The 68,453-nt window shown below is 59.0% G+C and overlaps 1 protein-coding gene across 7 annotated transcripts; it reads left to right on the forward strand.

Moving 5' to 3' along the window:
• Window positions 1-5,887: 5,887 nt before the first annotated feature.
• On the forward strand, window positions 5,888-59,840 carry PMEPA1 (prostate transmembrane protein, androgen induced 1). 7 transcript variants are annotated; one of them, XM_042980084.1, is made up of 5 exons: window positions 23,843-24,762; window positions 25,340-25,412; window positions 51,623-51,777; window positions 57,142-57,195; window positions 57,649-59,840. In XM_042980084.1, the coding sequence occupies exons 3-5, from the start codon at window positions 51,667-51,669 to the stop codon at window positions 58,195-58,197; spliced, it is 714 nt and encodes a 237-aa protein (XP_042836018.1). In that variant the 5' UTR covers window positions 23,843-24,762; window positions 25,340-25,412; window positions 51,623-51,666; the 3' UTR covers window positions 58,198-59,840. The 7 variants fall into 7 exon arrangements, with proteins under 7 accessions (XP_042836013.1, XP_042836016.1, XP_042836018.1 ...); XM_042980079.1 differs by lacking the exons at window positions 23,843-24,762; window positions 25,340-25,412 and adding an exon at window positions 5,888-5,996; XM_042980082.1 differs by lacking the exons at window positions 23,843-24,762; window positions 25,340-25,412 and adding an exon at window positions 5,947-5,996 and having other exon boundaries at window positions 51,626-51,777.
• Window positions 59,841-68,453: the final 8,613 nt, after the last annotated feature.

Below are 68,453 nucleotides of genomic sequence, written 5' to 3' on the forward strand. Positions count from 1 at the left end.
CCTCACTGAGGGGTGGGGGGGGCAGGCTCAGCGAGGGGAGGCCGCCTGCCAAGGCCACCCATGCCGGGTTCCAGCAGCAGGTGTCCCTCTGAGTTCGGTCTTCCCCTCCCCCCACCTCCGCTAATTCCTGCCCCCTGCTCCCCACAAAAGTCAGCTGCTCCTCGGCTTCCGAGGGCAGGAGGAGCCCAGGGGAGCCTCCAGGAAGCCCAGGGAAGAGCCCAAAGCCCATTGGCGAAGGCCGCGTGGCAGGGAAGAGCCCAGGCAGAGGTGGGAAGGGGGCTCAGGCTGGAGGAGAGGAGCGGAAAGCCTCTTCTGCTGAGGCTTAGACTTGGGCTTCAGGCCCCAAGGAGCTGTATCCACACCCTGCCCCGCCTCACCTGCGGGTCCCCACGCCTCCGTGCCCCCATCTGTCAAATGGAAATAATAATATTAGCTCGGACCTCCTGGGGCTGTTGTAGGGACCCAGTGAACTCACTGTGGATCCCCACGCGTATCTGTGGCATGGCGACGAAGTGTCTAGGGCAGGGCCCAGTTCCCAGGCTGTGTCCAAAAAACATGAGCCCTGATTAGTGTTTGGAAACAAAACAAGACCCCCCGAGGCGGGAAAACACGAGGTCCAAAGACACTAAACTGGGAATATTGGAAGGCTGATTACTCCACACACAGGATTTGGGGGAGAAGTGGCTCCAGCTGGAAGGAGTTTCCCAAGGCGGTTAGTCAAGAGGTGGGGTTGGTTGTTCAATCACTCGGGGGCTGCACTGAGCTGCTTCTGAGGAGGTGAGGGGCAGGGCTGGACCCGAGGAGCCTGGGATCTGCCTTGTCCCCACTGCCCACAGCCAGAGCAGGCCCCGCGCCGACTCAGCAGGGGACTTTGCACAATGCCCAGGGGACACAGGACACGGCCAGCCACCCTCGGCCCCACCAAAACCCACGCAGGCTTCTCCCGGGCTTCCCGACTGGCTGCCAGGGCAGGCCTGGCCCCCAAGCGGCAGGGCCCCCTGGTTCCAAAATTATTCATTATTAAGAACTTCAAGACGGTGACAGGAGAGCATTAACCTAAGCTTGGGGCCCTTCTGTGAGAGGACCCCCCCCGCCCCGCCACCGGTACCTACACGGGTCACACTTGTGAAGCTGGCCACAGGCCCAAGCCCAGCCAGCAGGGATGTGCCTCTAGCAGGAAGGCCTCCTTGCTGGCGTGGACAGGACCTTTTCTCTCTAAAGAGCCCCTCTGGTGGTTCCAAAGCCACACTCAGGACAGACCGCAGCACTGTCCTGTCTGGAGGCCCTGAAAGGCCCGTCCTGCCGGTCACCCGAGGACATACACCCATTTCACAATCCTACGCCCCATAACCGGGCTGGGCACTGGCTGCTCCTGGCCTGGGACTCCCGTCTCGCTGTCCCACCTGCCCAGAGAGGCCACTTCTTGGGCTCCAGCTGCATCCAGACCAAGGCCCTTTGTGTTCCTTTTTTTTTTTTTTTTTTTTTAACATTTATTCATTTTTGAAAGACAGAGAGAGACAGAGCGCAAACGGGGGAAGGCTAGAGAGAGGGAGACACAAAATCCGAAGCAGGCTCCAGGCTCCGAGCTGTCAGCACAGAGCCTGATGCGGGGCTCGAAGCCACGGACCACGAGATGGTGACCTGAGCCGAAGTCTGCCGACTGAGCCCCCCAGGCGCCCCAAGGCCCTTTGTATTCTTTCCAGCTTTGCAGTCAGTGCCTCTCTGAAACCAACACCCGGACTTCTGTGTTTCTCCATTTGTCGTCTGTTTCCCCTGCAAGAAAAGGAGCCCCAGGAGGGAAAGGGTTTGTTTGTACCTGGCTCTAGGAAGATTCCCAGTAACTGTGAATTGAATGAAATGCCACCTCCTCAGGGTGGGCTTCCCTGACCACCAACCTGGCCTCTAACTCATCATCACCGTATCTGAAGGGACCTAGTTTAACTATGAATGTCTGTGAGTCTGTAGCCTCTCCAGTCCTATCCCATGTGACCCCCCATGTCGCATGAGGGTGGAGACTTTTTTTTTGAAGTTTATTTATTTTGAGAGGCAGGGGTAGGGGGATGGGGGGTGTGTGGAGAGACAGGCGGAGAGGGAGAGAGAGAGAGAATCCCAAGCGGGCTCTGCCCTGTCAGCACAGAGCCTGATGCAGGGCCCAATGTCACAAACCCAGAGATCACGATCTGAGAGGAAAACCAAGAATCAGACGCTTAACTACTGAGCCACACAAGTGCCCCGAGGGTGGGGATTTTGTTTTGTTTCTTGCCCTGTGCCTGGTACCCAACAAAGAGCCTGGCACTGAATTGGAACGCAATATTTGCTGAATGAATGAATGAAATTTTTCCCCCTGATTTATGGCTTCCCTCCCACAGACTCTTGTCCAGCAGATTTGGTCCACCCTCCAGTACCCACACTCCCCGTAGGGTGAGTGCTCCCACGCTGCACCATTCACACCTTGGCCCTGCAGCGTGACCCTGGACAGAATCAGTGAGCTTTGAATTCTTCTTCCTGTGCCTGGTCTGGCAGTGGGCACTGTCCTCCTCCTCACCGAATTCCCAGGGCCACAGTGCCGGGCACGCACAGGGCAACCAGATTTAGCAAATAAAAACACAGGACGTCCAGTCAAATTTGAATTTCAGATAAGCAACACACGAATTTTTAGTATAAGTATATCCCAAATATTGAACAGGATATACTTATACTAAACGTTATTTGTGGTTTATCCGAAATTCACATTTATCTGGCAGCCCCAGGCACACACAAAGCTTCCCATGCGTGTGGCTTCTCAAGTTTATGCTTCTTCCAAAGGAATTCTGTCCTTTCCTAATACCCACCTTAGCCGAGGACCCCGTCATGGGGTGAAGCCTTCCCAATTGACAATCCTCTCCTCTGTAAACAGGAAGACCCTAACCCTAACCCTGACCCTGACCCTGACCCTGGACCTTAACCCTAACCCTATCATCCCGGACAACGACATCATTCACGATGCCATTTTGCAGAGGAGGAAACTGAGGCAGTAGTGGTGAAGGTACTTGCCAAGGTCACGTGTCCCACTCATCTTTGGAGATGGCGGTTGTGACCACCATGCCTGACGCCCCACTTTTGGAACCAGGGCACAGACCACTAAACAGTCCCTCCCAGGTGCCACCATTAGAACAGCCATGTCACACTGTAGGCGCTCAATAAATGTGGCCACGGCCGTTGTCCCAGGAAGATCAACCAGAGGTCAACCTTGTGGGTAAGTTGTTGCCTTTGTTTTTAATTAATTGAATTCACTGGTTATTTTTTGCCTGCTGGTGGTTCAGCCTCAATTGTGTAAATACTGCTTCATTTCCAAGACAATCAGAGCGCCCTGATTTCTCACTGCCAGACAGCCCAGAGCCTCTGCAAGAGACTTAGAGGACAGGGTGGTTCCTGGTGTCCTGAATCCCCAGCACCTGGGGCTGGAGCTCCTGAGAGTTTGTGGATAGAGTGAAACAAGGAATAGCTGAAAGGGGAGGCTATGACAGTGGTCTTTTTTGGCCCAGGAGATGAGTGGGACCCATGGTTATCCCCAAGCCCAGCCTCCATTTTTAGGGTCCCCCAAGCAATGATCAGGACCCTCCAGCTTTTCCTCCAAGCTGCAGAAGCCAAATTATAACAATGGGGCACCTGGGTGCCTCAGTTGGTTGAGCACCCGACTTCGGCTCAGGTCATGATCTCACGGTTCGTGGGTTCAAGCCCCACGTCAGGCTCTGTGCTAATGGTTAAAAAAAAAAAAAGTCCAATGAAAACAAAGAAGATGAATTGGAGGAAGATGTCCCCCGACCCCAGATCTGCTGGCGAAGTCCATCCTGCCTCAAGGTCGGGGCTGAGACTGTCCAGCCCATTGCCGGGGCGCCCGCCATACAGGCCCTGAGCACTGCCCACCTCCCTGTCCCCAGGGTTGGGCACAGCTCCGAGAGTCAGCTTCTCTTCCCAAATGATGGTCAGTGCCTTTGAAACTCCTTCTGTGCTGGACACCCTTGGACTCCTCCATAAACCCCGAAACCCCCAATCACCCCTGAGCTGGGGTCTTCCACAAAGTTTTCTGCCTGCCCTCTTAAGAGAACAAGAGACATCACTGTGACCAGCTGCCCGGAGAGATGTCACCCACTCCCCGGGCTGGCTTTCTCAAAGTTCTGCAAGTCTCTGGGCGGGTTACCATCTATTAAAAGGAAATAATAATTTTTAAACACCTCTCCTACCCTCGCCCAATACAAAAGGAGCCTCTGCTCATGCCTAAACTCCAGCAATTGAAGGGATATGTAGAAATGTAAAGAAGGAGAAAAATATGGGGGGGGGGGGGCGGGGGTGCAGCTACCCCAGGGACCTGGCTTGTGTAAGAGACTTGTGTCCTCCTTCGTATAGCCCTAAGCAACCAACTCCCCAGGCCAGGCCAGTTCCCACGTCTGGAAAATGGGGATAAACATTTCTGCCCGGGGGAATAGGTATCAGGTTGAGTTAATATTTGGTAAGTTTCTGGCACAAGGTAGGCGCTCCATAAGCGCACGTAAACCAGAGACTTAGGCAGCGGTCTAGGAGAGGGCACACCAAATTGTGGAGAGTTTGGAGACGTGCCAGGGAGAGGGCCTCTGACGTAATATTTTAATATCTTTTTAACCAGGAGAATGTGTTCTTGCAGCCCTCGTGTAATTAAAACTTAATGAAATAAAAGTACACCCCCGCACTTCCTCGCCCACCTTTGAACTCCGGAGGCGCCCCCCCCCCCCCCCCCCCCCGCAGCCAGCGGCCCCTCGGGCAGCAGACAATGGGAGTGGATTCGCCCCGGGCCCTGCGGGCTGGGACATTACACAAGTCCCCGACACGTATTTACATGACAAGGGCTCCCGGGCGTTTCTCCGGGCTGTCCGGGGCGTGTCTAAGCGAATTCCAGTCTTACCCAGTCGACCTCCTTGGGGTCGGGTTAAAGTGCGCAGGGGGCGCAGGGGGCTAGAGGCCCCGTGAGGCCGCAGACCTGGAGGCGGGGAGTTTCCTGCGAATCAGGTAGGGAGCCATCGGGAGGACTCCCCCCATCTTCTCCAGTTCTCCTACCCGGAGTCTCAGGGACCTCTCTGTGGCGGCGGGGGGTGGGGGGCAGGCTTCCCCCAAACCCGGGTCAAGAACCCCGGGGGCCCAGAACGCAGCCGCAACCGGCGGGGCCGGGGGGGGGGGTTGGGGTGAGCCCGGGACGGAGTGTGTGCCGCGCGGGTGTTCCAAACTGACCCCGGTAGGGGCGGGGACGCTACGCCCCTCCTCCGCCCCGCCGGTCCCGGGTCTACGCGGGCCGCCTGGCTCTGGCCCTTTAAGAGCCCGCCCCCTTCCCTGTCACCCCGCCCCGCGGCCCGGGGAGGGGGGTGCGGGGGAACCTCGGCGGGGATTGGCGCAGCGCGCGCCCCCTCCCCGGCCCCCGCGCGGTGGGAACCGGCAGCCCCGTCTAGCGCTGACGTCAGACCGTCTGCCTGCCTCCGACCGCGGTCTCGGAGCGAAACCCGATCTCCTTGGACTTGAATGAGGAGGAGGCGGCGGCGGCGGCGGAGGCGCTCGGCTGCGGGAAGCCAGCAGCAGAGGCTCAGCCCAGGCGGCAGCGCGCGCCCCGGCTGCCGGCCCATTTCCCGGACGCCACCCGCGGGCACTGCCGACGCCCCCGGGGCTGCCGAGGGGCGGCCGGGGGGCCCAGAGGAGCGCGGCCCCGCGCACTGAGTCCCGCGGCGCCCCGGGAACTTGGCGGCGCCCCGAGCCCGGCGAGCCGGGGTGCGCCTTCCCCGCCGCGCGCCTCCTGCATGCGGGGCCCGAGCGCCGGGCGCCGGCCGGAACCCCCCCCGGCCGCCCCCGTGCCCCCTGCGCCCCGCGCCGCGCCGCCGCGCCGTCCATGCACCGCTTGATGGGGGTCAACAGCACCGCCGCCCTCGCCGCCGGGCAGCCCAATGTCTCCTGCACGTGCAACTGCAAACGCTCTTTGTTCCAGAGCATGGAGATCAGTGAGTGACCCCGCGCCCCCCTCCCTTGGGGCCCCGTCGGGCTCGGACCCCGAGTCCCCGCGCAGCTGCGGGCGGGGGCCCGGGCCGTGCGCGCCCCCTCGGGCCGTGCGCCCTGCGCCCCGGGCGCGCCCTCCTGGCTCGCGGCAGCTGGCGGCCGGCCCGGCTTTGTCCCGCGGCGCGGCGAGCCTGGCACGGCCCCCGCTGCCCGCGCCCCGCCCGCTGGGACTCGGACCCGGGGTCGAGCGGCGCGGAGGGCGGCGGGGCGCCCGGCGCGGGAGGGCTGGGGCGGTCGGATCCGCGAAGTTTCCATTTTATTTCCCTCAGGGGCCGTCTCGATGGAGCAATGAGGCCGGCTCTTGATCAACTTTGGCCGGGGGAAGGGGGGGTGGCGGGCGTGTGAGACACTGTCTGGCCTGCGGGGTGTCTGGGGCCCCGGGTGTGTGTCTGGAGTGTGCGCGGCGCTCACGTCTCGGTCTGTGTGAGTGGGTCTCCTTGCGTCTGTGTGCGTGTCTGTGTGTCTGTGTCTGGCGCGTCTCCGTGTCTGTGTGTCTGCGTTGCAGTCTGTCCCGGGAATATGAAGTCTTCCTGTGTCTCTGCCTGCGTCCGGCTCTGGGTGCGTCTTTTGCGTGCGTGCATCTGTCCGGGGGCTCGGGGGACCGTTTGTGTCCAGGTGTCTGAATCCAGGGCTCGGCGCTGGTGGGTCTGGCCGAAGGTGGATCTGGAGTGTGTGTCTCATTGTGTGAGTGTCTGTGTCCCCGACGCACCTATAAATAGCCTCTGTCTGGACAGCTTGGCTCAGCCTGGCTGGGACCGTGGTTACAAATGAGTCAAAGTTTGGGGCTGTCTGTGTTTGGGACTGCCTTGCCCTGAAAGGAGGACGGAGACGAGGGTGGGGAGGGGGTGTTCGAAGATTGGTACCAGCTCGCCCCACACGTCCAGAAGTTCAGACAAATAAGCCTCAGATTGCCCGTGCGTAGCCCACTCAGGTGGGGGTCGGGTTGGGTGGGGAATGGACTGCCGCTCCCTGGGGTCTGCCTTCTAACCGGTGCCCCGTCCCCCAGCCCATCCTCTGGGGGGGACCTCTTGCCCCTCCGGGCTTCCCGTGTCTCCGCCCTCGCCTCTCAGCACCCCAGGCGAAGGGAGCACACTGCGCTTCTCAGCAAGGGCCAGCCTCCTTCCAGCTGGGACCTGGAGAGGCAGACACCACAGAGCAGGGCAGTCACCGGGTGACTCATAAGCCAGTTTCCGCAGGCGGCTGCCACAGTTGTGGCCCCTGAGCCTGTACAGTGAGGCACAAGAGGTAAAAATAGCCCGTGACCGGCCCTGCTGGGGCAAGCTGGCCAGTTGTGGTGGTGGGTCCTTCCACCCATGACTCCCCCACCCTCCCTCCAGTCCAGGAATTGAAAGCCTTGTCCCCCCCCCCCCCGCAAGGTGCCCCAACCCCCCCCCCCCAGGTGCCCCAACGCGCCAGGCCAGCGAGGTGCCTGGAGAACCTGCCAGAGCCAGCGTTTGCGGAACTGAGTTGCATTAAACCAGATTGTTTCCCAAAGGCCCTTTGTGAACTCAGGAGGCTAATGAAATGCACGGGGATATTATTAAAATATGTTCGCACATGTTTGGAGAGAGCCTCGCCAGTGCTGAATGGATTGCTGCTTAAGTACCCTCAGTGCCTCATTTCTCCCTCTCTTCTGGAGAGCCGCCTTACTGGACTCCCCACGGAGGGGTCCGCGCTGTTGTGTCTAACTTATCATTATATGAGGCCTGGGCACAGGCGTTTCGCTCTTGTCCTTTGTGTGGAGGACTTTTGAAAACATCCATTCTTACTCCTGCCCCTTCTTGGGCTGTTTAGCCCTGATGATATTCTGGCTGACACCGAGGTGTTGTTCAATCCCATCGCCTTCGACCTGTGCGCTTCCCACGGTGGGGCTTCTGAACGGGACCCTCGAGGGGAGCCCCTGGAACCCTGGCCTGCTCCAGCTGGCCCCAGGATGGGACATGAGTCACCGTGTTCTCCACACGGCCCCCTACTTACTGGAAGAAAGCCCAGGGCAGGAAAGGAAGTGATCTTTAAAATGCACGTATAGTATAACAGTTTGTTGGAAGTGCTAATCAGATCTCCCCCCCCCCCCCCACCCACCCACCCAAAGGGTCTCGGGAGGAAGCTCTCAAGGCCTGGAGGTTCTTCATACAAGAAGATGGGGAGGAAAAATTCAAAGGTGGAAGGAAGGCCACATTTCACAGGACAGGAGTTCAAGATGGTTTGCAAGTAGGACGTTAAAGATGCATTTGGAGCTGGGCTGCACAGGGGCGTCCGGTGACTTCTTTGTAGAGGAGAGGAAATTGTTCTTGGTAGCTTCCTCAAGCCACTCGAGTTTCCTCATCTGAAGAATGAGATCCTGATGGTTGAAATTTGGAATTCCACCATGTTTTAAGGTGGGGCCTCTGCCTTCCAAAGCCTGGCTGGAGGCTTCAGGGTCAGCACTGGCTCCCCTCCCCTCTGATAGTGCTGGGTCGCTGCTGTGGGGGTCTGTTGCCCTAGATTTCAGAGCTGGGTGGAGCGTTGGCCAGCTCGGGCTTTATAGATGAGGGAAGGTGGCAGTGAAAAAGCTTTGCCCCGGGTCCCCAAGCCACGCCAGACCCAGACCCCGGAAGCACACACACACCGTCTTTGGAACTTGGAACTTGGGCCCCACGGTGGGTCTACCTTGAACTTGGGGGCTGGAAGAAATCAGCAGCATCCCCGTTGCACCTGGGAGGGTGGGAACCGGGCTGTGTCTGGGGAAGCCAGGTCTCTGGGATGGTCTCGACTTTCATAAGATACTGCCACCATACTCTGGGGTCCCCCATCCACCCTGAGAATCAGGAGGTGAGGGATGCTTTCTGATGGGAATGCACTCTTCCCAAGACACCCCACAGAAGAATACGCTATTCTTTAAAAAAAAAAAAAAAAAGCCAGGGGTCTTGGGGTTAAAAACAGCCAGCTCAGGTGACAGCCCCCAGAGCCGACAGTAGGGAGTTGGCTGGGCGACTTTTCAGGAAAGGATTCCTCGCTGCACGCGTGTTTCTTGACATTCTTGTTGGCCTCTTTACAGGTCTGTGTCTCGTAGAAATTAGCCCCTGCCTTTCTCTTCCAGCTTCTGCTGCGGCTTTTGGGGGGCAGACGGATGCCTGCACAGACTGACTTGTGCCATGCAGCTGTTGGTGCCAGGACAGCGTGTCTGGAGGGCCCTGCCCCGGACCCACCCTGGACCCCTGCCAGTCACTATGGTGGCAGCTTTGTTCCCTAACACCACCAACGTCACTGAGCCTCTGGTTCCTCTTCTCCAGCCAGTTCCCAACAGATATCCCTCAGACTGGAGACTTGGAGAAAGAAGTCGCCGGCCACCTGGTGTAGTGATGTCTCAGATCCAGGGTATCTCACTCTGGGCACTAGGACTGCCTTGGTGTGGCGGAGGGGGAGGGTGCGTTGTGTGCTGGGTATTGAGCAGCACCCTTGGCCTCTGCCCACTAGATGCCCATTGGAGTAGGATTCTGTCCCCCCCCCCCCGTCAAGTTGTAACACCCCAACAAGTCTCCAGGCTTCACCAGATGTCCCCTGGGGCGGTGGGGCAGGGGGGCACATTGCCCTAGCTGAGCACCTGCCATTTTAATCAATTATTAGTTTCTCCGAGGGGCTTGGGGGTGGGGGGCGGGAGGGTAGACGTGAGTTGCCAGAAACGGAACCTCGGTCTCGTTCGGCGAGCGGCCCCTGGGGAGGCCGATGGTCTTGCTCGGAGTTGGCGCCCGCCAGTCATTCCCTTGGCCTTTACTGAGCGCCTGTTGTGTGCCTCGCACTTGGGATGGGGGCTCTGCTGGAGTTCCCGGTTTTCGTCTCGGATTTGCGTTCTTTAGGAGGAGAGACTCTGGCATCGTGCGAGCTTGGGTTTCCGGACTCGGTTCCGCCTGTGGCCGACTTCGTGCCAGCTACCCCGCGGGCCGCCTCAGCAGGGACTTTTACCCCACGTGTTTTCTGACTGTCCCGGGTTTAGGCTGAGGTGCACAGGGGTTGAGTTGAGACTGGATGTCAGGGCAGACGGTTGGCCGCGGCTCCCTGGAGCTCTGGGGCAAGCCAGCCGTGCCGGCCAGTGTGACCCCAGGTCAGGGCTGGGCTTCGTGTCCGTGAAGGCACAGAGTACGTCATTGGTCCGGGATGCATGCACGCAGACCCGCACGCACGTGTCCGTGCATATCCGGTGCACCCACAGCCTTGTGCGTGCACACACGCGCGCACACACGCGCGCACACACAGGCCCAGCCGCGGCCTCTCTCCGGATTGGGAATGGTTTCCTCTTCTGGGCACGTAAGGAAAACGAGGGCAGGTGTGCTCGCCTGCGTAGCGTGCCCTCTGAGTTGTGCAAATTTATGCTCTCTGCCTTGGAGAGAGAAGGGGAGTGGATGGGTGTGTGCAGCTGCCCAGGAGAGGAGGCTGTTGGGGAGGATGGGGCGGCGGCAGCTTTTTTAGGACCTCAGGGGGTGCTCAGCCCGGACACCTGCTGTCTCCGTGTCCCGGCCCAGGGCCAGGCCGCGTCTGGTTCCGGTTTGGTGAGTTGTTCAAGTGGAAGAAAGTCTCCTAGAGGAGGTGCCTCGCGGTGGGGTCCGCAGCAGAGGGTGCGCGAGGCCTTGCTCCTCATCGGACTTTGTCATCCGGAGACTGAGCTCGCAGGCAACTCGGGGTCTGGGATCCTGCGCAGAGACAAGGAAGTCTTTCACGGGGATCTCGGGAGGCTCTCCTCCTGCCGGCCGTGGACGCGCCGAGGAGGCCGTCAAAGCCGAGGGCCCGTTTTGTGCCTTCTGAAAGGTGTCGTGTGCACACGTGCATGCACGTGTGTGTGCGTGCGCGTGCCGGGGCACGCTTAGGGGCACGTGTGGGGGCCCCGTGGGCCGGCATGCCCGCTCCTCTCGGTGCCTGGCAGCAGTGAGCATGGCTTCCCGAGGCTGGTGACGCGCCTGGCGGGCTGGGAAACCCAGGTTTGTCCGGCGGGGAGGGGGCTGCAGAGCCCTGGGGGTGTGAGTCCCGCCCAGGGGGCAGCCCCGCCTTTCCGTTTCGGGGAAACAGACGCTGGAATTTGATGTAAAACGCCTGGCGGTTCTTTTTTTCGCCCCACCGAACCTGCTCACAGGCCCGCTCTCCCCGCGGGGTGCAGTGGGGCTGAGGGTGCGACGGGGGCCAGAGGGACGGGCCTCACTCAGCGCTGCTCCAGAACCGACTGGCCGTCCTTTGGCCCGTCTGGAACGCGGGAAGAACAACGGGTCCTGCGTGCTGGGGCGTTGTGACGCCTGCGAGGTTACCGTCGGGGAGTGGGGTCCGGTGCCTGCACGGCTCGCTGTTCATGCGGGTTGGCGGTAGCTGAGGGGGGAGTCAGTCTTCAGCTACCCGCTCTGCCCTGTCCCCTGGCGGTCACTGCCTGATGAGGAGGCCTTTTCCCTCCTGGGGGCTGGGGTGCTGGCACTCGCTGGGATGTTGGAGTCAACGGGCGCAGGGCGGGGGTGGGCCGTGACCCTGAAGGTGGAGGTGCTTGAATGTTTCACTTTGCTTGTCCCTGCCAGGCCCCACTGCAGAGCTGGCTGGGAAACCCCCAGCAGACCTGCGCCCCCAGAAGGAAGCCCCCCACCGTCTCCTAGGGACCCCCGTGGGTTCCTGAGATCTGCTGGCAGCTTCGGAAGGGGGAGGGGCTGCGTGGGGCCGTGAGGTCAACAACACCGTGACATCCAGATGCCCCACCAGGTCCAGTGCAGAAGACGACCCCGGGAACTAGGGATGGCTTGGGGCTTCTCTTTCTTTTTGAAAATTAACTGCAGTTTTTAACAAGTGAGGGTAGACAGGCCGTGAGCCATCAAGATAGGAGCCTGATCTTTTCCCGCCCCCCTCCCCGCACGGCAGGTGGGGTGGGGTGGGGTGGGGACACGTCTTCTGCTTGACTTCTCCCAGCAAGTACACGTGACCTGTGCCTGCCCCCTCCCAGGTGAGCGGCGCCCCTCCGTGAAGTCGTGACAGTCAGTCTCCCTTTCCCTTCGGGTGACACGGCAGACGTCTCTGGGTCTCGTCAGGGCCTTGTCAGGTGCTGGTGGAAACGTCTGTCACCAAGCGGAGAAGAGTCCCAGAAGGACTTGCTATCGAGAGCGGGGCCTTCAGTGGCCCCCGGACGGGCCCGGGAAGGGTTGGGGCGTCCCCAGGCTTTGCGAGAGAGCCGCGGAACGGCCGTGCCTTCTGTTTCCAGGGTGACTATTGGCCTTTTGCTCGCACTCCGTCTCCTAGTTGCATGTGGGGCACTTCTCATGTGCCGGGCGCTAGTGACGCGTGTTTCCCCGTCTTAGAAGCCGCTCCATGACAGAGCCATTGCTGTCCCCACTTTCGCAGCTTCGAAAATGGGTTCAGAGAGGGTAAGGCACTTGCCACAGGTCCCAGAGCCAGGAACTGATGCTCTGGTGATTCAGACCTGAGCGCCTTGATCCTGATTTCACCCCCCCACCCCCCTCGACACCACGCCGACTCCCTGAGCCCCAGCGTCGTCTTTGCAAGGGTCGACACGGCAGCGGTGGCTTAGATGTTTTCGCAGGACCGCAAGCCCACGTGGGACCGTTCACGAGGCAGGAACGCTAACCAATCTCGGGTGCCCCGTCGGGTCTGTTCTCCCACTCTGGCGGCACATGGGCTGTCGTCCGTCGGCCAGGTGTCCACCATCCAGGTGTGTCCCTTATCAGGCTGCCCGAGGGGCTGGCGTCTCTGCGTCCCCAGTACAGCCCGTCCGATGTTGGGGCAGGAGACAGGAGATCGCTGAGGAGCCCAGGCCTGTTCCTGGAGGGACCCTCTCTGTTAACCCTCCCCTGAATTCCAGCCTGCTGGGTAGGTTATGAGAATGCAGGCCTGACGGGGGCAGGTGGGGCACACGCAGCCCCCTTTGGGGGCCTCGGTCACACCGTGCCGTCCCAGGCGCTGCAGATGTCAGGACAGCACAGACAAAACCCTGCCCTCCAGGAGCTGCCAGTCTAGGGAGCAGACAGAAAGGGAGTTTATTTCCAGAAACGAAAACGGGGGGCGGGGGGGGCACTCTCGAAGCCCCTCTCAGGAAGCCTCCCCCAGGATCCCAGACGCCCTGTGTGGGCTCCGAGCACCCTGGGGGGCCTCCCCTGTCACACCCGTCGTGTTGGGTTGGGTGGTGTGTAATCGGTTGTCCCCTGCGTTGTTTCTGGTCGCCACTGAAGGGTTGGGGACCCTGCCCGTTTTGCCCAGTGTATCTCCCGAGCCTGTAGAAACCCCGTATGTGTATGAGGGAGGGGAGTGAGCGTGGGAAGGGCGGGTGGGCGGACTGGAAGCTGAGTCCCAACTGGACAGGACGCAGTCAAGATAAAGATTCTGAAAACCATCGGGGCGAGCGCACAGTCGGTCCTGAGCCTCGACGGGCATCTTCGCAAGATGCAGGGAAGAGTAGCACCTACTTCGTAGGTTGGTAAGACGGTTGCTGAGTATGAAAGGCGCCGGCTCGGTATTATTTGGAATGCGGCAAGGAGGTTTCCGCTGTTTGGGGCAGGGACTGTGCCTTGGCCTCCTGGCTCCCGTCGCTCTGTCAAGGTCAAAGTCGCACCGAGGGGCGGGTGCAGCGATCCATTGCACACCTGCTTCCCCTGCTTCTGCCCCAGTTGTCCCGGGAGGTCGCCCCCGGGCTTAGAGTATCAGAAAGACAAAAATCCCTGGGGATTTGTAAAATGGGGCGGGGGACCCCCTGCCCCAGGAGAAGTCCCCTGCTTCAGGCCTGGAGCGTTTGGGGGCCGCTCTCCCACCTGTCGTCACCCCCCAGTGTGGCTTGCGTTCGCTCTGGTTCCAGGTGAGGTGACAGCTCGACGAAAAGAGTTGGGTGCTTCCTGTGCCACCTGTGGAGGTATCGGGGGTGGGGGGATCTTCCTGGTGTTCCAGCAAATTCTAACACGTGTTTGTTCTCCGGTGGGTCACTTGGCTGAGAGTCGGTGCCTGCAGCAGTATCTTGGGAGAAGCCTCGGGAAACCTCGAGTCTGAGTTTCTTTCTTCGCCTTCCGGTGGATTGTAACTAACGTCAGCGAGCGTTGTGTCAGGGGGTTTGGGAAATAGCTCTACTTGCAGAAAAGAGCTTTAATTATGGGATCTGGATGCCGGATAACGTTTGCTTCTGGCCTCTAGGAGCCGGCTCTCAAAGTTCCCCTGCCCACCAGCCACACCCGCCAGAGCTCCGTGGCACACGGCGTCGGGCTCCCCCAGGCTGGACGGACGCGGCAGTAACCTCGAACGGTCGGTCGTGCGGGTTCACCACCTTGCCTTGTACGTTGGGAGAAGGTGTCCCAAGTCTTCTGTCCCTCGTGTGCACTTCGGTGGTGCTGGGGGCGGGGCAGCCTTGCCGACCCCTTTGAGGACCGATACAGCTTTTGCAGGCTCTTGGCCCGGAGTAGATGCTCGATACGCAGTGAAACAGATGGCGAATGAACGGATCTGTGGGTTCCTCACGTGCCCCTGTGACTGCTGGACGCGTGCGGTGATGTCTTCTGAACTGCTGACGTATGATGGGGTCTGTCTGGAGCAGCTCCCAGCCTTTACTGTCACCAGTGGGGAGTCATCGATTCCTGGCATGCAGGTCACATCCGCATGTGGGAGAGTCTCTGTTGGTCCTGAGGTCTCCAGGAGATGATGTTTCCATCCCTGGGCTTGGGGGAGGCGGTAAAAGTGACCTATCCAGCCGTGGATTTGTTTGAGTGCCTGTGGTTAAGAACACAGAAGTGTGGGGGCGCCTGGGGGGCTCAGTCGGTGGCGCGTCCGACTTCGGCTCAGGTCACGATCTCGCGGTTCGTGAGTTCGAGCCCCGCGTCGGGCGCTGTGCCGACAGCTCGGAGCCTGGAGCCTGCTTCGGATTCCGTGTCCCCCTCTCTCTCTGCCCCTGCCCCGCTCACACTCTGTCTTTCTCTGCCTCTCAAAAGTAAAGAAATGTAATATAGAAAAAAAGAATACAGAAATGTGTGCTTTACTACATAAAAACACGTATTTTTACGTATAAAAAAGAGACCTATTTTATGATATGAAATACGCAGAATGTTTTCTGGCTGGGAGACTTTTTTGAGGTCCCTTGACTGGATGCCACAGTGGTGGCCCTGCCTCCCACGGGTCTGCTGAGGACTGAGCCCGAGCCTTCCCCTGGCTTTGCCCCAGGCTCCACCAGGCAGGTGAAGTCAGGGTTCCCCGGCTCCGTCTTCAGAAGCAAGAGAAGTAGGGAGCTGAGAGAAGTGTTCCGGTGCATTTGGGGGAAAGCAAACTGCCCTTGCCCCCGGGTCGTTTTGCCCACAAGGGTCTGACAGCCCTGATGGGGGATGCTTGAGTACTTTCCAGAAGCTGTCCGGGAAGCCTGGCCAACAAGGTTGAACCTGAGCCCTGTGTGTGTGGGTGTGGGTGTCGGGGCGGGGGGGGGGGTGATCCGTCCTTTTTCAGGGAGGCCCAGGACTTGCACGGGACCCCCGCGCACGCTATCCCTTCATTACACCCTCCATTTGATAGTAGGTAAAATAGCTTCGCGCTGAACTGTCTGCGGTTGACGTCGGTGTAGAAATCGTGTGAGCGTTTGGTTCCTGTCGACGCCGTGTTGCAGGATCCTGGCCGCAGAAGAGAGAATCTCTGTTACGCGTGCAGAACAAAAAATAAAAGTTAAAACCAAGATCTTGACCGAGACCGTGGCTGTACGTGCTTACTTCCTGTGCCTCGCTTACGCGGCTGCGCGTGTTAAGGATTTCGTTAAGGTCTTAAATAACCCGCCAGAAGCAAGTGGAAAGTGAGGTCCCTGGGAGCCCCCCGCCCCGTTTTACAAATTCCCGGGTCGATAGGCTGCCGTACGGGACCCGGTCACGGCCCTCGTTGCCTTCCTAAAAACAATTTAGTCGGTAATAATTCTGTAAACCTATGGATCAACTTTGCGCAAACACCCTGAGTAATTTCTTTGTTCTCTTCTTTCTACTTTCTAATTGGTGTCTGTAAAAGCCAAAGGTTTGGTCTTGCGGAAGGCATGATTCATTTATTGGTGTCTGTGCCGCCCCGTTATCATTCAGTCATTTCAGAATGCCGTCGCGGGGAGCCTGGAGTGATTCATACCAGGCTGAGCCTGGCAGCCGTCGGGGTCACGGCCATCGCAGGAAACGATTTTTCCTAATCTATTTATGGGAGGGGAGAAAGAGGTGGGTGTATTGAGATGATGGAGAGAGGGTGTCGATTACATCGGCGAACGGAACCGATTAAGTAACACCAACAGGCCCTTTGCTGCTGGTGATCGTTAACGCCGGAGCACAGCTAAGTGTGTTTGTATCTCAGGTGTATCTCGCCCGTGTTTACGGAGCCCTGTTCCCCAGCGGGCCGACACGCGGGGACTCCCCCATCGGTGTCCTGGAGCAGAGCGTCCTTTTAAAGGCACCAATACAGAGAATGTTGCCATTAAAAAAAAAAAAAAAACATCCATCGACCGGGTCCACCCATGGAACAGTTTATACAGGTCTAGGCTTAAGGGTCAGAGGCCAGTCCCCACCCTCCCGTCTTTTCTCGAACAATGGCAGTTGTTAGATGTTTGCAGTTGTGAAGTCTTTCGTGACTCTGCAAAGTTTGGGGACTCGTGCGTAAAGCTGCTGTTTTGCCTAATTTTATTACTTAACTTTTGGCCCTAAATAAAATTGTCACTACCCTCCCATCTAGAGGCTAATTAGAGTTGCTTGCTGCGTGGCCCAGAGGTGTAATTACGAGCCCAGCTTCCAGTTGTCCATGTAAATCCAGGCCCTGCCTGCAGGGTCATCATCGTGTAGTTGAGGAATATTCCTCCCCGCTTCTCTGGCGACTCTCCGTCTGCGTAACTCGCTCTGCTGGATCCTGCCCTCTGCATCACCGAATGAAGAGGGCCTGTCTTTCCAGTTTGGGAATCCCCAGCTCCTGTGACCCTTGAGCTGTGGGAGAACCCAGCCCATGTTCACTGAGCGGCTTTGTGACTTCAGGGTGTGGACAGGGACGAGTGCATGGTGGCCGGTCCCGCACTGCCGGTCCTGCCTGTGACGTTGCTAACCCACAGCAGCCTCTGCTCCTGCTGGGTTCAGACTTTCCCCAGGGTGGTCCCCTGTCCACTCCAGTCGGGGCTCAGAGAGAGCTCGACCATGACGTAGATGATTCTGTGGAAGGAAGCTGGGAGTTGTCCGTGCAGAGAGGTGCGGCGGGGGAAGGGACAAGGGCTACAGGGCTCCCTCCGAAGTGCAAGACAAGTCCCGGGCAGCCCCTGCTGTGAGCTCTAGGAATGTGCACCCCCCACCCCCACCCCCGCTGCCACTGCCCTTGGGTTGCTGCAGCCCCTGCCTTCTGTTCTCAGGCTTGGGTCCGTCTCCAGGCTCGTGCTTGGCGAGACCCCATCCCTGTTACTCCTTAGCTCTCCGACAGCACTCCATTTGTCCCTCTTTAAAATCAGGGTCACGAGCCCGCATGTCACAGAAGCACCTCCACTTTGCCTCGACAGCCTCTCTCCCCTTGGACATCATAGCATTCCTTTACACTGTAGCGAGAATGAGCTCTGGACCCTTTCCCCAGAATAGACTCAGGCGAGGAGGGCTGGGGCTTGGGAAGAAGAACCAGAAAGAGGAGAGGCTGGGAGGCAGGGCAGTGCTTAGGGAGTGGGCACCTGGTGCCAGCAACTGTGTCCATCTGATCGTTTTCTGAGAGTCTGCCCGCAGTGACGTTGTGGCTGCTCCTCGTGCCCTGCCTTACTGTCCTTGTGTCAGCCCTGGTTTGCCCCTGAGGAGGCGGAGCTAGGTTGTGTGCTACAGGTGGGAGATGGCTAGGAGCGGAACAGGATTTGAACTTGGGCAGCGGGGCTCCGATCATCATCCCCTTTGCCCACCATCCCCTAAATGTCAGAACCACCTGTCACCCACCCCAAGGGTGTGTCCTCTCTGTCTTTGCCCTCAGGATTCTCTCACCACCTTGTTCAGGCCTCTCCTCCACGTCGCTTCCTGGGGGGGTCACCTGGCCGCCGTCCCTGGGACTCAGGCCCAAGAGAGCAGGAATTTGTTCAGCGCTGAGCCGCAGCTGAAAGGAGAGAGGGTCACCGTGACCTGTGGGTGCTGGGCAGGGCCGGGGGCTCCTGAGACGGCGTGGAGTGAGCCTAGAGAACATCACGTTTGGAACGCCCCTCCTGCGGCCACCTGGGGGCTCGCGAACCTGACCCTCAGGTGCACCCCAGGCCGGGCAGCCGGGATGCAGAACCCTCTGGCTGGTTCCAGGGTGTGGCCGCAGGGAAGCTGAGGCCCAGCCAGGAGGAGGAGGAAACCAGGGCCGGTTTTCAGCCCAAAGCCCTTCTGCTAATTGGAGGCGTGCTTCTGTTACTGTTGTCCTCGCAAGGATGCCCCCCACCGACGGGAACTCCGTGCACCAGGACGGTGCTGCCTCTCGCGTGGGTCCCGCCTGGGGTCAGCAGCAGGATGCAGGGTGTTCTTGATGCCTGACACAGAGCAGACCCAGTGGTTGTGTTCTGGACCAGGCGCTTGGACCAGCTGAGGGACCCCTGAGGCCTCCACTCAGCCTCGGGGGCAGGGGCGTCGCCTGGGGTTGGGTGGGCATTTGGCGTCCTGGCCTCTTGTTCTGCTCCCCGTGGCTGGCCCCATGCGGCCCTGAACCTGGGCTCGGAGGGACCCGCCCGCAACCTTCGCCTTCTGGGCTCTCAGGGACCCGTGGGAGGCCTTCTCCTCCACCAGAGGTGGCACTCGCCTTTTTGAAAAGGTTTCTGGGGGGCGCCTGGGGGTCTCGGTCAGTTGAGTGTCCGACCTCGGCTCGGGTCATGATCTCGCGGTTCAGGAGTTCGAGCCCCGCCCTCCCCGTCGGGCTCTGTGCTGACAGCTCGGAGCCTGGAGCCTGCTTCGGATTCTGTGTCTCCCTCTCTCTCTCTGCCCCTCCCCCCTCCTCTCTCAAAAATAAATAAACATTAAAAAATTTAAAAAAAAAAGAAAAGGTTTCTTGGTACAAGGGCTAGCGGTGGAGAAGACAGGCAGAGACAGGGCACTGGCGGGCCCCCGGTTTTGAAGGCAGAATGTTCTTTCTGGACAGGTTTCTTGTCCCTGACCTGCCTGATGAGCCCGTGCTCGGCTCTCTCCCCTACAGTCTCCTCGTCCGTGTTCTTCTCTGTAAAATGGGCGTGATCAAACCTACGCAAGAAAGAAGACCCCATCAGACCTCGTGCGCTCCTTGTCCCTTCTCTTCCCTTAAGTTGCTCAACTTCCTCTGGAACCTGTTTTCCCCGCTGTGACATGTTTATTGAGGCATAATTTACAGACACAAAGTGCACAGCCACGGCATACACTGTGATGAGTTGTGGCAAATGTGTGCATGGGACGCCTGTCCGGATTGAGACGCGGCTCCTTCCGTCTCTGGACAAGTGCCCCTTGCCCCTTTCCGGCCTGTGCCCCACCCCCTCCCCCAGGCAGTCGCTGTGGGTCAGTCTTTCCTCGTGGAGAGTTTTGCATAAACGAAGTCCCCCCGTGTACATGTGTTCACTGTCTTTGCTCCGCTTTGCTCACTCCGTCTCCCGACTTTGGGGTCCGTTGCGTAGCATGGGTCGGTAGTGATGTCTTTTTATTTGCAAGTAGTGTTCCCTGTGTGGAGGAATCTCAGAGTTGCGGTGTGGACTGGGGCAAGGGGACTGGAAATGGGCCAAGCCGGACCCAGAGGAATCCTTGTTCACTGGTGGAGTGCCAGCCGCCTCCAGGGGGAAAAGGTTTTGTAACCTGAATCTGGGCCCCATAAATGAGTCCATGAGACCCGGACGTCCGTCCAGCCCCAGCCGGGGTGGGGTGGGGGCACTCGGGGTCGCAGCCGAGTCCTTGGAGACTCTGCAGGCCACACCTCTGCCCCAGCCTGGCACGGTCCCGCCAGCCACCGATGCCAGCCCGCCTGCCCGCCTCACCTGGCCTGCATTCCTCTGCGGGGAGTGAGGATGTGGGTGACCCCAGACAGGTATGAATCATGTCTGGGGGAGGCGGTTACTCAGGCCGGAGCACCGAGGCCGCGTTCCTGCCGGCTGACAGATGGCTTGGGCCTCGGAATGCTGCTGTGGGTCCCCGGGCAGAGCATGCCTCCCTGGGGAGTGTGGGGCTGGCACGCTGGGGTCCCCCCGGCCAGCCTTCTCTGCAGAGGGGACAGAACCCGCAGAGTGGCCTCAGATTCAGGGGCCGGTTCAGAACAGGGGTTGCATCGCGGTCGTGGGTCCCCACTTGGTCTGTAAAATGAGGGTGTTCGTGTTCTCGCTTCCTTGGGCTGTGAGCGGCAGTGGGGTTCGCTGCTGGCCGTTGCTGAAAGCCTGCCGTGTGCCAGGTGCCGGGCCACGGAGAGCCCCAGGGGAGCCCCAGAGGCAGCCGTTGTTACTAGACCTGTTTTTCAGACGGGAAGGGCTGACTGAGGTGTAGAGGAGAAGTCACTTGCCCCAGGGCACGCTCGTCCAGGGTTAATTGGCCGAGCTGCCCCTGGATCCCTCTGAAGCCACCTGTGTCGCAACTGTCCTGCCTCGTGAGTTTGGAGAACTCGACAGGCCCACGGCAAACCGGTAGCCTGTGCGAAAATTTCCGAAGGCAAGGGGATGGGCATTTCAGATTTCGTAGTTAAGTACTTGGGCTAATGCATGTTAAATGTGTTAGGAAAAATGGAACAAGCACATCGCTGATTTCATGAGTGTTGTTGAGGACCAGGCTAGGTAGTGAGTTGAATATTTAAGAACTTGAATTTTATTTTATTTTTTTAGAAAGTTTATTTTATGGGGCGCCTGGGTGGCGCAGTCGGTTAAGCGTCCGACTTCAGCCAGGTCACGATCTCGCGGTCTGTGAGTTCGAGCCCCGCGTCAGGCTCTGGGCTGATGGCTCGGAGCCTGGAGCCTGTTTCCGATTCTGTGTCTCCCTCTCTCTCTGCCCCTCCCCCGTTCATGCTCTGTCTCTCTCTGTCCCAAAAATAAATAAAAAACGTTGGAAAAAAAAAAAAAAAAAACTTTAAAAAAAAAAAAAAAAAAAAAAGAAAGTTTATTTTATTTTGAGAGGGAGAGAGAGAGGAGGAGGGGCAGAGAGAGAGGGAGAGAACCCCAAGCAGGCCCTGCACTGTCAGCACAGAGCCCGCTTCGAACCCTTTGTCCTCCTCTCTCTGCCCCTCCCCCACTGCGTTTCTCCCTCTCTCTCTCTATTTCTTAACATTAAGTAAACTTAAAAAAAAAGAATTTAAATTTTAAAATTAAAATATTTAGGAATTTTACTTCCTTGAACTGGTATCTGGAAATGGCAGAAATCTGGAAGCCTGGTTGAGAGTCCTGTTCTAAGAGGTTCCTGCCAAGGACTCCTCGGGGGGGGGGGGGGGTGGTCCTGAATAGCTGACTCCCGGGGTCTCCTGCAGAATGGAAGCACCTTGCTCTTTGGTCTTCTGAGGTCACCCAGCTGTTCGAAGGTCAGGGTTAACTCAATTCTAATGAGATCAAGGTCACGGGGTTACGCCCCCCCCAACCCCGAACAGAGGGGGCCCAAAGGGCAAGTTCACAGGCAGAGAGTTAGGGGTGGAGGGGGTGGGGTCAGACACGGAGCAGCGTCAGGCAGGTGATGGGACTCCTGCCTTGTTCTCGGGATGGTGCTCGTGCCGGGGAAGCCAACCCGGTGCCCGTTTGGACTCTCGGGGCGCCCCACAAAGTGTGCGGGGGGGGGGGCTGCCTGTCATCGGATCCGTGTGTGTGTTTTAACCAAGATCTCTTAAGTTCTTTTTTTGTAATGGAAAAAACCCCTCCCTAACCGAATCACCCTCCGGTGCCTGAAACGGTTCCATGCTTTGCCGGGTAGATCTGTGATTTATCACCTAGCCCTCCTAACACATGTTTTTGGCTCTGGGGAGCGGGAGACGCGTTGGGAGACCAGCGAAGCAAGGGGCCCAGGTGTGTCCAGCTGGGGGGCCCCGCAGGGGTGCGTGGGCTCCTGCCAGCACCTCTGCTGACGCTGTCCACACCGCGTCACCCCTCCATCACCTGGTCACTGCTGGGAAAGCCCCCGTGACGGAGGCCTTGGGGGACGTTCTCTGGCTTGGGGTCTGGCAGAGTTTGTGCTTATGTCTACCGTTTTCAAAACCGTTTGCATGTGAGCAGTGGGTGGAGGGAGCTCCTCGAAGACCCCCCCCCCCCCCCCCCCGGCCCCAGTGAACCAGACTTGAGCCTCCTCAGAGGCCTGAGTCCCTCGAGGGACCCACCGCCGGTGGCTGCCGCAGAGACCTTTGCAAGGAAGGAAGAGGCCAGATGGCTACTCCCTCGGCCCACTGGCCTGACTGGTAGGGCCGAGAAGGGCACGTGGGTGCTCGCCTCCTTGCCCTCTCCCTGCTCATCCCGGGCCCGGCCTCCTACCTGACTACCTGTCTAGGAATTTTTATGGGCAACCCACAGAGGCATTGCAGCTCGGCTGGAATGTGTAAGGTCCTGGCCGCACCGGTGGGAATGCAGGGGCGGGGGCCTGCCTGGGCTTTGTGCTGTCTCTTTGTGCCCTGATTTTTGCCTGGTTAGTTCTGGCCAGATTTGGGGTTGACCGCTTTCCCGGAGACCTTGACCCACAGCAGGGACTGAATCAGCCGGGAAAATGGTCCTGACAGCTCCTGGGCACCCCCACTGTGTCCCTGGGAACATTGCCCAGCACTCTTCTGGTGGTTTGGAACCCTACCGGCCCCCAGAGATTTCCTGTCGATAGACCCATTGCAGGGATGTGCACACTGAGGTTTAGAGGGCGCCGGCCTTAGGTCGTACGGCTGGTGGGTAGCAAAGCCAGGACTCTAGCCCTAGCGGTCTGGCTCTCATGCCCACGAATATAGCCGAGTGTGGGCGGTGGGGTCCACCAAAGGAGAAGAATCATGGCCCCTCAGGGATCTGACCTTGCCCGTCAGCTTTCGGTCACCGGGAAGGATGGTAACTCAGGGCTCCTAGAGCTCTGCCTTTCGTCTCCGCCCTGAAGAGTGTCCAGGCGAGGCCGGGAGCCCCGGGTGGACTCCGACTTCCATGGGCCACCTTGCCCGTGGGGGCCGGGCCAGCAGCCCCAGCCGGCACGGGAGAGGCCTTTCTGCCTCTTCTGCATCTGGCAACCTCCGCCCCCAGGGAGTTCGCCCTGGAGCGAGAGTGGCCATTGGTGTGCCCATCCCCCACTGGCTGCCAGGCGATACAGGTTCCTCGGAAGGAATGAGGGTCTGAGCAGAGGAGGGGTCTTCCGGAGGAGGACCAGGTCCAGAGACACCTGGCCCCGGGGATGGCGAGGTTGGGGCCTCTGCCCTTCTCTCCTGGCCATCCGTGGTTTCCTGCTTCTGGCCCTGATGGCCCCATTACCTACCCCTGCACCCCCATGAGTTCCCGGGTACATCCTGATGCCTGCAGCCTGTCGACGTCCTTGAGAAGGCCAGACCCCGTGTGTCTGGAGTGAGCGGACACGGAGGACCCAGCCCCAAGAAGGGGGAGGCAGTGGGGCGCCCGCTGTGGAGCCAGACAGCCCCCATCACTAAGGGAGCGTGCCTGGGGTTGCTTCCCGACTCTGAGCCTCTGTTTCTTCATCTGTAAAATGGGCATCCTAAGAGTCACTTCATAGGATCACAGTGGGGATCAAATGAGACAATATGTGCTTAGCTCAGTGCTCAGTGCCTTGTAAATGCTCCAGAAATGGCAGCGTGTTCTGTCATTAAGTCCTGGCAACTCCTTCACCCTTGCCACGACCTGCCTGGAGAGAGACCCTTTGTGACTCAGCCACGAGTCACAGCCCCTCCCCCTTCAGAGCCTGCTTTGGGGACCCCAGCCCAGCCCCTCTTGTGGGTGTGCTGATGAGGCAGAAGAGCCGGGAAAGGAGGGTCCCCTTGCCCCACACCAGAGGCTGGGGCGGGGTGCATCACCCGTGATTTCGTGTTCATTTAGCAACCTTTCGGATGGGTCACTTCCCTCAACATTTTACTCCTTCATCCATGAACTCATTCAACACATTTGTTGAGTACCTACCGTGGGTTGGGCTGAACGTCCTAGAAGTATACAGCCATGAAAAAGACAAACTCAAGTATGGCCGACGGAAACTAAACCAAGAAAACCACTGAATGTATGGCACGGCTTGTGGGAAGTCCTACAGGACGCGACTCGACAGGGGCACAGGCGGGCTGGGTACGACGGGACCGTCTTTCTCTCTTGGTCCTGCTTTTCCATCAACCTTGTAAGTTGAGGGGAACCCGGATCCCGTGGTGTGGACGCATCCTAATTTATCAGGTGCCACGGTTCGCTTAGATATGGAACTTTCTGAAGAGGAGAGGCTTCCCAGCTTTCCTGCCGGGGTGCTGATCGAGAAACTTGGGGAGTGAGCCGGGGACCTGCATTTCCGCAGTTTTCTAGGAGGAGATGCAGATTCAGGAGCCCGGGCCCTGGATCCTAATCAGCCTTGGGCAGCAGGGACGGAGGCGGGCACTTTGGTTCCCTGAGTGCTTCCTAGGACAGATTCCTGGCCGGGGATCCCGGGGCTCACCTGTGGGCCTGCTTTTCTGGCTTCTGCTGTTTCCAAGGAGGATCCCCGAGGACGCCCAGGGCAGCGCGCAGCACCCGTGCAGGGGAGAATGTGCAAATGGCTCGGTGCTTCTGAAGGTAAAAGGCGGCTTGTGCTCCTTATTTAACAAAATTTCAAAGGACTTGGTAAATGACGAAGACACAAGTCCAAATGGCTGTCATCCCATCACGTGAAGGTGGGTTTAACTTGCGGAAAGTACCCTGCCGGCCGAGCTCCAGGCCTTTGCAAGGAAGGCTGATCAGAGAGCTGGTGGCAAAGGCTGGGGGAGATGCGCCCGCGTCCCCCGCCCCCAGCAGTTTTGGGAAGGGGAAGCACACGTCCCCTTCAGGCTGTCTGCTCTGTCACAGCTGCCCGGCATCTATTCCTTGGGACGGGGAGGCCCCGTGGGGACCTCCTGCCCATCCTCTGGCACGGCTCTCTGCCCCTCAGAGTCTCGAGCTCCTTGTCTGTCAAATGGGCTGATGCCAACCGTTTCTGTCTGAGAACCAAGGTGAGAAGGACACAAGTGTTGGGCGAGGCTCTGCCAGTGCCCGGCACATAGTAAGTGACCCATCAACCTCAGCCGCTGTGGATGCACTGCCTCACTCCCCCGGGCCGCGTGTCACTGCTCTGTAGTGCTGTTTGTGTCTGTGTAATACCTCGAGCTCCCAAGCCAGACTTTCGTTCACAACAAAGGCTCCTGCTGGTAAGATAAGTCTGCAAAACCACAGATGGGATTCAAGCCTTTTTTTTTCTTTTTTTTTTTTTTACAGACAAGGGTCCCTGAGTGAGACCCAGAGAGGGTGCATAGGGGCCTGGGGCCACACAGCCAGCAGCCATGGCCAGGTATCCAGGAGCGTGTCCCCTCCCCCGGGCTTGGAGCAAGGCCTTCCAGACTCAGGAAGACCCTCGAGTCCCCGCGGGGGGTCTCTCTGTCCTTGTCACGTCCGCCCAGGCTACACGTGGGAGTTTTCTAAACTGGGCATCCTGATAAATGGCTTCTGTGTATGCTTGCTGCCTGGATCCAGGGCCTCCCGTGGATTTGTTCCTTTAGTGATGGGCCGAGGGATTCCCCACTTTTCGTTTGGAGACAGCGCGTCCAGCCTTGGCAGTGACCCAGCCCGGATTCCCGGCGCGGAGCCCTGGCCACATCTGTTTTCCAGGAGGGACAGGCAGTGCGTGGGACCGGAGAGGCAGGCCCGGCCAGAGCCACCCTCGCTTCGCCCCCGCGCCCCGACCTTTCCGCCTGGGAGGCCAGGCCTCCGTCCCGGTCGTACAATGCCCCCTTCTCACGTTCAGACTGGAGGTCTAGACGCTCATGCTCGCTTTTGTTCTGCGGGGGTCGGGGGTTGGGGAGGGGCCTCAGAGAGTGGGATTCGGGCCCAGGCAGGAAGAAACCTTCCCCGAATGAGGAAGGGGGGTGGGAGTGGGCGCAGGGACAACAGTTTCAAAGGAGGCAGCCCGTTGTCCCCGCCTGCCCGTTGAGTGAGCAGTCCTACCAGCAAAGCATGCCCCGATTTGTAATGATGGAGGCAGCTCCTGACAAATGCACTGTGAAACCCAGTCAAGCTGACGCCCCCTCAGGCCTGCTTAGCTGACATCGTCTAAATAAAACCCCACAGCCTGTGCCAGTAGGTCTGGGCCGGGCTGCCAGCGGGAACCCCGGGGCCAGAGGCAGCGCTCAGCCAGGCCCGAGCCCAGGAAACTGTGCGAAGAGTTGTAGCCAGGCCACGTCTCCCGGCCTCCGCCCACTTAGGGGCCGTCTGGGTGCTTCGTAAAGGGCAGGCAGACAGAAACTTCGCTGTGATGTGAACCTCCAAGCCATCCTGCCTGTGGCCACTGGTGGCAGAAAGCTCGGGGCCACGCTGGGAGCTGGCGCTGGCCCAGGAGGGACACACAGTCTCTGGCTCGATACTCTGCTTCCGGACCCAGTCTTGACTGGCAAGGCCTGTCACCTCTGAGAGCCTCATCTGTAAAATGGGCTTATGAGGGGGCACAGTAATTGCCCACAGGGCGAACCGGGGTGGGGATTTCGTGAGCGGATCTGCGTTCCCTGCGCCGTGCAGAGTGGGTGCCTTCGCCCCTGATGCCGACTGTGACGTTGATCGCTCTTGGGGTGGGGAGGGAACACGCAGGTGCCCCTTCCGGATCCGGAGCAGGTGGGGAGCGCGGCAGAGGCCCCGGAGGGCGGGCTGATGGCGGGGGCAGCCGCAGACGGGGCTTGTCTTGCCCAGCACTTGCTGCTGTGTGAGGTGGCCCATCGCTTGCCTCTTCGAATGGCTTGTTCCTCTCCCAGCTCTGCGCTGCTGGGGACAAGCCCCCAGAATTGGGGTGGCCCGTGGCACCGATCGCCCACGCAAGCCACCGCACCTGTTGGCCCAGCCTCGGGGAAGGGAGAGGAAGGAGAGCTGTTTCCAGTCTCTCGGGAGCCGTTTGTAAGCTCTTGTGGGGTTGAGAGGAGGCTGGGGAAAGCAGAACGGGGTTGGGAAGGGTGGGCAGGGAGGGGGCCCCGGTGGGAGAGAAGGTGCCCAGAGGGGCGGGACGCTTTTGTGTGGATTTGCCCCGATCCTGCCCTGTAGGCCTTTTCTCATTCCCTTTCAGGCCTAGGACTCTCCACGGCTGTGTCTGGGGACGAGTTGGCAAAAACATTCCCTGTGCCGGCTTGGCCGACTTGCGGGGTGGCTGGGGAGAGGGAGCCCCGGGCGAGTGGGGTTGCTGATTCCGTCCGCCCTGGTTACCAGGTGAGAGTGACAGCAGGTGTGTGTTGGGGGCAGGGACTCACACGTGCAGGGAGGAACTGGGATCTTTCTAGTGCTGACTGGGTCACCTCGTCCCTGGCTGGGGGTCCCGCTGGTAAATGGCATGCAGCTCGGCTGGCCTCTGAAGGTCCAGCTCGGGGACCGTGAGGACCTCCGTTTCCCACCGCTTCGTCCGAACCCCCTTGACCAGCGAGGACGCTGTTCTGACTCCCGGGGTCCTGTCCCCCCACAGCGGAGACGTCTTCCCGAACCTCCACCCCGTGTGTCCGGGTGACCCCAGAGGTTCCGTCCACAGACAGCCGTGCCCCGCAGACCGGAGTGGAGATGAGCAGCCTTTTAAGAGCAGTTATTAAAATGAGCGTGTGGAGACCAAAAACCAAAAAGGGGGGACATGTAGCCTGTAATCCCCCCCCCTTTATTTGAGTAGTTTTCAGTCACTATAACCCCCTGGGGAGGCATCAGGATTTATGTGCACCTGCACAGTGAATCCTGGTGGACTGGTGTAGACGGCTTTTCTCTGGTGTAGACGGCTTTTCTCGGTAGGGATCCTCATCCTGTAGGGTTTTGTTTGCACCGTTTGCCGTGTGTCCAGGCCTGGGCTCAGCTTGGAGCATGTGAGCGAGGTGGCCCCCACATCGCGGCCCCCCCCTGGGGGCAGAGGCCAGCAGGGCCTGCCCTGGTGCTGGGTTGAGGGAGGGCAGGCGAGTCTCGGAAGTAGAGGCTGCCTCTGGCAGGGACAGGCACGTGGAGGAAGTGACCGCTTGGCCAGCACCCCAGCAGAGAAGGCAGCGAAGGCTGGTGGAGAGAATCACCACATTGGGCTCCTGGTGGCCCCCGGGCCTCGCTCCAGAAGCTGGCGGTCCTGAGCGGAAGGGACCAGAGACCCGCATCTAGGGGACCCAGCCCTCTCGGGGCGCCCCAGGTGGTAGCACCGGGCCCACCGGCCCTTGGGGACAGCTTCTGCTCCCTTTGCCCGGCCCTGCCCTGGCTGCGTGGAGGCCCAGCCCCTGGTTTAGGCTATGTCTGGGTCACGGGGTGTGTCCCAGAGATGCACCCTGAGGCCAGCCGGCCGGGTCCTGTCCTCCTTTCCCGGGGAGGGGCGATGGCCGGTGTTGCGGCAGCCCTTTTGTAAAAGCTGGGGCAAGAACGTCCCACAAAACACCAAGTGGGAGGTGACGCCGACTTCCTGCCCTCCCATTTGTTCTCCGGGTCCCCAGAGGCAGGGGGCACAAGTTCCTGCCTCCCCGCCACAATGCGTTTTATTTTAACCCCATTGCCACCCTGTTTTTAAGTGCGCAAGAGACTGCCCACACTAGGCGCCGGGAGCGTGTTGGCGCTCGGCTTCTGAGAACAAGAGTGAGAATTATTCGCCGGCCAGCCGCGGACGGGCCTGGAGCGACCTGGAACGTAGCCCAATCAGAGATGATACGTTTTCGAATTCTCCAGAGCCGCCAGTCCCCCTGCCGTCCCCCCCCCCCCCGCCCCCAGCCCCGGCCACTGGCAGACCCCAAATCAGACCGATAACTTAGCGTTTTCATTTAAGCCCATCTGACAAATCGTTTCAGACGGAGAAAGCAATATTGCGTCTTTAAATGGCTACTTTGTCAGCGCGTCTCTGGGCGCTGTAAAAAGTCCTTTGTTATCTGTCTAGACAGCACACCAGCGGGGTATTTGGTCTGCGCGAGGGAGAGAGATCTGACAAGGTTGAATTCATTTACCGGCTTATTTAAAGCAGGATTTCAAAACACTTGCTCATAAACTGTTTTCGGCCCCAGACTGCCCCGGCCTCCCCCTTGAGCCCACACTGGCTTTTCTTGTTTTATGTAATTTTTTCGCCTGTTCGGGCAGCTCTCGAGGGTTGCAGCCGCCACCCTTTCCGACCATTTTGACCACCCGCCCGCCCCCTTCCCCAAACTGTTCTCTGGCGACTCTTCCGATTCTTCCCCCCCTAAAATTAAGGCGCTTCGCCTCCCGGCAGTGTGTTTGTGTTTATAACACATTTACTTGACTGTGCTAATTTTATACCATCACCAAAAAGAGAGAGAGAGAGAGAGAAAAGTGACATTCCTGGCTTTCTCCCCCCCCCCCCCCCGTGCGGGTGGGCAGAAACCCCCTCCCATCCAGCCCCTTCCCAAAACTTTCCCCACTTCTTATCACTTTTGCCTTTTCTTTTTTTTCGTGGCACACATAGACACATCAAACATCAGAGGTTGGCTTTTTTAAGGATGACAATATCAGGGCACCTTGAATGGGTCCGAGGTTTTACTTCTATGAAATAGATGCATTAATTAACCTCGTTGCCATGGCGACTAGGTGATTGTTGCAGGGGTGGAAAGGGGGCGGGCAGTGGGAGCGGAGGGCCCGCTGGTGGGGGGGGGGGCAGCCACCATTGCTGTCCCTGCAGGAACTGAACCTGCAAATGGCATTGTCCTGCCATCCACCAGGAAAGTGGGCCACTTTGGGCTTTCTCCCGACTGCTGTGGGGGGTGGGGGGGCTTCTCAACTCCGTCCCCTGTAGGCGGCCACAGAGCCAGTGCATTTAGGAAATGGAGTTGAGTTACCGTCCGGGTGTATGTTAGGGACACTAGAAGGGGGCGCTGCAGGATGGAGAGGCAGAGACACCACGTGCCTTGCTCCCCCCCGCCCCCACTGACCCCCTGAAAACTATTGTCCTGGCTGCAAAGCCATAAATTTCCACCCTCCAGCCAGCAGGCATCAATCTGCCTCGGGGGTTTTACATGTAGGGGGCACAAAAGGTGGGGAGACGGTTGGGGGTGGGGGGGAGGGGGGGCCCGACCGGATGTCTCCTGGGATCCCTAAACTGCATTTCATTTCTGCCAGGCCAAGCAAATCCAGCCTATTGGTCTGCTTCCTTGGGGGGGCAGCGGGGGGGCACTGGGGGGCTGGGGATTGGGCATTTCATCTGTAGGAGATAGGACACAGAGAAAATAACGTCCCAAAGCACTGGGCTTCTTGGCCCGATTCTTTCATTTCTCCTCCCAAAACAGAAACCACAGGCAGGAGCGAACCCTGCTACTCCCATTGTGCCCGTGTGGCTCTCTTGACTATTCCCGGCTTCGTGCGGGCGGCGAAACGATGAGCTGCCGGGATAACTCGGACCTCTTCATGGTTTTTAGCCCGAAAACCTGTAATTCCCTTCTCCCTGGAAGACAGAGGTCGGGTGGCCGAATTTGCTCTGTTTTGAGTTAATGCAGTCACTGAGGTGTCTTTCCACTCCCCCAGGACCACAGTGTCCATCTTTAAGGAGGAAAGTCCAAAATGAAGAAAAAGGGGCCTTTCTTTAAGAGAGAGACCAAAACAGGGGCGCCTGGGTGGCTCAGTCGGTTAAGCGTCTGACTTCAGCTCAGGTCACGATCTTGCGGTGCGTGAGTTCGAGCCCCGCGTCGGGCTCTGGGCTGATGGCTCAGAGCCTGGAGCCCGCTTCGGATTCTGTGTCTCCCTCTCTCCCTCCTGCTCATGCTCTGTCTCAAAAATAAATAAACGTTAAAAAAAAAAATTTTTTAAAAGAGAGAGACCAAAACAGCATGACCAGGTTCATGATGCCTGCTGCTGGCCCCACTCCCTCCCCGAGGTGCTGGGGCGAGAACAGGGCAGAAGAAGGATGGGCTTTTCAGGATCACATCCACGGGCTGGCAGACGTGTCTGCACTGGGATTGGGTCTGTCTGGGAGTAATTAAAGGAGAAGGATGATATTAACCCAGTCACCCGGCCAGCGGGGCAGAGGAGTGGCACTGGCCTTGATGTTCCCCTCCAAAAATTAGCCTTTTTCAGCATGTTAGGAACATACTCTTGGCTTGAGTTTGGGGGGCTATTTTTTAGTTTTTTTGCATTAAAAAAATTTTTTTTAAAGCTTTAAATGTTTATTATCGGGAAAGAGAGACACAGAGTGCGAGTGGGAGAGGGGCAGAGAGAGAGGGAGACACAGAATCCGAAGCAGGTTCCGGGCTCTGAGCTGTCAGCACAGAGCCCGTCGCGGGGCTCGAGCTCACGAACCGCCAGATCATGACCTGAGCTGAAGTCGGACGCTTAACCGACCACCAGGCGCCCCCCCCCTTTTGCGTTTTCACGTTTGTATAATTGATCATGTCTCCTGGTCTTTTAAAAGAGCAGCCGAAGATACCGTTCCTCCTAATGAGATCAGCTTCAGTTTGTGCGGGGAGACGTGAGCTTTGAAAGCCCAGCTGAAGCATGTAGGTGGCCCAGACGCCCCAAGAGCCCGCAGCTTGAGAGATGAGATTTTTAAAGTCTCCTTTTTGGAGCTCAAATCTGGGAGGCCTGGCCTTATTTGTTTTCCCTGTCTGAAGAGTTGGAGAGGCCGGGGTTTTGGGGCGGCCTTGGTGTGCTGCCTTATTTAGGAGGCGAACTGGTGCTCATTTGTCAGGCAAAACAGATGTGGGGAGACAACATCTATTTTCATAATTCGAAACAAATCTGGTGAGCCGCCTTCCTTTTCAGTGGGGCCCGCTCATGCAGAAAGCCCCACTCCCAGCAGCATTTAGCAGAAATATTTATAGCTCGTCAGTTGAACTTTTCTTTCCTCCAGGATGAGTTGGTTTCTGCTGGCGACTGGGGCTGTGAGCCCGGGGCCCTCGATGGGTAATAGGTGCTATTGCAGGGAGTTGTTTTTGCTTTTGGTTTTTTTAATTTTAAAAAGAAAGGGAGCAGGGGGTCCCAGCCAGAGTGATTGTGCTTCTTCACCTCGTCATTGGGTCCTCTGGTCTTCCGAGTGTGGGGGCTGTTGGCTAAGGTGCCCTGTTTTCCATCATTTGTTATGGAGCAGCCCCCCCCCCCCCCACCAGCCGGGCAAGCAGCTGGCTCCCCCACCCCTCCGGGAAGACTTTGCTTTGGTTCGCAAGGGAATGTGAGAGTCATTTTCCCCATTTTACAGATGCAGACACCAAGGCTGAGAGAGGAGCAGCCAGCCCCAAGGCTGCGGCAAATTGATGGTGGAGGCGGTCCCCTGCCTTGGAGGCGGGGTCCAGAAATGACTTGGGTTGTCCGGACAGCTGCTGCAGCCTCCCGCTAAATGTAGCTGTGGAAACACGATAGGCAGGTTGTATCACGACAGAGGGCAGGTCCCAGTGTTGGGAAGAGGCTCACCTGTTTGTTCATCCATCAGATGGCGGAGCTCCTTTGAGCCGCCGAAGGAGCTGGGGGCCGAAGGGGATGCCTGCCCTCACGGAGCTTAGACCCCAGTGGGGAGCAGAGAAACGACGTGGTTTCCGATGCTGGTGATGCCAGGGAGGAGGAGAAACGGGGTCACGTCAGCATGCGGTGGTGGTGGTGGTGGTGGCGGGGGGTAGATGTTCGCAGGGGGTCCTGATTCCGAAGGCTCTGCAGGGCTGACACATGCACGAGGCTTTGAGGGGTGGGATGAAAACCAGGGGAAGCTCTGGGGTGGAGAATTTCTCGGCGAGGGGGGTTGAGAGAGGCACAGCCCTGCTGGCTGGGGACCTGGGGCAGGTGCCCACCGGGCTTCCGTCCCCTGGTCTGTAAAACAAGACTAAACAGTGTGGGAGTTTCTGGGACAGCCACAGATGATGCAGTTTTGCAAGATGCTACTGCTGGGGAACGGGGTGTGGGGTATATGGAGATCTTCTTGTGCTATTTCTTACAATTTCTGTAGATGTACAGTTACCTGAGAATAACATTTCTTTTTAAAAAAGGGAAAGCTGCTCGTTGCTGGGACCGCCCTGGTGCAGATCGTATCCTCGTTGCCACCGTAGCTCAGGAAAGGAAAACCCTGGGTAGCTTCTTTGTTTTTGTTTTTGTTTTTGTTTTTATTTATTTTGAGAGAGACAGTGCAAGTGGGGGAGGGGCAGAGAGAGAGAAAGAGAGAATCCCAAGCAGGCTCCGTGCTGCCCGTGCAGAGCCCGACGCGGGGCTTGAACCCGCAAAGCCGTGAGATCATGACCTGAGCCAAAAACAAGAGTCGGAGGCTTAACCGACTGAGCTGCCCCCTCCCCCCGGGCGCCCCAAGTTTCCCCCTCATTGTAACCTGCACACTGTAAGCGTGGGGTCTGGGGGGCTCGGGGAAGCTTGCGTGTGGCCCTTTATTGCCCTGGCAGGAAGGAGGCCCGTGCCGGGGTCAGGGTGTCCTCGGGGTCTCAGGTGGGTCGCTGGCTTGGAGGGCGGGGTGGATCCTGGGGGCAGAATGACGTCCGGAGGCTCGGGTTTCTCATCATGCCCTGTGATTGTTCACCAAGGATGGATGGAGCCCACTGGGAAGTTGGAGGCGAACGCATCGCCCGTGTGCCCGCTGGCCCCTGGGCGGATGTGACTGGCCGTGGGCAGCACGCTTTCTGGGCCTGTCTGTGGTGGAAGGTGGGGTGGACGGGTGGGGGCTCCCAGGCCCAGGGCTGGTGCAAAGCCTTCTAGCTGGAGAGCTGGCAGTGAAGGGTTTCCCGGCCGGCCAGAGGGCGCGGCTTGGCCATTAGGAGGCCCCTCCAGGACCATGCAGCTGGTCCCAGAGACTGCAGGCTCTTGGTCCCTTGGGGGGTCCCGGGCTTGCGGCCTCCTGTGTACTTGGGTGAACGGGCTCTCAGATAGTAACCCTTTACCCCCCCTTTCTCCTTGACCTGAACCCCACCGATGGTCGGTTTTCTTCTCCTTCCGCCAGACAGGGGCCCGTAAACGAGTTGTGCACGCGCACAGGGCTGCCGTTCCCCTCGCTCACGCGTGTTCTTGTTGTAAGCCTTCATGAAGCGCCTACTGTGTGCCTGGTGCAGGGGATGTTTCTGTGACCGGGGGCGGGGGGGCGGCGAGGCAGCCTCAACCCCCGGCCATATCCTGCCCCGGTGTTAAATGGACAAGTGGCTTTCCCCAAATCGTGTGCTTTCGAATCCAGTTTTTGGACTGGGTGGTTTTATTATTCTTTGAACCAATCGTGTGTGAGTTAAATCTTGGCTGCTGTCTCTGTGTTGGGACCTAATTAGGATCTCTTGTTGCCTGGCCGTGTTTACTGAGCAGGTATTGTGTGCCAGACACTGGGCTTGAGGCCTCGCCCGCCGCCCTACTCAGTCCAGGGTTTCCCAGCCTCAGCACCACGGATATCTGGGCAGGATCGTTCTCTTCAGTGGGGTGTCCTGGGCACGGGGGGGCCGTTCAGCAGCGCCCCTGGCCCCTCTACCCATTAGATGCCAATAGGACCCCTTTCCAGTGGGGGACAGCCACCAGTGTCTGTGGGCACTGCCACATGTCCCTGGTGGGCAGAATTGTCCCCAGTAAGAATCATTGCTTTCACCCTAAGTTCCTGCCCTTGAGGCCGCGGAGTGAGTGTGGGCAGGCCCGGCGTCTCTTTGTCAAAAGCAGGTGATGACAGGCCTCCCCACGGCCGCTGGTCGGGAGCCTCGAGTGATAGACCGCACTGCGCAGCCTGGCTAAGCCTCAGCGGCTGACGCTGTCCCCGCTGGTGTGTCTGATGGGCAGAGAAGTCACTCCATCCACCCGTCCGACCAGGTTCGCGGGGCTTAACGGTGGGCGCGAGCCAGGCTCCAACGCCGCCAGCTGGAACCACCTGCCGAGGATGGCCAGCCCTCTGGGGGAGCCGACCCCGGCCAGGTGCCCTAGTGTGGGTGCCAGGGCGATGCTAGAGCCCCCCAGAAGACCGGGAAGCTGGCACTGGCCCTTGGCTTTTCTCTGGTCCGTCCGTGTTGTGTGTGACCCGAGCCAGGGGCTCCCGAGACCCGTTGTCCAGCGGGCTGGTTCTTTTCCTAGGTTCATTCGGGACCCCAGTTGCTTCAGGGATCTCTGAACCACCCAAGGCGCCAGCTGCCCGCCTTCGTCCTCTCTCTCTTTTGTACCATAATCAGCTAAATCTCAGGCTCACGCATTCGCTTTTGCATCCGGGACTTCAGCTAGGAGTTTGTTTGGACAAATGGTTCGCCCACTGAAGGAGAGAGAGCCTGACGGAGACCGGTTAGTCTGCTGCGGGGCGCTCGTAAAAAACCCAGAAGCCTGCAGGTCGTGGGCCCCCCTCGGAAAGATGGCGATTCAGTCCGTTGGACTCGGGGGACGTGGGGCTCTGCGTGCCACGGCAGCTCTGACGTGTGGCCTTGTTGGGAACACCACGCCGGAAGGTGACACTCGAACCCTTTTCCGACTCGCATTTTCTGTGCCGCCCCTGCCCGGGCACACGCCCACAGCCGTCGCCAGGCCCCAGCAGCTGACCCCTCCTCCTACCCGCATTCCATCTGTCTTGCCCTTGAATGTGACTGACGTTCGCACCTCAGGGCATTTGCACTGGTCATTCATTCAGCCAGGTGCGTTCTTCCCCCCAGCTTTCCTCACCTGTCACACCTCCGAGAGGCGGTCCTGACGCCCCATCCGAGGGACACTGTGGTCACCTCCACCCTCTCGTGGTCTCTGCCGAGCGCTGGTACGCGTTGCTGCTTGTTGGCATGTTTGCTGGCCCAGCATCGGTCCCCCCTGGTCGGCGTGAGCCCCGTGGGGCCAGACGGCTGCTTCCGCGGAGCTAGTTTGGGGCTGAGGTGGACCCATCTCAGATGTGAGGGGCCAGCGTTCCTTACAGACCAGCTCCAGCTGAGTTTCGGGTTTCTTGAGAAGGCAGGTGAGCCTTCTTTGAAAGGAGGACACTCAGGTGTCTGCAGAGAGGCCCGTGTCCTCAGAAGGTCCCTGCAGCTCCCGCCTCTTCGGTGCCTGAGGTGACCCCTGACGGATTCCCTCCCTCCCACTGGCTCTACTTTGACACGTTCCCGGTGGTCCTTTACCTTGGGGATCCAGCGACCCTCTGAGACAGCGTATTGGGGACATTTGATTGTATCGGGGCTGACACTTTATGTCGGGGGGGGGGGGCGGTGCGGGGACCCAAGCGGCTCTCCCCCCGCCCTCGGGAAAGAAGTTGCAGATTCTTCGCCCCGTGCTGGGGGGGAAGCCACTAGCAGCCAGTGCTGAGACGTGACTGAACTTCTCCTTTCTCCGTTTCTAAATTTTAAGTGGCGTGTTTAGAATTGAATCTTCAAACCTGGGAGCCAGACCTGCAAGTTGAAAGATGACAGCCGAGAGACGGTTTCATTTGGCTGGCCGCGGCGGCCACATGGCAGATGCCGGGAGCGGGAGACGGGAGGGAGGCTGGGAGAGGGGGAGGCGGCTTCTGTTTCAGCTCTTACCCGCCCCCCCCCACCCCTGCAGGAAAGCACCCTCCTAGTGCCAGCCCCAGGGATCGCTTGGGGCTGCAGGCATTGCCCTCCGCCAGGGCGATGCTAGGCACCCCCCCCCCCATATTTTTCCTTTTTTAAAAAAAAAAACTTTTTTGTTTTGATACAATTGTGGGTTTGCAGCATTTGCAGACAGATGAAATAGAGCTTGCTTCCCCCAGTGGTGAGGCCTTCGTAGCTGGAATACAAGTATCACCTCCCGCAGACCCAACATTTGGTACGAGCCGTCGACCTCGCCCACACACCCCCACTTGATGGGCACTCACTTGGGTGAGCGTGCATTTGTACACACACACGTGCGTGCATACGTACGTGTTCGGCTCTGTGGAATTCTGTCGCGTGCCTGTCCAGACACAAAACGATCCCATCGCGAGGACCCCCTCACGCCACCCTCTTGTGGCCACGCCCACCTCCCACCCACACCTTCGCTAACCCCCCGGCGGCGACCTGTAATCCGTTCACCTCTCTGATTTTGTCAGTTTGGAAATGTTCTATAAATGGGAGCGTTCGAGGGCAGCCTTTGGAGACTGGCTTTTGTCACCCAGGTAATTCTCCGAGGATCCGTCCAGGCTGTTCGTGTGTCCACGGTTGGTGCCTTTTCCTCGTGCGTAGCGTTCTGGAAGGTGCGGTGTGCCACAGTCGGATTAACGGGTCGCCTGTCGACGAGCGTCTGGGTTCCTTGGAGTTCGGGGCTCTCACAAAGGAGGCTTCTGTGAACAGCCACGCGCGGGGGTCCGTGTGAGCGCGAGTTTTCCGTTCTCTGGGATCGAAGCCCAGGAGCGCGGCTGGGTCACGCGGTAGTTACGTATTTAGTTTTGTGAGAGACCCTTCGTTTTTGGTCAACACCCGTGTCTTCTCCGGCCTCCGGGGAGAGGTGCGAATCCTGGGAGAGTGAACACGTTCCTGCCTGGGATGCTCGTCGTGGGCCGTGCCAGGCAGGGATTAGCCACCAGGGATGCCGTGAGAACAAGATCCGCTAGGACCTTCTCTTGGTGCTCCCTTGCTAGTGACTTGAAATCAGCAACGAACAGGCAAGCGTGTCCCTAAAGGAGGTTAGCCGGTCATGGCAGCCAACACTTACCCACGTGCCACGTGGGTCCTGGGTTCCTTTCGATCCTCAGACAGGCCAGTGAGGTGGGGCTGTCATTCACCCCAGAAGATCAAGAGGCAGAGGCACGGAGAGCCGGAATGAGACAGAGCCAGGAAAAACCCATGGGGACCCCTGTCAGTACACTGCATTGCCCCTCGTGGCCGACGCGGGCCACCAGCAGATCCAGAGGTATTTGGAACGGGGCACCTGGGATGCCTCCTTGATGCGGTAACATGGAAAGCCATGCAAAGATCCCAGGGCAAAACCGCGTATGCAAAGGTCCTGGGGTGGGAACAGGAAAGAGACCAGCATGCTGGAGTGTAGTGAGCACGGCCTCGTAGGGTTTTAATTGGAGCATGAGTCAGTGATTCCGTTGATGCTTCTAAAAATCGTTCCGGGGGCGCCTGGGTGGCTCAGTCGGTTAAGCGGCCGACTTCAGCTCAGGTCACGATCTTGCGGTCCGCGAGGTCGAGCCCCGCGTCGGGCTCTGGGGCTGATGGCTCGGAGCCTGGAGCCTGCTTCGGATTCTGTGTCTCCCTCTCTCTCTGCCCCTTCCCCACTTGCTCGTGCGCACTTGCTCGCTCTCTCTCTGTCTCTAAAAAATAAATAAACATTAAAAAAAGGTTTTACGTAAAAAAGATTTTTTTTAATTTTTAAAAATTTTTAAATATTTGAGGGGCGCCTGGGTGGCTCAGTCAGTTAAGCGTCCGACTTCGGCTCAGGTCACGATCTTGCGGTCCGCTAGTTCGAGCCCCGCGTCGGGCTCTGGGGCTGATGGCTCAGAGCCTGGAGCCTACTTCCGATTGTGTGTCTCCCTCTCTCTCTCTGCCCCTCCCCTGTTCATGCTCTGTCTCTCTCTGCCTCAAAAATAAATAAACGTTAAAAAAAAAAAAATCGCTCTGTCTGCTGGGTGCAGAACAGACCGGGGTAGGGGGCATCCGTGTGCCACGGGGGAGGCAAGGATAGGGGAGGACATGTAGGTAAACTCTTTGGCCTCGAGGGATGACCCCCTACGTCTTCCCCAGCTCTGCCTTGCGAGGGCGGGACCCCAGCCAGCCACCCCCCCCCTTGGGTGTCTGCAGCCCGACCTTGGGCTCCATGTGGGTTTCTCTTGCTGTTTGTCATCTCCTTGTCTCCACGCCAGCTGTTATCCGACAAATTCAATTTACGTGCTCAGTATCAGCCGCTCCAGATCATTTAATAAATAAACACCAACGTCTTCTTAGCCCTGATGCCTTGCCGGGTCATGTGAGTTGCCCACTTTTTTCTTTAATGTTTTTTTCTTCTTTTGTTGTTGTTGTTGTTTTTTTTTTGAGAGAGAGAGAGACAGCACAAGTGGGGCAGGAGCTGAGAGAGAGGGGGCCGGGGGAAACACAGAATCCGAAGCAGGCTCCAGGCCCCGAGCTGTCAGCACAGAGCCCGACGCGGGGCTCGAACTCAACCCCGCGAGGTCATGACCTGAGCCGAAGTCAGACGCCCCACTGACTGAGCCACCCAGGCGCCCGCCCACTTTTTTTTTTTTTTAATCTAACGATAGCCACCAGTTACTATTCCCTTGCTGGGTACCCGCTAGTGTTGAGGGAACTTAGTATACCTCTGCTAGCTCGCTTAGTCTCCGCGGTCCTGGAAAGTTGCACATTATGGACCCATCTTTATTTCTGATGGGGAAAATCTAAGGCAGGTGGGCCAGATGACTGCTTGAGGCCACACATACGGGATTTGAATCCAGAGCTGGACCACTCGCCTCCCACGGCTCTGCCGCGTCCCCGTCTCCGTGCAGAAAAGGCGCCTCTGTGGGCCTCTCCTTCCTTCCGAGAACAGTTGGTTAGAACCTGGGTCTTGCCAGCCGTTGGGAGTTTCTGCTTCTGGAAGATGCTGTTTCAAAAGGCAACGATACTAAGGGCTGGAATAGCCTTGCCTACGGGGTGGGGAGCGGAAGAGGCGGCTGGTGTCTGGGAGGCTCGTAACTGCCCGCTGGGACTTTGTTTTGACTGTCACCTGAAAAGAGGAAGCGCTCGTGCAGAGTCATAGGGAAAGATTTGGCAGATTTAGACCCCAGACAGTCTCTCTCTTCTCTCTCTCTCTCTCTCTCTCTCTCTCTCTCACACACACATGCACAGAAAACACCCAGAAACACAGACAAATACTCTGAGACACAAGCACCCAGATGATCGTAGATGGGAGACAGATACACAGACACCCCAGACTCCCGGACCCTCAGAGAGAAGCGGAGAGGGGCCATTCGCTTTCCCACGGGCTGAGGGCGTGGGTGGGGCTGCTCCAGCCGGGATGCCACTCTCCCCACCTGTGCTCCCCCCTGTCCCGGGCCCTGCCCAGCCTGGGGGTCCACGCGTGGCCCACTGTCCGTGTGTCCAGCCTTGTTTCCTGGAGCCTCCCCACGAGGCTGTGAGACAGTCTGGCCGCAAGGAATGCTTCGTCGCAAGGGATCCTTCCAGCGACCGGCAAGGCGGCATTTGTGTGACCTACTCCGGTCTCTGCCGCCTCGCCCCTCCTTCTCAGAGATGGCGAGTTAGCCGTCGGGGCTTTCGGGTGGGGGGGGGGTGTCGATGTGGTTCGTTTGCCGAGCTTCCTGTCCGCTCTGGCGCGAGAACCGTGGTTCGGATACCAGTCCCCGTGTCCCAGGCCCTGCTGCCTGCACCTGTGTGACCTGGCCGTGTTGTTCTGTATCTCCCAGCCTCAGATTCCGTGTCCCTAAAATGGGGACGCAGGAGCAGGGCCGTCCCGGAGAGCTGCGGGGAAGGTTCAGGGAGACCACAGAGGACGTGCTGGCGTCTGCTCGCGGTTCGAAGGGCCTTAGATTTCCGATCGTCGTTCGCCTGTCCCACGAACAAACCCGGCCAGGTTTCCGGGAGCACAGATTTGACTCGTTCTGCCACAGAAGGGACAAATCAGGGTAGGGTTTCAGGTGACTCACTGCCCTGGAAAGCCTCAGCTCTGTGGCCAGGCCGGGCACACAGCAGGTGCACAGGAAGTGGTGGGGTGCATCTGTGTCTCCCAGGGTCGTGCCCTTCACAACCGGTGGCTGAATTCCTTACACGCAGCTGCTCTCCCTGGGCCAGGTATCATAGTCAGCTGGGAAACACCGCAGCCTGGAGGCTTGAGGAAGAGAAATTTATTTTCTTTCAGTTCTGGAGGCTGGAAGTCCCAAGTTCGAGGTGCCGGCAGATTCAGTTTCTGGGGGGAGCTCTCTCTTCCTGGCTGGTAGACGGCCACCTTCCCCGAGCCATCACATGGCCTCCTCGATGTGTGGGTGCAGAGAAAGTGAGCTTTCCTGCACCTCTTCTGTTTTGTGTTTTAATTTTTTTTTTAATGTTTATTTATTGCTGAGACAGGGAGAGACAGAGCATGAGTGGGGGAGGGGCAGAGAGAGAGAGAGAGGGGGGGGGGGACCCAGAATCCGAAGCAGGCTCCAGGCTCCGAGCTGTCAGCACAGAGCCCGACGCGGGGCTCGAACCCACAAACCGTGAGATCGTGACCTGAGCCCATTGAGCCACCCACGTGCCCCCGGCGTCTCTCCTTATACGATCCTATAAGCTCGAGGCCCCACCCTTCTGACTTCCTTCAACCTTCCTTACTTCCTTAGAGACTCCTCTCCAAATACAGCCACACTGGGAGTTAAGGCTTCAGCATGGGCGAAGGGGTGGGGGGCACGGTCATTCAGTCCGGAGCCTGAGGCCTCCCCGCCCCGTCTGATCCAAACAGAGGATTTGGGAAAGCTGCTGACAACTGTGGGCTCTGCGGCCCTGTCCCCTGCAGGGTCTGCTCTGAGCCTGACGCCACAGGAGCCGTGTTTCCGGGGGATTCAGTCCTCGGGTCGGTTCCGCCGGTGAGGTCCCACGTGCCGGTGAGGTCGGGAGGTGGGGGAAAGAGCCCAGAGACGTGTGTGATGCATCTGGGTCGACACCTGGAGCCCCTGCCTGGCTCCTTGGTGCTTGGCTGCTAGTTGTCTTGCTGCCTGAGCACCCGTGGGGGCCCAGACACTAGGGAGAAACCGGCGGGGGGGACACTCTGTTCCTTGGAGCCGGGAGTCCCACATGACAGTGGCCTGGACTTGGCATCATAGTCCATTGCTCTGGGGCAGCCAGGGCTGGGCTTGACCTTGGCCATCAGGCTGTGTCCCTGCCCTGGCCCTGGGTGAGCCCCACAATAGCTGGGGCCCCCTCAGTCCTGCAAGGAGGAGGCCGCCCGGGGCAGCCCTGAGGCCGCGTCGGATGGATCCTCGGAGGCTCTCCAGCACGAGGCCCTCGTCACAGTGAGTGAAGAGCGTGGACCAGTGGCTTTATACGGCTCGCATTGTGGCTGCCGTTCCCGAGTGGCGCTGGTGGTCCAAGAGGCTTGGAAAGGGAGCCTGGGCTCACCCCCCCCCCCCCGGGGGGCTGGCGTCCCAGCTCCTGTCGGGAAACACCAGGCTCTTGAAAATCGGTAAATCAGAGAAACATCTGTGGTTTTCGAGGAGCACAGGGGCCTCCCGAGTGGCCAGGACAAGCACGAGTGGCCTTGTCGGCCACACTCGGAAACACACACACAAGCACACACACGTGCCCGAATTGTTTCCGTAAAGGTTTCAAGAATTAAAGCTACCGAGGTTTGCCGTGAAAACGCAGACAGCACAGAAAGACAGAAGGTAAGAGGCACCGGCCCCCTCTTCCAGAAGTAGTCGTGCTAACAAGTTTTCACTCTTTCTGCTCGAGAATAATTGCTAACCTCCGTCCAACGTCAGGCCTCGACCAGTAGTTCTCAGCGGGGGCCAGTTCTGCCCCCCGAGGGGACACTGGGCCACGTCTGGAGACATGTTTACTTGTCACGACTTGGGGGCAAGGGTGCTCCTGGCATCCAGTGGGTCCAGGCTGGGGAAGCCGCCAGCATGCTGTGACGCCCAGGACGGCCCCCACATTAGAGAACGACCCGGCTCAAAAAGTCGGTGATGAAACCCGGGGTAGTCGTATGTACCTTTTGAGCGGCCCCACTGGACAGCATGATGCCACGTTCCAGGCTTTCTTTAGGGGGATTTGGATGACTTCTGATTGTTCTAAGTTTTTATTTGAAATCGGGGGGGGGAGGGGACGAGCAGGGGAGGGGCAGAGAGAGAAGGAAACCGAGGATTCAGCTGTGCTGAGAGAAGAGAGCCCGACGCGGGGCTCAAACTCACGAACCGCCAGATCACGACCTGAGCCGAAGCAGGACGCTTACTTAACCGATTGAGCCACCCAGGCACCAAAATGCCCTCCCAGAAGATGATGGCCGTCGGCCCTGCCACCGGCCGACAGGTTCACCCATGCGACCCACTCCCCATTTGTTCCCTGTTCTCCTCAATTAACGAAATGCCTGTGATTTATTTTAAAGAACTTTCCGTGGCACCTCCAATGTGACCATTGGCAGGAACGGTTCTCTTCACCGTGAATTTACTCCGTGCTGCCAATAACTCTCCAACGGTGATTGATATTTTGCTGACAGCGGGTGTTTAAAGAAGTTCGATGTCAGTAACAATAGAAAGGAAAAAAAATCTCATTAGTTCTTTCCATTTGGATAATAGCAAGAGAGAGAGAAGGCTCGGCTTTTGTCTTTCCCGAGGGAAGGGGCGTTGGGTCCCGAGGCTGTGCTGTCCCTGGGGCCTCAGCTTACCGTGCTGGTCCCACTCACGCTTCCAGCCCTGAGCTCACCTACGGGGCAGCTGCAGCCTCTCCGAGGCCACCCCCGAAGGTGACCTCAGGACGCGTGGGTGAAGCCCCAGAAACGAATGAGCCTCCGCACCCTGCTACCCCCTAGGGTGTAAAAGGCATTTTACCCACTAGCCAGAGTGTCCCTTCATGCGCTAGGACAGGGCGTCTTAGCAGTTAGAAGGAGACACACGCACAGCATGGAGTGTGTCCAATCCACGAAGGAGGGTGTCGTGTCCTCTTGGCATCTCGGCATCCGAACTGCTGTGGAACAAACAGGACAAGAGAGGTGGTCGGGACACCTGCCTTCCCCTCTGCCTGGAGGCCGTTTCTAGCCTTCCCTCATCTGCCTGGCTGACTCTCTCTCTCTCTCTCTCTCTCTCTCTCTCTCTCTCCTCTCCTCTCCTCTCTCTTTCCCTTTCGGTCACAGGCACACGCACACCTGCACACGCTTCCCTACTGGGCATCCTCTCCACCCCTCCCCCCCCACCCCGCAGCTGTTACTCACTGACTTCTGCCTAGAAGTTTGGGTTTGCAGGTGGCCCGCTGGTCCCTGGTCTGTGCAGACACAGTCACCCACAGACATAGGTGTGCATCCTGAGATTCACTTAAAAAATACACACACAGACACACACACACACGTTTGTTTTCTTCTAAACAAAAACAGACTCGTCCTATCTGGTGGCTTCTCTTTCTGTCTTCGGGGTGTCTTTGGTGCCAGTGCTGTGGCTTCTGGGTTGTGTCGGCCCCTCTGGGGGACGTGTAAGTGGCTCCTGGGGATTTGAGCCCTCTGGTGCAAACCGGCAGTGCCCCCTCTGGACCCTCATCTGCGCACGCGAGAAGAAATGTGGCCATTTATTCAGCATGCTTCATGCACGTGCTGTCAGGGGAAGGTGCTGGTCCGGGTGCGGGGGACGCACAATAAGCAAAAAGTCACCTTTGGTGACACGGGCATTCTAGTAGGGAGAGGCAGGGAATAAATGGTTAGACAGGTCACGTTAGCACTACGGAGTAGTGCTTCAGTGAAGAGGAAAGCCGGCACGGGGCACAGGGTCCTTGGGCTTGGGGCAGAGCCCTGTTCCAGGCACGGTGCTCGGGGATGCTTCTTGAGGAAGGGGCACTGCCACAGAGACCGGAAGGAAGGGAGCAAGCACGTGTACTTGGGGGACGATCATTCCAGGCAGAAATAAGGGCATGTGCAAAGGCCCTGAGGTGGGGCTTGTGCTTGGCCCTTTTACGGAACACGTGGTTAGAGCACTGTGGGCGAGTGGGAGAGAGTCCCAGGAGAAAGAACATGTGGAGAGAAAGGCCCAGAAGTTGATCTGCAAGGTCAGGTGGGCATACTTGCGTGTTTTGAGAGCTTGTTCGTTTCGCTGTCCAGAAGCGCTCCCGATGTATCCCGTCCCTGAGCTACAGCGCTGGCAGTGGGGACCCGCTTAGGGAAGCCGTGGCCAGCTGGCTGCGGATTCGGACAGCCCCAGCCCAGGTCTGTGTGAGGAGGGCGGGCAGGCGATGTCCAGAGCCTGTAAGCCTTGGTTCCAGGGCTTCCCTCCTGGAAATGTTGGCTCCAGGTTAGCCGGTGCGGCTCGTAACCACAACCGTGTGAAGAGGGGTGCGGTTCCCCCTCTTTTTTTCCCTAGATGCGGACACAGAGTCATGTGCCTGGCCAGGGTCGTGGTAAGCGGCAAAGCTACGATTCGAACCCGGGAGCCTTGGGGCCAGATGCGTCCTTAACCTGTACCCTGGGATCTTACCGTGACCAGCGGTGCGGAGAGCCTCAGTCCCCGCCCCCTCGCCAGCCAGCCTGTGGCTTCTTCCTTGAGGCTCCCCAGACAACGCCAGACAGTATCTCAGGGCTACGTGTTCAGGTAACGGGTGCCAGTCGCCCAGCTGTGTGCTTGGCACTGAGTGAGCGCTCGGTAAGCGGTTCGGTCTGTTTTTAAAAATGAGAATACTGGCCTAGATTTGCTGCCCACCTCTCAAGCCTCAAAAGAAAGACAGATTCATTTCCCACCCCCACCCCCCCCCCCGTATAAATGGTCTTGCCCTAAGAAATAAATGTGCCGTTGGGGGGTGTTTGAAATGGCACCAGGAGTGATCAGAAAGTGATTCCTTTGACGTCTGGTTCAATTCTATTTGACATTCTAGGTGGGGAGGGAGCCGGGTTCTTATTCAAATGCAGGGAGGGGGTGGGTGGGGGGAGGGGGGGCAGTAATGAAGTGGCTGGAACCCCAGGCAGGCTGGGGCTCTGCTGAATGACAATGAAGCCCGCCCCAGTGGGTCTCATCCAGGCAGGTCTAACAAGATTAGATTTTCATAAATTTCAGACAGGGCCAATTCCTAATTCCTTGGTGTGCGGCCGGGAGGCCAGACAGGGCCGCCTGCACGGGCTGCTTGTTAACCAGGAAGCAAACCAGCTGCCCCCTCCGCTGGGAGCAGACACAAGGGGGGGGGGGTTGGCCGTGGGGGGTCGTCTGGTCTGGAAACCTCCTGTGGGCTGGCGGGAGCCGGGTGGACTCCAGCCCAGGAAAGACAGAATGAGCTCCAGTACCCAACGGCCAACCCCGGTGATTAACCGAACGCGTGGGGACAGTCACCCTCGCTTACCTGCACCGGGCAGGTGCGTCGTCCTACTGAACACGTATATACCCGCGTATAGCGAATAGTGCGTGTTAGCACAGTTCTGCACCGGCCCGCACCCCCATTGACAGCTGGGAACCGGCCGAACGGGGGTTGGAACCCGGGCTCCTGAGCTTGGTTCCGATCGAGGCTCCGTCCCCAAGAACAGGGGGCCGTGAGCTCGGAGGCGGAAGAACTCGTTGCATTTTTACCTTCACCCACCCGATCAGGAACACGGGCTCCAAACCACGGAGCCGTCAGCAGCACCTGCCGCGTGGTCACCAGTGGAAACCGCGGATTTCGCATCACGTCGAAAACCTGCCAGGTCCTGTTTAATGCGATACTATCCTTGCGTCACAAAAATAATTCTGGGTGTTCTTTCCATATCACGCATCTGGTTGAGAGTTTGATAACTGCCTTAATATAGTTGGCTTCCTTTTTAAGCCACGGTTTTATTTAATTTTCATTTAAAAGCCGTATTCCGAGAGAGAGAGAGAGAGAGAGAGCGAGCGTCCTTCCTGGGTTGCCAGGGCCCCACCGCAGGGAAGAGGGGAATCGGGCTTGGCCTGGATTCACGACTGCTCTCTGGGCCCATGCTGCACCCCCAGGGCTGTTGTGGGAATTCAGAGAGGGAGGTCCTGTCCTGGCTGGCGCTCCGTGTTCCACAGCAGAGGGACGGTCGCCGTTCGTATCTCTCCGCAGTGCCCTGAGAGGTGCCCAGAGCTCCCCCGGAGCGCCTGGGATGACCTTCCTGACCGTCCTGTGATTTTCCTCCACTGTGGGCGGGAGGCGGGTGCCACCCGCCACGAATACCGGCTGCATGGACCGCACGGCCGGGAGGAAGGAACGGCCCTGGGTCTGTGGGTGGTGTGGTCTTCGGCCAGCCATCCCCTCCGTCAGCCCCCTCTTCCTCGTCCGCAGAGCAGGTGCAGGGGGCGGTGGGCATGTTCGTATCGGCTGCACAGAAGGACGGTGAGGATTCGGTAAGGCGACGCTTCTGAGCGTGTGGGCCGTGCCTGGCATTTTGGGGGGCCCTGGGCACACGCCACCTCTCTCTACTGTCGGGCCAGCTGGGAAAGGACCAGAGATGGGCATGCACACATCTCAAAGTGACTGTGTCTGTCTCTGGAGGAGAAGACAAAAGGGAGGGTCAGGCCGCTCCGATGAGGCAGACGAGCCTGTTAATTTGAAATTATTCACCAGGAAAGAAGACGCTAAATTAAATTAGAGTGACCTTACTTTGCATGCCGAAGATGGGCTTGGCCACCCCCGAGAGCCTACGGCATCCATCACCCACCCCAAGGGGGAAATTAGGGAGAGAAATGGCACAGCCGCTCCCCCGCCCTCCCCACGGTGAGCGGACCTGACGCCCGGAACGAGATGAGGGAAACGTGTTTCTCTCCCGAAGGCTCCTGTTGGAGCTGTGCCCTCGGCGCAGAAGCGGGACGAGTGTCTGTACGTCCCTCATGGCCTTGCATCCAGCTGCCAACCGGGGTGAGCAATTTGGATCGACCTCGCTCCAGACCCCCAACCCTGGGGCACCCCCCCAGCCAGGCGCACCTCGGCGTCTCGAGGGCATCCGCCTGAATGAGGGTGTCAGGAATTGGGACGTGGGGACGGCGGAGTCCGCTGAGCTCTTACATTTCCCCCACGCTGGGTCGTAACGGGGACTCCACAGAGGCCTGCGTGGCCGGGGTCCCACAGCGTGTAGCTGGCAGATGCAGGGAGGCAGGACCAGGTGCTCCGGGCGTGGGGAGGGGAAACTAAGAACTTCTCGGAACAGGACTCTCAGGGAGGCTCTGGGTTGCAGACCCAGCCCTGCTCTTTCTGGGTGCACCTTCACCCTGGGCCTCAGCGTCCCCACCTGCAAAGTGCCGGTGGCGATGGCTCCCGCCTCACAGACTTAGGGGAGGTGGGCTCCGTGTGGACGTCGCGGCTGTTGGGGTCATGATAACGGCTGCAGTGACCATGGTGACCCGGGGCTATCGACCGACCCGCCCACTCCTCCCGCTCCTTGTCGGGAGCCTTTGGCTGTGGGTCCTGTGGTCACGGGAGACTTGAAAGCCAGGGAAGGGGGTGGGCAGGGGTAGGACCCGCCCCTGCGTGCACCACGCTGGGCACTTGGCCTACGGCCCCGCTGAAGGGGAGGGCTGTCAGATTGAGGAAACCAGGCAGGATCGCTGTGGCCCCATCCCCGCCATCCGAGGCAGGTCGGTGACTTGGGCTTGTCTCCGGGCTGGAAATCCCCAGCTTGCCCGCCCTGCAGGCTTCGGTCTGCCCGGTGCTTTCAAGCCTCTTGAACGTGCTGCCAGCCGAAGGCCGGGCAGCTTCACAGATGGTTTCTGGGTTCTGGGGAGAGCAGAGGTGTGACCGCACTGGGCCGGCCTGCCCCGGGCGCCGGCCTCTGGGGCGGCTGGGGTTCCAAGGAGTAGTGCCCGGCTAGGGGGAGCGGGCCCACGCTCCAGTCACCATGCGTGCCTGCGCGCGGGAGAGGGAAGTCGGGGTGCCGGAGCCCAGACCACCCCCCTGAGCCCCGGGGCCCGGCAGGTGATGTCACCCAGAGCGGTGCTTGGGGCCAAGCAGAGGGCGCAGGCCTGTGCAAAGAAGGCAGCCGCGTGCAGCTGTTCCTTTGCCGGGAGGGGGGAGGGGGGAGGCGGTTGATGCACGTGGTCTCCAGTTTGCCGCCTCTCCAGCAGGTGCTGTCCTGGTGCGTTTCCTGGAGAAGCGGGCTCTGTCCCCTGAAGGCGGTGCCTCCTGGAAGGAGGCCCCCGAGTGGAAGCGTGTGGACTGCCAAGGCCAGAGCACTCAGCCCAGCGGTCGGTGCTCTGTCTTAGGGGTTGGTGCGAACCAGCTGCTGGCCGGGTCCTCTTCTGGACCCCTGAGTGCCCCCACCCGCTCGTGCCGCCGGGCCTGGGCCTGGCCTGGAATATCCAGAGCGGCCCTGCTTAACCCTCTCTCTGCCGGCTTGTGGGCATACCTTGTTTCGCTCTACCGAGGCGGTGGGGAGCCCCCCCCCGTTAATCATGGTCCTGAGGGAGCGGCTCCCCGAGTGCTGAGCACATTGTCCATGCACAGTGCTGCCCCCAGGTGCCCTTAGCCTCCTTTTACGTCGGGGGGCTGGGATGGACTCCTAGGTGAGGTCCAGGGTCACACTGGGGCCTAGGGACCCTGACGGCTCTGTAACAGAGCTTAGGAACCCTTAGGAGTCTCTCTCTTCTTCTGAGCCTAGACCCAGGCCTTTGGCTTCCAGAATGTAATCAGTCACGGCTTCTCTTTTTTCTGAGAGTTTTTCCCTCTCCTCACCCGTGTGGATTTCCGGGGTCCCGGCCGTACTGGGGTCGCGGCCTAGGGAGACAGCAAAGGCCTAGGGTGCTCACGTAGGTGATTTTGGGAGCCCTGTGCTCATTTCTGGGGCTGATTGTCTCACTCTGGACCCCAGCTTCCAGAACTATGTTCTCCTGCCCTTTTGGCCCGGCCTGGCGGGGTCAGGAGAGCCGTGGAGGGCTTGTTCACGCCCACAGGCCTGCCAGCTCTTCATCCACTGTCCCCTGGCCGCCCTGCCTCGGAAGCTGTCTCACCTTAACGTTCTGGGGCCTGGAAAACGCCAGGAGGAGGGCCAGGGCCTGGGACAAAGGCAGACCAGAGGCACGCGTCCCTTCCTTCGGGCCAGCGTGGGCAGGGCCCCTGGAGACGGCAGGGGGAGGGGGCAGAGGGGAACCCACCGCCGTGGTCCCAGCGAGGGTGAAGAGTGCACCGGCCTGGGGGAGGGGAATTGTAGGCCCCTCTGAGGAAGGAGGGCGTGGGGGTTGCACAAAGCAAGCCTGTATGTTCCCTGAATGGGCGGCTTTATCCTGGGCCCTCTTAGACAGGACCCTGCCCTTAGGGAGTCAGAACAGGCTGCCGAGGCCCGACCAGCCTGTCTGGGGAGGCAGGAGGTGTGGCCACGGTTACTGGATCCCAGCAGGAAAGTGAGGGTGACCCTCCACCGGTTCCAGGCTTGCCTAATCTTCCGGGCAGGGCCCCAGCCTTCTGGGCACTCGGGACAGTCTCCCTAAAGTCCCTGGCCAGCTCGTCCTCCCTCCTGGGCCCTCCAGGGCACAATGGGACGCAGCCCCGCCTGGGAACCAGAGCCACGGCCCGAGCGTGGACCCGTCCTTCCTTGTCGAGGGGCATCCCCATGCAATGTAGGGGGCCCCCGTCCAATTGTGACAGCCACTGATGTGCCCAGAAATTGTCACATGTCCCCTGGTGGGCAGTCTCCCTCGACTTAATAACAGCAGCAGGCATTGTAGGTGCAGCTGGGCACCCCTGTAAGGCAGCATGAGAAGGGGGGTATCCTGGAGAGCCTGCGTGGGAGGAAGGGGGTGGCCAGGGCTTTGGAGAGGGTGTTGGGGGCTGGGGTTCTGTGTGGAGAAGCGCCCAGTGTTCTGTAAACGGTAACGTTCCCACCTAGGACACATCGCTTTCCTGCTGGAAGCCGCAGGGAAACTGAGGCAGGAAGGAGTGGCCTCCGCAGGGCTGGAGTCTGGGTGGGCCCAGAGCCCTTGCCCCGGGGCACCTCCTGCTGCCTGTTGCTTCCCGCTTCCCACCTGCCACCCGCCCCCACGCCTCCAGCGTCAGTTTGTCTTGGAGGTGGGAGAGCTGAGTCAGTGGCCCTGAGCTTGAACCTGTGCCCTGGGGAGCCCTCAGCGAATCGCTTGTTAGCGCCGGGCGTCAGGGTGCTCTGCCCCCCAGTGGGCGGCCGTGGGCTGGAGGAGGCCGGCCCAGCTGGGCCCCGGAGCTGTCCCTCGCCTGCCGTGTCACCACCCGTCACCACCCGGGTCCCCTGCTCGACCGGCGCTGGCGTCCCGCCCGTTGCTGGGGGCTCTGCTTGCACCCGGCACGGCCAGCTGCCGAGCCGCCTCGACTCGGACCCGCTTGAGTCAGCAGAAACCGCCCCGGCTCTGGCAGGATCAAAATAACCTCCTTCCTTTTCCAGTACTTGAGGGTTTTTCCGCCTTCGAGGGGAAAAACAAAACAACACTGGATGTGGTTTTTCTGAGGCCTCTCTCCCGAGAGCTGGGGGGGCCGGGGGGTCGGGTCTTCTCACACATTCCTGTCCCGTCCAGGGTGGGGTGTGCTTGGGATAGACGTGCCTGTGTGGGTGCACGTGTGTGTGTGTGCGTGTGAGTGTCCAGTGGGGAGGGTGTGTGTGTGTGTGTGTGTGTGTGTGTGTGTGTGAGTGTTGGGGTGTTGCAGGGAGGTGAGTGAATGCTCGGAAGGGCTGGGCCCCCAGCCCCGGGCCGGCGTCGGGTCCTCTCGGAAGGGCTGGGCCGGCGTCGGGGTCCCCTCGGAAGGGCTGGGCCGGCGTCGGGGCCCTCTCGGAAGGGCTGGGCCGGCGTCGGGGTCCCCTCAGAAGGGCTGGGCCGGCGTCGGGGTCCCCTCGGAAGGGCTGGGCCGGCGTCGGGTCCCCTCGGAAGAGCTGGGCCGGCGTCGGGGTCCCCTCGGAAGGGCTGGGCCGGCGTCGGGTCCCCTCGGAAGAGCTGGGCCGGCATCGGGGTCCCCTCGGAAGGGCTGGGCCGGCGTCGGGGTCCCCTCGGAAGGGCTGGGCCGGTGTCGGGGTCCCCTCGGAAGGGCTGGGCCCCCAGCCCCGGGCCGGCGTCGGGGCCCCTCGGAAGGGCTGGGCCGGCGTCGGGGTCCCCGTGGGCTCATGTGTCCCCCCTTGGTCCTGCAGCAGAACTGGAGTTCGTTGAGATCACCATCATCGTGGTGGTGGTGATGGTGATGGTGGTGGTGATCACGTGCCTGCTGAGCCACTACAAGCTGTCGGCGCGCTCCTTCATCGGCCGGCACGGCCAGGGCAGGAGGAGAGAAGACGCCCTGTCCTCGGTAAGCGTCTGGCGTCCCGCCTCGGGGTGCGCTCACAGGAACGGGAGGGAGGCAGTCGGCGGCTCAGGGGACACTGCTGGGCAGGCGATGGAGGAGGGCGTTCGGGGTACAGGCCGAGGCCGGAAGGGATGGGCTGGTGGGGAAGGCGCCCGCGGTCCTGCCGCCTTAGCCCAGACAGAAGGGAGGCGGCCCTTCCCTCTCTTCTGTACCCTGCAGGCTTCTGGGCCAGGGGCTCGGTGTCTTGGGGACAACAGGTCACCCTGGAAAGGGCCTTCCCAGCTCCACTGGTCCTGGCCGCGCGCCCTCGGACCAGTCCCGATTCCTGAGATGGGGCTGCCGTTTACCGTGAGCGGGGCTCACGCCGCTCCGCAGAGGAGTCGGGGCTCAGGGCGGCCCAGACACTCCCGTCCACTCCGTCGCCCACCCACCCATTCATGCATTCACTGCACAGACGCCTACGGAGCAGAGGGCCTAGAACCTCCCAGACACTGGCGGCGGGGGGGGGGGGGGGGGGGGGGAAGGGCGGGGGAGGGAATGGCTGTGGACAGGCCCCTGTGGTTGCTGCCTGGTGGCTGGATCCACACAGACAGGGACACCTAAATCAGATGATACTGAGGGGCGCTCGGAAGGAAGCCAGAGTGACTGTCCCCGAGGATCCCAGCGTGGTGTGTTTGGGCCAGGAGAGTCAGGACGAGCCTCTTAGGCCGAGCTCTGAAGGAGGAGAGTGACGATGGTCCCGGAAGGCGAGGACGAACGCTGCTCTTGGAGGGGTCCCGGCCGTTCACAGAATACGGCGTTTTGACGTGACGTTAGGATTACGAGCGTCACGGGGCATTCTGGAAGCCCCACTAGTATCCCTTCGACTCCACAACGTGGGGGGTGCCTGCAGGCCCGGAACTTGGCCCTTCTGCGGCTCTGAGCGTCCAGGGCCGCCTGGCCCCCTGCACCTGTGGGGCTCAACTGTGCCCTGCCTGCTGGCTGCTCTTCAGCAGGCGGGCCGCAGGGACTGCCGGGTCCATCCCCAAGTATGTCTGTCCCCGTGCGTGCGATGTGTGATTTCACAACCTGGGCAGAAGCGGGCGGCCTGGCCTGATGGACAGGCTGGGATTTGCAGGGAGAAGGTGGCACGTGGGTGGCCCGGGGCTATGCGCCCGAGCACGTCTCTGAGCCCGTGAGGACAGCCATGGAACAACCCGGCCTCCCGGTTCTGGGGGGCGCCTGCGGTTGGCGGTGGGGCCGAGCCAGGGGTGGCTGGCAGGCCTGTCCCCGGCAGGGTCAGGCATCTCCTCCTGCATCCGGCTGCCGCCGCAGCACGTCCACAGGTAGCAGGGGCAAGGAGATCCACCCCCTTGGTCCCTCTGACGGGAACACCGCACGCCCCAGACCTGAGGCTCGGCGTGTCCGGGGGGGGCACCCGGGCTGCTGCTCTGAAGGAATCCTCTGCGGCTAAGGCCCGGGCTCACCTGTGTCTGTTTGCTGTGACTGTTGCCCGAGTGACGGCGTTGCCAGCTGCACTGTGGCGAGCACGCACCTGCCTCCCCTGCGCCCGGTGCTTTCCCGCCCGCGGCAGCCTGGAAACCCCACTCCGTGGGGGGGACCCTGGGGCCCGCAGAGGTGGGAGCATTTGCCTGAAGCCTCTCAGCCTGTAAGTGGCGGTTTGAAGAGCCCAGGCCCGTTTGTCCTCCCTCGGATGCTGGGGCAAGGGAGGGCACTTGGAACAAACGAGAAGGCACTAGCTGGGGGGGGGGGGGGTGCCCAGGGTGGGCCACCTGGGCCCCTCTGAGCCTCAGTCTCCCTCAGACGGGTGGAGCTAGCCTTTCTGCAGCCTGCCCCATAGGTACAGTCACGGGGAGGATGACGTTTGCCCAGAGAGCTGGGGAAATGACACAGGTTCCGGTGGGAGGGATCCCTGCTGCCACCGGGGGCGGGGAGACCGCCCTGTGGGTAGCACCTGGGACTTTGTGCCCAGACAGAGGTGAAGATTCGGGCCCCGGTTCCTGGACACCCAAAGCCAAAGGAGAGTCGCCACCCCCATCTACCCAGCCACCTGTGTGGACCCCTGGGGCTGCCTGGCGGGGTAAACACAGAGCTTCGTTAGGCCTGAACTGAGTGTGGCAGCTCCCTTGGGGACCCCCCGCCAGACAGGGCGAGTCAGAGGAGTCTCAGGGCCCCGTGACCTCCCACAGGGGCCCAAACCTGGCCACTGTCAGCCTGGGGCTGGCCCTACCCCTGGCCTCGGGTCCTTTTCAGGGTGAGCCCGTTTCATTCGCTTGAATGAGGCCCACATTTAGGTAAGCCTGTGGCCCCAGAATGTCACTTCCCTGTCTGGTGCTGATCCCAGGCAAGCCAGGGTCTAGCGCATAATGGTAAAAACAGTGATGATCCAGCCACCACGGTGGCACCGACTGTGGGTCTGAAGGGTCTTGCGCTGGGGTTGGCAGGTGAGGGGAATGTTACCTGTGAAGGCAGGTACCGTCCCACCCGGGCGCCTTTGAGCAGGTGGACAGGTGCAGCCAGGCCCCACCCAGGAAGCGTCCTGTTTTCATTTCTGAGCTGCTCCCGGGTCTCTGAACTTTGCTTTCAGACACCGCTTTGGACAAACATTCCCCGCTTTGAATTCCTCTCCTTAGCGGCCTTTCATTGTTCCTGCAAAGTTTATGTAACGTGAGCAGCGATGGTCACTTCACCCGTAGCCCCCACCCCCGGAAGACGGTTTGTGCACAGGGCCTGCTCAGCGTGGGGCAGGGATGCATTCAGACTAGGGCTCAGCCAGGGCTTTGGATGGGGCAACCCTTTGTTCTCTTTGTCCCCAGATCAGCCCTGGCGTGGGTCTCCTGCCTCCCACATGGCTTCTGTGGGCACAAGGCTTCTGATCGGGGCCAGTGCAGCCAGCTGGACATTCGATCACCATACAAATGGGCCAGGCTGCTAGAGGGGCTGAGTTGCTATGGGAGCCAGGGAGGCAGTGGAGTGGGGGGGGGGGGGGGGGGTTCCTGGGAGGCTCCCTGGAGGAGGAAATGACTCCTAGGTGCACAAGCTGGAGGCGGTCAGGTGATGAGGCTGGTGGGTGATTTGGGAGTCTGTGGTGGGGCTCCTGGGGCAGCGACAGGTGCTGGGTGGTGCCACTGTGCAGCCGGGTACGTACTCCCTGTGCTAGGGCTGGGAGTCGGGGGAGTGGTGGGCAGAGGTCCTGGGCGGCCACGTCATGCAGAGCCTGGGACAGAGGGACTCGTAGGAGGGTTTTAGGCAGGAGTTTATCTGGGTCACATTTCATCCTTGGCTGCGTGCATCACGCCCCGGGACTCCTGACCCTACTGAGGAGCAGGTAGATGTCCCCATCTGCTTCCTGGCACATATGGACTGTGCCAGTGGCCCGACGGGGGGCTGCGGAGCCTGCCAGGACCAGCCTGAGCCCGGGTGGCTCCGGAGGCAGGCAGGTCAGGGTTTGGATCCTAGCACTGCCTTTCACCAGCTAGGCCTACTCAGCTCGGCTAGCCGACCTCAGCCTGCCTTGTAGGTTTGTCGGGAGAAATGAGATAGTGCTTTATTTATTTATTTTTGAGAGACCGTGGGGGGGGGGGCAGGGGTTGCGGGCAGAGAGATAGGGAGACAGAATCTCAAGCAGGCTCCGCACTGACAGTTTGATGCGGGGCTCGAACTCACGAACTGTGAGGTCAGGACCGGAGCCAAAATTGAGTCGGATGCTTAACTGACTGAGCCGCCCAGGTGCCCAGGAGAGTGCTTAGTGCAGTTTCTGCCACCAAGGCAGTGACTGATACGTTACTGATATCAGTAACAAAACGGCCTTCGGTGACCACATGAAGGGGCAAGGTCGTATGTCTGCTTGCATCCTAACACCTGGAACATACTAGAGAGAGACTCCAATGAGTCTGTGTGCGGGCTGAGTGCTTTCCTGGTGGGACGGTTTTGAGAGCCATAGAGCCCCCTAGTGGCCATGTCGGTAACTGCAAGCCTCGGCCTACCCGCCCCCTCCAATTCCTGCTCCAGCCCCAGCCGGTGGGTGAGAATGTCTTAGGTGGGGCCCCTCGGGAAAACGTGTCCCCAAGGAAACTTTGGGGGTGATAATGTTATTTCGATGGTAGAGATGGGTCTCTGGTATACACACATGCCAAAACTTAGCCAAATTGTATACCCTGGATATGCGCAGTTTATTATCTATCAGTTACGCCTAGAGAAAGCTGTAAAATTCTAACAAGACATCCCTCCCCCCGCCCCCAGGCTCAGGGCTGTCTAGCATCATGTGACCAGCATTGGCTGGGTTTGCCTCCTGGTACGGGGTCCCCCCCTTCCCTGACCCTTGGGTCTCTCCCCCAGACCTGAAACCGCACGTGGCCAGCTGTCCCCCACTCCCATGCAGCCTGTCCACGGGTCGGGTGGGGGGGGCCACGGGCCCGTGTGCAGAGGCTGCGGGCTTCGTGAGGTGGCACTTACCCCTTTGGCAAGAAGCGGTGCCTCGTTCCACCGTCGCTGACCGACCGGATCACGATTTGGTGACAGAGCAGCTCCATGGGTGCAAGCGAGGGAGGGAGGGGCAGAGAGAGAGGGAGACACGGAATCGGCAGCAGGCTCTCCGGGCTCTGAGCTCTTGAGACAGCGGTGTTCGAGAAAGTCTGCAGACCTGACCACGCAGTGGGGCGGCCAGTGCCAAGGCCCGTGGGTGCATGCGCTTTGCACTAGATGGTGGGTGGGCGTGGCCCCCAGCACTTCCATATACGCACTCAGGGCCACAGGCACTCCAAGCATATTCCACCCGTCGAAAGTTCCAGAAGTTAAGTAACTTGCCGAGGTCACCCTGCAAGCAAGTGGTGGTCGAGGCCAGGAGGGCTGGATGAGGCCCGCTTCCTTATCAGCCATTTCACAAGAGAACTTGGGTTCGTGCTAAGGTGCCTGGGAAAAGCTGCTGGAGAGTTCTGAGAAGGAGGGGCCCACCAATTAGATGTAGCTTTTGGAAAGCGTGAGCGTGGAGGGTGAATTTTCGGGGGACAGCCGGGACAAGGCGGGTGGCCGCGAGGCTTGCAGTTACCCACGTGGCCACGAGGGGGCTCTACGGCTCTCAAAACTGTCCCACCCGGAAAGCCCTCACCCCGCGCAGACTCATTGGAGTCTCTAGAATGTTCCAGGTGTTAGGGTGCAAGCGGACATGCGACCTCGCCGCTTCATGTGGTCACCGAGGGCCGTTTGGTTACTGCCGGAACCGCCCAGGGCCCAGGGTGCGGATGGGGAGCCGTGGCCGGGTGCTGCATCTGATGGCACATGCAAGATCGCAGGGTCAAAGCCAGTCGACCCGTTTGCTCTCTCCCCTCTGTTCATCCTGCTGACCCCGCCCCTCTCCTCCCCGCACAGGAAGGATGCCTCTGGCCCTCGGAGAGCACCGTGTCGGGCAACGGAATCCCAGAGGTGAGACCCTGCCACCCCCACCCCCCCCCCCCGTCCCCTGCCTGTCCCCCAAGGCTGCTGTTGTGGACGCCTGAAGGCCATCCTCCCAGCAGGTCCCCCTTTCCAAGCCAGGGGCGCCTCCCTTGGCCGGAACGGCGTGGCTGCTGGCCCACACCTCTGCCCTTTTCCAAAGAGTCGTCGTCCGCGGCTGCTGGGATCACCCAAGCCGGGACGTGACGCTCTACCCGCAGGGAGTGGCCCACAGCATCTGCAACACGCGCGGACAAAAGTTGCCCCGATTTCAGCCCTGGGATGATGCTCCCAGCCCGGGGGGGGCCCCGGCGTCAGTGCGCCCCCGGACTCCGCGCGCTGGGCGCCGCCACCTGCCGTCCCGTCCCCCGGAGAGCAGGGCCCCGCGCCTCGGGGGCGCGGAGGGACCCTCACTCCGCTCCGCTCCCCCCCTCCTCCTTCCAGCCGCAGGTCTATGCTCCTCCGAGGCCCACCGACCGCCTGGCCGTGCCCCCCTTCACCCAGCGGGACCGCTGCCTCCGCTTCCAGCCCACCTACCCGTACCTGCAGCACGAGATCGACCTGCCGCCCACCATCTCGCTGTCGGACGGGGAGGAGCCCCCGCCCTACCAGGGCCCCTGCACCCTCCAGCTGCGAGACCCCGAGCAGCAGCTGGAGCTGAACCGCGAGTCCGTGCGCGCGCCCCCGAACAGAACCATATTCGACAGCGACCTGATGGACAGTGCCATGTTGGGCGGCCCCTGCCCCCCCAGCAGTAACTCGGGCATCAGCGCCACGTGCTACGGGGGCGGCGGGCGCATGGAGGGGCCGCCCCCCACCTACAGCGAGGTCATCGGGCACTACCCCGGGTCCCCCTCGTTCCAGCACCAGCAGAGCAGCGGGCCGCCCTCCTTGCTGGAGGGGACCCGGCTCCCCCACGCACACCTCGCCCCCCTGGAGAGCTCACCCGCCTGGAGCAAAGAGAAAGATAAACAGAAAGGACACCCTCTCTAGGAATCCCGGGGCCGGGGCCGGGCAGCAGTGAGTATAGGAAAAAAAAAAGAAAGGCAAAACACTCCGCACTTCCGAAACCAGAAGACAGAGGAGGACCGGGCGGCACCCAGAAAATGTGGCGCGTATCCATCCTTTCCCCCTCTCTCTGTGTATAAATATTTACATGTTCTGTCTGGTCTGAATGCACAAGCTAAGAAAGCTTGCAAAAAACAAAACAAAAAAACCAACCACGTTTCTTTGTCGAGCTGTGTCTTGAAGGCAAAAGAGAAAAAAGAAAAAAAAAAAAAAACCTACCCTAGTCTTTTCTGTTCCTAGTTGAGCTGCGTGCGTGAATGCTTATTTCCTTTCGTTTGTTTATGATGATTTCACTTAACTTTAAAGACCTATTTGCACAAAACCTTTGTTTAAAGATCTGCAATATTATATATATAAATATATATAAACTAAGAGAAACTGTATTGTGAGGGCAGGAGTATTTTTGTATTAGAAGAGGCCTATTAAAAAAAAAAAAGTTGTTTTCTGAACTAGAAGAGAAAAAAAAAAAAAACGGCAATTTTTGAGTGCCAGGTCAGAAAGCGTGTATTACCTTGTAAAGAAGAAGAAGAAGAAGAAAAAACTACAAAGCAGGGGTTTAGAGTTATTTATATAAATGTTGAGCTTTTGCACTATTTTTTAATATAACTATGTCAGTGCTTGTTTGATGGAAACTTCTATCGTGTGTGTCGAGACTTTTAAGGGAGAAGCGGCGGAATTTGGCAGCGGCCGGCCGGCTGGCAGAGGGCGGGCTCTGCACGGAGTTGGGGGAGGCTTCCGGAGGGGGCGCTCTTCCTGCGTAAGTGGAAGCTTCTGTCTAGCGATCGGTTGTTACCGCCTCATACATTCCCCACCGAAGGAGACGCATTTCCCCCTCCCGGCCGGCACAGCCTTTGGATGGCAGACGAGATGGGGGAAATCGGTCACCCAGTGCCCGGGTGGTGGCTCTGCCTTTCCCCAGATGAAAATAAACTGTTCCTGAAGGATCGTAGTTTTTCCTCCTGTTTTTTAAGCATGAGCCCCCTCCCCCTCCCCCCAGGAAGGGGCCGAGGCGCCCCCTTTGCCGCCGCTGCCGCTCCCGGAGCACGTTGCCGGGACCCGCCGGAGAGGTTGGGGTGGCTGCTTTCTGTGCGGACGATCCGGCGGGTCCAGGACTTCTCAGCTGAGGCTGGTGGAGGCCACCGGCAGGTTGGAAAGGCCCCCGAGGAATCCAACCTCATCCCTGGCTTTCTCCTTACGTAGCAGTTCTCACCGAACAAACAGGACACCAGAGAGAAAAAGTGACACGCGCAGGTGTCTCCCGGGACAAGACAAAGGGTTAAGGCGAAGAAAAACCGCACCAACAACGGGGAAACCGGTGTAAACCTGTGCTTTATGTTTTCAAATCAGAATTGAATTCTTTACCTCCTCTCCCACACGTCCATTCCTCTCCCCGTGGAAACAGTCGTGTTTGGCGTGTTCGTGTGTCTGTGTTTTCCCAGCATCTGTATCAGATACGAGTCTCGTTTGCCAGGATTTTGCCGAGTGGATTTCGGGCTGGCAGGATCCCTTGGTGGCGCTGTGCAGGCGAGGGCGCGGGAGTGGGCACACGTGTGTGACAGTGGCAGGCCGGCCAGCGGGGGGGGGGGGGACGGGGGGGCGCCCCTTGGGATCTACTGGTTCACATTCCAGGGGGTGACCCGCCCCCCCCGCCCCCCCAGTCCCTTCCTCCCCGAGCTGTCTTTTCCTTCTGGAAGAATGCTGTCAGACTAACACAAGAGAAGGCATATGGGCAATAACTCGTTTCTAAGCAACTTTTTTATTACTTAAACACCTGAGAACAGTTTTGAAGTTCTGACCATTTGAACTCTATTTATATACACATTTTAAGAGCGTGGTGACCAACAGATAAACGCGGACTCTGGGCGTTCGCTGCTGACCAGCCTGGCAGAAGGTTCTTGTACTTTGACAGTAAAAAGCTGCCTCTCCGTGGGGTCCTCGGCCTAAACTTCGCTCCTCTCTCAGAGAGGATGCTTTTCGCAAGTCGTGCTGAGAACTCGGTGTAATTTGTCCTAAAAGGTACAGGGACACGTTTATAGATTTAAAACAAAACAAAACAAAAAATTTTTAAGCTGTATCTTTCCTTTCCGTGAAGAGTCAGTCTCCCTAGTGCCTTACTGAGGAAGCAGTGTCCTCTCGTCACCGGTTGGGGGGCATCCCTGGGCAGTGTCTCAGTCACCCCCCCCGGGGACTGGCCTTTCCACTCGAGGGCTGCGGCTGCTTCTCGAACACCCCCATAGCCCTCTCGGTGCCCGGTCCCGCCCGCCCTCCACCGTGGAGGCGCCTGGCCCAGCCAGGCGACCCCCTCCTGCCCCTCCTTCTTGTCACCTACTGGGTCCAGTCCTGTGCCGACTCCCGGGCGCGTTGTGAGCCCGGACGCCGACCTCGTCTGCCCGGGCAACGTCGGGCCCAGGCGTGGCCCCGGTCTCGGTGTGGATCCTGTTGCCTGGCGGTGTGGTCTGTGTGGGAGGAAGCAGGAGTGTGGCCTCCTGACCTCAGCGGGCTTGAGGGCAGAGCGCGTCTCCGCGATCACATCCCGGGACCGCTGGGCCGCAGGGCCCCGGGGTTTCGTGCCCAGCACAGGCCCCTTGCAGAGGCTCCCGGCAGAGAGGCCGGGCGAAGTCGGGGCGCATCCCGAGAAAACCGGAGGGGGGTGGGGTGTTTCTGGAAACTACTGCTAGCGCTAAGCTCTTGGTCTCTGGGGGTGCACTCGTTCCCTCCAGATGCTGGCCGCCATGCCCTTGTCGCTGAAAAGGCTCTGAGCACCCCTCGGGAGGCCCCCTTTTGCCAGTAAAAAGTTTGGGGTCCTCGGCAGTGGCTGGTTGGAGGGGGACCGGGTGGGGCTTTCTCTTGTCCTCGTTTCCCTGCTTCTCAACCACATTTCCTCCCGAGGAAGAGCATTCCCCACCCCCCCCCCCCATAAAGCCCGGGTCTCCGCAGGCCGACTTGGCAGGGGCCCTAAGAGCCACCCGTGTCCCCCACAAAGTGTTCTTTGCAAGGAGCCGAGACTCCCCTCGCCCCCCACGTCTAGTGAACACCAGGCCAGGGCCAGAACCGAGTCTGTCCCCTGTCCTTGTCTCCTCTGTGAATGGTATGTTTCAGAAATTGTTCCCTACGTGCCCACACAGCTTCCAGATCCATACGACATCCCAGCGATCAGGAAAACTACGCGTGTCGTGTCGTTTTGTTTTGTTTGTCCCGGAAGCCGCGCTTCGAATTTCGCTGTACTATAGAGCCCAGAAGGACACGCCTTCTCGTTTGCCTGCCCGACTCCACGGCGGTGTGCTGATGGCACGCTTTTACGTTGCGTTCTTGGCGTTGAAACCGCTCTCCTTTGCAGCCCTGTTTCCCGAGTTCTGTTCAAGTTAAACTCATGTAAATTCCCCGTGGCACGCTGGGTGCGGCGCCCACGTCGCTGCCACGTGAGACTCTGTATTTGGATGCCAATCCACAGGCCTGATGAAATCGCTTCTTGTGTATCAATAATCATTAGTGGCAATGATGACTTTCTGAAAAGCTGCAATACTTATACAATAAATTTTACAATTCTTTGGAATGAGGCTTCCTGACTTCTTTGGTCACATTCACCTACCCCCCGCCCCCCTTCACCGCCCTCAGCAACAGTCCCAGGGCCCATTTAGTGGGGTGCGGGAGAGCCCGCTGAACTTCTGTGGGCCCTTGAGCCATCTCTTGGACCTCTGTTCCAGTTCAGGCAGCCTCCGGGGAGCCCGGTGAAGACACCAGCTCAGGCAGGGGGTTGTAATAAAAGGGGTTACAATTAGCCCACCGCTTTTGTTAATTGGGGCGGAAAGAGTTTGCAAGACACTGGCTACTTTTCCTCCCTCTTAGAACATCATCCTTCTCTGTAGCGTGCCAAAAGCTCTGATAAGGTCTGCAAGAAAGACCTGAGGTGGGTCCCTTCCAGAAGTAAACCCTGAGGCATGGGTTTGTGCTAGGGGATGGGTCAGGGGCGCTCCTAGGGGAGACGGTTAAGGGGATTGGGAAGAAGACCGAGAAGGAGGAGAAACAAAGCAAGCTGGGGACGGTTTTGGACACAGTCCGTCTCAGCCTGATCCCAAAGGTCCCAAAGGGACCTGTGGGGACCTCTAGGGGGTAAGTTGCTTCCGGATGAGAGGTAGACTCTCAGATGCTCCTGGCTCTTTGGTGAGGCGTTTCACAAGCCCCGGGGCGGCCCTGAGGGGATGTTCCCAGATACCGACCATTAGACCATTAGAAACCCGTGGAAGCCAGAGAAGGGGAGACAGGACCTTAAAAGGGATCGCAGGGAGTCTGAGTGAGCTACCCACAGTGCCCCTCACAGAAACTCGTGTTTCTTTCTCTAAATACAGCCATCTTTAACCTTGACCAGATGGTCAAGGTTTTTTAAAAATCAGCCCAAACTGTTGACTCCCCAGGGATGACCGTTGTTCGGGCCTCAACCCCAGGGTTCTGTAAGCTTCTGGAGCACAGAGCCCTACAGTCAGGGCAGAGCTTGGGGCATACATCTATCTTACTTGTTTCCTTTCTGTGGTGGAGGAAAACCTCAGATTACAAAAAATAACAATAAATAAATAAAATAAAATTTTTTTTGAGGAAAAAAAACCCAAAAAGCTCTCTACTCTTCGGTATTGTATGGTAGAGGGACACCACGGTGTTGTGCGTGCCCCAGCCTGGCTCCGGGGCCTGAGTCCTCTCATTAGCGGTCACTCTCCTTGCCGGCCCTCAGTCACCTCGTCTGCAGAAGGGGGTGAGGGCAGAGCCTGTGAGCTGGTTGAGAAGGGCGTCTCGGGTTCTAAACGAAAAGGACACCCTCCCCACACCTTGCCTTCAGCTCAAGCAGATAGAGCTGAATCGGTCCAGAATAAAGGTAGAGATCAGAATGCCTACTACCTACTGGGTGAAAGCCCTGTGCCAAGTTCTTGACTGAAATTGGCTGCTTGTTTGGGGAGGTCTCATCTCTCAATCATCTGACTTTTTTTTTTTCTTTTTTAGCACAGCCGCATGCTGGGTGCTGCTCGGGGGTGCCAGCACACAAGGCCCAACCTCTGACCTCAAGGAACCCACCTTCTGGTTCTAGAGACGGACTGGCACCACAGCGCCATCCGGTGAGGGCAGGAGAGTGTGCTGTTAGGGTGAGGGGAGGCTGGACTTCAAGTCCGGAGATGTCAGGGGGGGGAAGGAGGGGAGAGAGCGAACCAGGTGCCTGCGTGGGCAAAGTCCAAGAGGAGACTTAGCAGGGCCCCTGTACGGCCCAGCAGAGCGCTGCCTTGGAATCCGTTAATTCTTTCTGTAATAAGTGAGCCAAACCCCACTCAGGCTGGCTTTAGCAGAAGAGGGAATCGTTGACTCTTGTAACCCAAAAGCACCAGGGAGAGCGGGGCGAGATTATTTGCCGCCAGATCCAGACGGGCACACTGTGACGTTAGGAAGATGTCTGTCTCCACCATCAAAGGGCGCTCCCCCTTACTGATGTCCCTTTCAAGTAGGTTCTCCCCTCCCGGTACCCAGCTTCTCCCCAGGCTCCTTTTCTCACTGCTCTGAATCAAGTGGGAAGAAATTCCTTTCTAATTCTTCCAGCCAAAGTCCCAGAACTGGATCCCATTGGCCTGGCTGCGATCATGTGCCCCAAGCCGAGCCAATCGGTGCAGCCCCTCTGCCTTGCTCTGATTGGCCAGGGAAAGCATGCTCTGATTGGCCAGGTTTCAGTCACACGCCCTGGAGGCGGGGCCGGCTCTCTGCACTCCACCTGCGCGGAGGAGGGAGAGCGAGCGCCGTCCGGAGGAAAACTGGGGTGATTTCGCCCAAGATGGGGGGGGGGGTCTGGGTGCCAGGGTGCCCAGGCGGCCGGAACCAGCAGCTGCCGGGTCGCCGGACAGGCGAATGCACGGACCCTCAAGGAAGAAGGCTTTGGATGAGCGTCGCGCAGCCCGTGCGGTCAGCTCGGCACCAGGCGAGGCGGGGGGACGCAGCCCCAACCAGCCCTGCCTTTTTCGGCTGCTTCAAGTTGGTTTTGAGTTGATATTTGTTGAAATTATTTCAGCATGTGTGTCTGGCTTCCTGTCTCAGTCGCAGGCATAGACGGAACGTTCGCAGCGAGGAAGGCTGGGCGCGCCAACAGGGGAGACAGAACACACAGGAAGCCCGTGCCAAAGCGGCATCGCGTTTTCTTTAACACTTTGTACAGTTGTACCGAAGGAAAAGAACTGCGGCTAAAAATAAAACAAAACATTATAAGCTTCACAAATAATTTGGAACAAGTGATGGATTTAAATGTGCGAATACATTTTTAAAATAAATACCCGCCCCCTCTCCCCCACCCACCCCCTCCCCCCGCCCCGGCCCGTTCCCCACCCCTCCCTTCCCGGGGTGCGTGTGCCCCTCTCCCCGTGCCCTCGCCCCCTCTTCCCTCCCTCCCTCTCTGTCCCCACCTTGCATGACTGATAGCCTTGAAAGTGGAGGCCTGAAATCATGATGTTCATCTTATTAAAAGGCTTTTATTGAACTCAAAATAATTAAATTTGTCTTTAAAAGCATCCAACTCAATTGAGTGAACAAGTTTAAAGATGAATTTTTAAAATGCATGGACTTCGTTAGACTCCTGCCTGCTGTTTGCAGCCATGGGCAGACGCAGAGGAGGGGAGCAAAGCGTAGGGAACCTGTGGCCATTTGATCTGGATTCAAATCCCCCCCACCCCCACCCCGTCCCTTTCCAGCTAGTTAACCCTTCGGGCTTCTGTTTCCAAGAGGAGTAACTTGTGCAGAGAACCGTGGTCCGTGTCATCGATGCCTCCCCCGTGTCCCCCTGGCCCTTTCCCTTTCTGTCCACACGGGCCCACCCTCCAGCCGGTTCACTGGAGTTCTGCCGTCTGAGGCTTTCTCTGGCTTCTGAAAGCTTCTCGGCGTGTCACGCCGCGGACCAGAGGTGCCGGGAATGGATGCTACGGGAGCGGCCTCTCCCGGGGATGCGACTAGGGGACAAACACCCCAGCTCCTTGACCCTCAGGCGGGAGGGGGGGGGGGGGGGGGGGGAGGGATCACCACGGACGATACTCCGCATGCTCCCAGTGTTTCCAGCGAGCTTGAGGCACTGGGCACCAGGAGCGCACTGACGTCACCTGCCTGGTGGCACACCCCTGATCGGGCGCCGTCCTTCCCCTGGCCCCCTTCCCCACCGCCTCCCAGTATTTGCTGGTATCTCCTGGTATCTCCTTCCACCGGAAAGTGGAAGTCAGCAAAGGAGGGAAAAGGGTTCGCCGAGCAGCAGGCCCAGAGGGGCTCGCGCGCCCGCGCACGTGTGTGCAGGGCCGTGGGCGCCTGTTCAGTTGTGGACACGCAGACACCAAGTCTTTTTTTTAAGCCCATGTATCCAAAATAGCATTTCGACGTGGAATCGGCATAAAAACTGTTCATGCAAAAAAAAAAACAAAAAAACCCTTAAGTGTTAGACTGTCTTCGAACTTGGCGGGTTTCCGTGCCTCTGAGCGCTTGGCCCAGTGCTCTGCTCGCATGGGCCCCGGTACGGCCCGGATGTTTGTGCCCCCCCAAATCCATGCCCTGACACCCTATGCACCCAACAGGACGGTGTTAGGAGGCGGGGCCTTTGGGAGGTGACTAGGGTCCACGGGAGTCACGAGGGTGGATTAGCGCCCTCAGAACAGTCACACGGTTTCCTGGGCCCCCTCCGTCGCCACGTGAGGGCGCTGCCGGAAGACGGCCCTCTGGGAGCTAGGAAGCGGGTCTCCCCGGATGTTGGGTCCCCGGGCGCCTCGACCTTGGACTTCCCAGCCTCCGGAACAGTGTTGTTGAAGCCCTCCGGTCTGTGCTGTTTTGTTATAGCCGCTGAACTGGTTATAGGCAACTGATCGAGGCACCCCCGGTTAAAGAAAGCTTGCAAAACAATCAAGTATCAACTCTCCTGTCTCTGATAGGCTCCATGAGTCATGCTCGGCCGCACAAATGTTTAGCAGAGGAAGGAATGCTCCTTACCCCTCACAGCCCTACGGCCACATACCTGCTCACAGCGCTGGAAATAACTGCCGAGAGCTTAGATTCTAGAGCCTACCGGTCTGGGCTGGAGCTCCGTCTGAACCACTCACGAGCTCTGTGACCTTGACCGCTTTACTCAGTAATCTCTCTGTCTTGTCTGTAAAATGCAGGTTTAATATTACTTACCCCTCCCTTGCAGGATTGCCAAGGGTTCGGTGAAATAATGGAAATGGGGTCTCTAGCAAGCTCTAAGTAAATACGGTTGAACCTTGAACAACACGGGGGTTGGAGGCACCAAACATCCTGTGAAATCAAAAATCCATGTATAGGGGCACCTGGGTGGTTCAGTCGGTTAAATACCTGACCTCAGCTCAGGTCACCGTCTCGCGGTTCCGCGAGTTCGAGCCCCGCACCGGGCTCTGTGCTGACAGTTCAGAGCCTGGAGCCTGCTTCAGATTTTGTGTCTCCCTCTCCCTCTGCCCCTCCCCTACTTGTGCTCTCGCTCTCTCGCTCTCTCTCTCAAAAATAAACATTTAAAAAAATTCATGTATAGCTCTGACTCCCTAAAAACATAACCAGTGACCAGGGTGCCTGGGTGGCTCAGTCGGTTAAACGTCCAACTCTTGATTTTGGCTCAGGTCATGACCTCAGTTTGTGGGTCCGAGCCCTGTGTCGGCCTCTGTGCTGACAGTACAGAGCCTGCTTGGGATTCCCTCTCTCTCTGCTCCTCCCCTGCTCACGTGCTCGCTCTCTCTCTCTCTCTCTCTGTGTCTCAAATAAATAAATAAACATTTAAAAAATTTTTAATAAAAAGTTACACATTAACATGTAAAACTGTTCTATTCTCGACGCAACCCCTGTCCCCCTCGCCACACCCCCATCCACAACCCAGGAGGGGCCACAAGTCCCAGAAGGCCAGGACTCCTGCCCCTATGATGTGCGTCTCTGCAATTCCCCCATCATACTTTCTGGGCATAGAAGTCTCAGCATCTCAGGCCTATGGATGTTTCAAGAGCCTTTGAACATGTTTGAGCCCCAAAATATGGGGTGGGGGAAGGGAAGAGCCACACACTGCAAGATCAGGATCCATAAATGTTCAATTAAATGTCCAGGAAACCTAGCGTTACGTCCAGCTCATTAATCGCTTCCTCTACTCATCATAAAAATGTCATTATGCTTCATTATATTTGAAACGAATTTATGGGTGAAATCTTCTCATGTTGCCAGAAATCCCAAGAACACTGGACGCCCAGTGAAGAAATCATGGCCAACTGTAATTAATGAATTACTTGTAGGCAAATAATTTTGGTAGTAACATCATCGAAATCTCTTTTGATTATCAAAATAAACGTTAGATGTGAATTCATTCCAGTACACTTGTTGGGATGTCGGGAAGGGCTTTCTGCAGAGAGGTGGGGGTGGGGAGGAAGCGAGAACAGCCTGGTCGTGGCCTCACCTCCCTCCCCTTGCCCGTCGCTCGCCAACCTTCCTCAAGCACCATGGCTACCTTTCCCCAACTCACCTTGGAGGAGAATCTCCCAGTGGCCTTTTCTTTGTTCCCAGCGAAAAATCTCAAGTTTCTACCACGGCCATTGATGCCCCCGGCCCCTGCCTGCCCCCCCCCCCCCCACTCCACCCCGGCTCACCTTCCTGACCAGCACAGCTGGGAAAGGTGGGATACCCTGGACTCGGCCTGAGCCACTCGTCAATCTTGAATTGGGCAGTGTGGCCTCTTCTACGGCTGGAGCGAGAAGCGGATCCAGGAACCAGCGAGGGGAGGCCTTCTTCCTCCCCCACCGTGGGCCCCAGCTCCAGGGCTGGGGTGAAGAAAGCACAAAGCATTAGTTGCTGAAAGACCAGAAGAAATGGGGACAGCTCTGTCACAGGGCAGAGAAGGACAGCTGGGGATTACAGAATGATGATATGAGTGGCTTCTGTTTACGGAGCTCGTACCATGCGCCCAGAGCTCCGGGAGGCCCGGATGTGTGACTGAAGTAATCGAACTTCGGCAATAACCTCAGAAAGGTAGTTGCTGCTTTGATCCCCTTTTCCAGCAGGAGAAACTGAGGCTGGGAAAGAGTAGCGACTTGCCCCAGGCCCTCCTCTAGAAGGTAGGGGTGCCAGAGCCCGAGCCCCAGGTCTGTCCAGCTCCGGTGGGCGCCGACGATAAATAGAAACCCACTGAGCTCTGCCCTGAA

Source organism: Panthera tigris, chromosome A3, assembly GCF_018350195.1.
Source record: "Panthera tigris isolate Pti1 chromosome A3, P.tigris_Pti1_mat1.1, whole genome shotgun sequence".
In the NCBI taxonomy this organism is placed as follows: domain Eukaryota; kingdom Metazoa; phylum Chordata; class Mammalia; order Carnivora; family Felidae; genus Panthera; species Panthera tigris.

Bases quoted from the DNA above. Each gene is read 5' to 3' on its own strand.
- PMEPA1 (XM_042980079.1), top strand. From the start codon at position 5,888: ATGCACCGCTTGATGGGGGTCAACAGCACCGCCGCCCTCGCCGCCGGG. The intron at 51,778-57,141 runs GTAAGCGTCTGG...CTCCCCGCACAG, and splicing joins GAGAAGACGCCCTGTCCTCG to GAAGGATGCCTCTGGCCCTC. The intron at 57,196-57,648 runs GTGAGACCCTGC...TCCTCCTTCCAG, and splicing joins CGGGCAACGGAATCCCAGAG to CCGCAGGTCTATGCTCCTCC.